Below are 72,089 nucleotides of genomic sequence, written 5' to 3' on the forward strand. Positions count from 1 at the left end.
GAAACTCCTCATCTCCTCTGGGTTCCAAATTGCCACCAGGGCCCAATGTGCCCCTTCCCTGTGCCAAAGCCTGAAGTCACATCTTTCTTTCTTGAAATATTTTAATGATGCACAAAAGGTTTACATCATTTCATGGCATATGTGATAACTTAATATATTAAATAATATGTGAGGATCAAACCCACCACCTTGAATATTTGTCTTTTCTCTCCATTACAACCATTCGTTAGTCCAGAGGACTCTGACCAAGTTTTCCTTTCACAAGACGTCACACTGTCCTGACACATTGGTGATGTTGTATTGTTTATATTGATTATATTGACCTTGAGGGGAAGCAGGAGCCCCTGTTCAGAGTTACCTAATTATGACCAACACCTTCTGCAACAACCTGGATGGAAGTGGAGACCATTCTCCTAAATGAAGTATCTCAAGAATGGAAGAACAAACACCCACGTGCTCCCTGTAAAACAGGAGATAACTGATGAGCCCACATGTAGAACTCAGTGGAAATCAAGCAGAGGAGGGGAGAGAAGGGAGGGAACGCACCACCTACTGGGTATATAAAGCGGTATTAGGGTGACTAATGGAGCGACAGAAATGGTCTATCACGGAGTCGGCATTAAGGCACAGTGGATGCTCAGAGTGCCCTGCTCACCACAGCTTGAGCTCAGGGAGAAGAATGGACACAGGATTTCAGAAGCAGAGATTCTGGTAAATATGAAGATGTGGGATCCATCCCAAAGGTCCCCAAAGTAATGATTCCATAATCCACATCCAGGAAAATGCCCACTTAGTGTAGCCTGGAGCTCAGAGCGCAGTCAGGGACATAAGGATGGCTGAGAGCTATTGCTTGTCCCTTAAGCTCAGTGTCCAGAATCCATGTGCAGAGGATGTTAGGATCCTCCCTCTGTGGTGCACAGACTCTCTGCAGACGCCCACATCTCACTGTCCCCACCTCCACCTTCCAGTAGTGGCAGCCAGAGGGGAATTGGAGGGTGCCCAGGACACAGAGGGCTTGGCCGAACCTCTGGGCACACTCTGCCCAGTCCTGGCTGATCCGCCCATACAGCACACTCTTCAGGCCATCCGAGATAAGGAGGTGCTCCTGGGCTGTATCCACATCCATGGTTATGTCCACTGTGGAGACAAAATGCACAAACAAGCAGGTTAACAGATGTAGGACCACACCCCACTGTGACTGCAAAGGCACAAATGTCCACATTTGTTTCTCAGATCTGGTTTCCCTACATCTACATTTTCATATTATTCTGCCAGTTTTCTTTCTTTTTTTTTATTGTTAAATCATAGTTGTATACATTAGTGCAATTGCCTGTACCCATTCTAAGATGCACCATAGATGTGGCCCCACCCATTACCCTCCCTCCACCAAAACCTCCCCCCTCCCTTCCCCTTCCTTGGCCCTTTCCTCATAGTCTGTGCTATAGTTGGGTTATAGTCTTCATGTGAAAGCTATAATTTAGCTTCATAGTAGGGCTGAGTACATTGGATACTTTTTCTTTCTTTTTATTTTATTTTATTTTATTTTTATTTATTTTTTTTATTAAATCATAGCTGTGTACATTGATATGATCATGGGGCATCATTCACTATCTTTACAGACCATTTACCAAGTTTCACATATACCCTTGTAAGATGCACCGCTAGTGTAATCCCACCAATCCCCTTCCCTCTACCCACCTCTTCTCTCCCTCCCCTCCCTTTCCCCCTTCCCCCTATACTTTTTCTTCCATTCCTGAGATACTTTGCTAAGAAGAATATGTTCCAGCTCCATCCATGTAAACATGAAAGAGGTAAAGTCTCCATCTTTCTTTAAGGCTGCATAGTATTCCATGGTATACATGTACCACAATTTGCTAGTCCATTCGTGGGTTGATGGGCACTTGGGCTTCTTCCATGACTTAGCAATTATGAATTGGGCTGCAATAAACATTCTGGTACAGATGTCTTTGTTATATTGTGACTTTTGGTCTTCTGGGTATAAACCTAGTAAGGGAATTATAGGATCGAATGGCAGGTCTATTTTTAGGTCTCTAAGTATTCTCCAAACATCCTTCCAAAAGGAACGTATTAGTGGGCATTCCCACCAGCAGTGTAGAAGTGTGCCCTTTCCTCCACACCCACGCCAACATTTCTGGTTTTGGGATTTTGTTATGTGGACTACTCTTACTGGGGTTAGGTGATATCTCAGAGTAGTTTTGATTTGCATTTCTCTGATGACTAAGGATGATGAGCTTTTTTTCATGTGTTTGTAGATTTTGTCGGTCTTCTTTAGAGAAGTTTCTCTTTAAGTCCCTTGCCCACCCTGAAATGGGGTCACATGTTTTTTTCTTGCTAATAGGTTTGAGTTCTCTGTGGATTCTGGTTATTAGACCTTTATCGGAGGTATAACCTGCAAATATTTTCTCCCATTCTGAGGGCTGTCTGCTTGCTTTACTCACTATGTTCTTGGCTGTGCAAAAGCTTTTTAGTTTGATCAGGTCCCAGTAGTGTATTTTTGATACTGCTTCAATTGCCTGGGGAGTCATCCTCATAGAATATTCACCCAGGCCGATTCCTTCAAGGGTTTTCCCTGCACTTTCTTCAAGTATTTTTATAGTTTCATGTCTTAAGTTTAAATCTTTTATCCAGTGAGAGTCTATCTTAGTTAATGGTGAAAGGTGTGGGTCCAGTTTCAATCTTCTACAGGTTGCCAACCAGTTCACCCAGCACCATTTGTTAAATGGGTAACCGTTTCCCCACTGAATGTTTTTAATTGGCTTGTCAAAGATCAAATAACGGTAAGTAGCTGGATCCATCTCTTGGTTCTCTATTCTGTTCCAGACATCTACTTCTCTGCTTTTGTGCCAGTACCATGCTGTTTTGATCACTATGGATTTGATCACTATGGAATCACTATCCATTACAATGTTATAGTGCAGTCTCAGGTCTGGTAGCGTGATTCCTCCTGCTTTGTTTTTATTGCTCAGTAATGTTTTGGCTATTCGAGGTTTTTTCTGATTCCATACAAAACAAAGTATTATTTTTTCAAGATCTTTAAAGTATGACAATGGAGCTTTAATAGGAATTGCATTAAAATTATAAATTGCTTTGGGCAGTATGGACATTTTAACAATGTTGATTCTTCCCAGCCATGAGCATGGTATGTTTTTCCATCTGTTAACATCTTCGGCTATTTCTTTTCTTAGAGTTTCATAGTTCTCTTTGTAGAGATCTTTCATGTCCTTTGTTAGGTATACTCCCAAATATTTCATCTTCTTTGGCACTACTGTGAAAGGAATTGAGTCCTTGACTGTTTGTTCGGCTTGGTTATTGTTGGTATATATAAAGGCTACAGATTTATGGGTGTTGATTTTGTAGCCTGAGACATTGCTATATTCCTTGATCACTTCTAAAAGTTTTGTAGTAGAATCCCTAGTGTTTTCCAGATATACAATCATATCATCTGCGAAGAGTGAAAATTTGATCTCTTCTGCCCCTATGTGGATACCCTTGATTGCCTTTTCTTCCCTAATTGCAATGGCTAAAACTTCCATTACAATGTTAAAAAGCAATGGAGACAATGGGCAACCTTGCCTGGTTCCTGATCTAAGTGGAAATGATTTCAATTTAACTCCATTCAATGCGATATTGGCTGTGGGTTTGCTGTAGATGGCCTCTATTAGTTTAAGAAATGTCCCTTCTATACCAATTTTCTTAAGTGCTCTGATCATGAAGGGATGCTGGATATTATCAAAAGCTTTTTCTGCACCAATTGAAAACATCATATGGTCTTTATTTTTAAGTTTGTTTATGTGTTGAATTACATTTATAGATTTATGTATATTGAACCAGCCTTGAAACCCTGGGATAAATTCGACTTGGTCATGGTGTATAATTTTTTTGATGTGTTGTTGGATTCTGTTTGTTAGGATCTTATTGAGTATTTTAGCATCTATATTCATTAGTGATATTGGTCTATAATTTTCTTTTCTTGTTGGGTCTTTCCCTGATTTGGTCTGCTAGTTTTCTATAGCCACAGTGGACTTAGTAGGAATTCTATGTATGGTAGCCATTACCTAATGAAAGATTTTCCTTCTATTGAATGTGTAAGGTCCATGGAGGAAGAGACCAGGGCTGTTGTGTGCCCTAGAATTGAACAGGTGAGTTCACACTGAGCCCACCAAGAATACATATTGTATCTCATAGTTGTTCTGAACAAAGGGGTATAATTATACGTATTGCAGAATGTTAAAGCATTGGCTTGGCACCTGTAGCACGGTGGTTTCGGTACCAGCCACATACACCGAGGGTAGTGGGTTCAAAAGCAGCCGGGCCAGCTAAACAACCATGACAACTGCCATAAAAGAAAAATAGCCAGGCGTTTTGGCAGGTGCCTGTAGTCCCAGCTACTTGGGAGGCTGAAGCAAGAGAATCACTTAAGCCCAAGAGTTAGAGGTTGCTGTGAGCTGTGACACCATGGAACTCGAACGAGAGCAACATAGTGAGACTATGTCTCAAAAAAAAAAAAAAGAATGTTAAAGCATTATACTTTGCAATTGCCTTCCCCATTGCACCTTTGTGGCTAGATATTTATACTGCAGGCTCTTATTTTCCTAGAATTCCAACAATATGCAGTGATAATGCCAAGAGTTATGAGATGAACAGTGTCATTGCCTCCAAGCTGAGACAGCAGAAGGGATTTTCCTGGGCCTGCACATGGACACCTTTGGATGCTGGCAGGGACTCAGACACAGCATGTGCAAGGGCTGACACTCAAGAGAGAAATGAGCCTCAGATGTAAGTGGCTCTTGAGGGTCCCCTGTCCCCTGTTCACCCTGACAGGCTACTCCCACCTATCAAGCACAGGGCTGCTTGTCCCCGCGTAACCTTGAAAGTGGAGCCAGCATAAGCCTCAGGAGTGAGTCCTCAGCATCAGTGACCAGTTGCTTCACTCACTGCCTGATGTCCTGGCTCCCCAGAAGTGGGTGAGAGACACGTCTGATGTGCCCAGAGGGGCTGTCAGGACAGATACACCCGCATCAAGTGTCACTATCTCACTGCAGGTCCTCTGGAGCAGGAACACATGCTCACAGTTGGTGCTGTGGACCAGGCCAGGTCCAAAAGCAGGTGCCCGGGGCTCCCATATGACAAGAAAATGTGATGGCAAGGACAAGGATTAGGGAGGACGGCAAAGACTTAAGTCCTCTCCCAGGAGAAAAGGACTGAGGAGTGTGGGTCTGTGTGATGTCCTGACATCAGCACATCCCACATGCACAGGGCTGTGACACTTCACCCTAATGGCGCCCTTTATTTTAAGCCATTTCCCAGTGACCCAGGGCCACCCTGAGGTGTGGAATCCAGCATCAGGTTATGCAGCCTGGCTTGGCCAATGTGGGAAGAAACAGTGCTATGCTAAGGCCACCTCTGTGGCTGGACTTCACCCGCAGAGATAGCCCCCTATGCCCAGGATTCTGTGTGCTGAGGGGACCCTGTCACCACAGTGCTCATCCCCTCATCCTGTGGAATAGAGCATCCCTGGGCCCTGGCTCAGGGCAGAGTCTACTGGGCAAGGTCTCACAGCCCCACACAACTGCACAGGTCAGTGGCACTGGCCCAGCTGCTTCTGCTGAGTCCAGATTCTCCAGAAACCTTCAACAGTAGGGTCAGAATGTGCACATCACAGGGTCCTCGGTGATTTAAAGGCCATCTCAGCTCCAGGCCAGTGCTGCACCAAGAAATATCACGTGAGAGTCACAGACTTCTTTGTGAATGTTCTAGTACCTCCATTCAAAAACATGAACAGAAGCCAGTCAGATTAACTTCAGTCACATGTGTCATTTACAAGATATGTTGTCCACTGGGAACCAGCCATGTCTCAAGTCATCAAGGGCTACCCGTGGCCAGGGAGAGCCTCACTCTTACACATCCTTAAATGTCTCCAGGTGTTTCTCACCTTTGTTCAGAGGTGGGAACCACCATAGCTCAGAGGAGTGTGCACACTGCAGGTGTGATCTGCTTTTATTCAGTGGGAAGGCTCTGGGGTCAGACACTTATCTTGGAACCTGGGCATCCTCCGGCTCATTTACAGAGCAGCTCTCAGGTGAGGCTCTAGGTCTTTGAAGGTGGAAACTAGCACGTGGGATGGTGGGGATGTATCTTCACTTCATTCCTCTTAGTGACTGCTTTTCAGTCACTAAGAACCCCTCTGGGGGCTAGTCTGCAGGGAGCCGATGCAGCCAGCGCAGCAGACATATCTATAGGGCAGGAAGATGGGGCTCTCCAGATAGGCCAGGCACACAGGACACCTGCTCACTTCTCTGAAAGTGAGCTGCTACCTAAGGGGAAATATGCCTCTCTGTAAGCTCCCACGTGGGGAACCACCTGGGCCTTCTGACCTTACAGCTGGGAGATGCTGGGTTCCTACCTGTGCCAACCCTGGTACTTGGCCATCAAGGTGCACACAGAAAGCCACCAACCACGTGACTGTCACTCCCCTGAAACAGGGTTTCTCTGAATTGAGAAGTGCTGTGAGTTTAGAAAGCACACTAGGTTGTGAAGTTATAATTAGAAAACACCTCATGAATGTTTCATATTGGTTACATGTTTTGATAATACTTCTTGCAGATTAGAATGGATTCAGTGTGTTTCTTTTTGCTCTCTTTACCATGGCTGCTAGAAACAGTGTCACTATACATGTGGGTCTCATTATGTCCAGTGCTGGTCTGGACTCAGAGACCCTTTGGCTCCCTGGCTGATTCTATTTGACTGTGGAGACCCCGAGAGGGTGAATAAGTCAGTGGTTGAAAAGGCAATTCGCGTGAACATGGGAGAGAACCTGAAGCTGAACTTTGATTAAGGAAAATGAAGGCCCTTCCACTTCCCAGCTTAGGTGTGGACACTTAAGTCCTGCCTCCTGCTGCCTGGGCAGAAGGCCCCGTGTCCCAAAGTGCCTGGACTATACACACATACCTTGGACAACACGTGACAGATTGCTAAAGCCCTCATGCCCCAAATGAAGCTTTCACGTTGCCCTTTGCAGGATTCTGATAAGAAACAATTTTATAAGATCAAACTCACCTTTCTTCTGTCAGCTTCTTCTCCAGCTTCTAGCTGTCTCCTCAGCCACTGGGTTTGCAGCGAGACCCTCTGAGGAGAGACATTTCCTGGAAAGGGCCTCATCCTTCCCTCATCATGCCAGGCCTCTCTTAATCCAATTATATTTTGATTTAATTATGGAAGAAATGAGTTTCAGTAGTGATCTAGAGAGGCTATGACACAGATTTTTGCATAATATGGAAACCCAAATTTATCCTCCCTCCTTAGCCTTCCAGAGGGCTGTGATTACAGGCCTGAGCCTTCTGGCCTGGCCCATCACCTTTTCCACCACCATCATCTTCATCACTACATTCCCAACATCATTAATATCTTCATGATTTTTATTTTATCACCATCTCCATTTCATGGAGGAGGGAAATAAAGTGATGGACAACACTTGCCCATGACCACACAGATGGTGTAAGGCAAAGCCAGGCACTCCATCCCCAGTGCCAAGCTGCTTACAGCCTTCCATGCCAGCAGGACCTGTGTCCTCTAGAGTGTGAGAGGACATGTCCTGTCTGAGGACAGTGACAGGGTGAGGAGTTTACATCAGAATTCTAATGGGGTTAGTTAAATAAAAATCCTGGGAATAAAAAGATTCCTTGAGGCTCTCAGCTCAGTCTCACTAGGGAAAAGTAAGTTACATCTGCCCAGTGAGCCCCTGGGGATCCACAATGCCTGGGGGGCACCACAGGGGAATGGCAACATTTTGGCTGACCTAGCAGTGATGCTTTCAATGGCACCCTCCACCCTCATGGCCTCAAGCATCTTTGAAGTGGGAACAGTATCACCACCTACTTCAGAGAAGGTGTTAAGAGAAATAAATCAGATCTTGCAGGGCCCTTGTATCAATATCTTTCAATTAACATGAGAGATGGTGGAGATAACGCCAGGGCAGAGTTCACAGGGGATACAGTGATGAGTATAATATGGTGCATATTATAATAATGTTAGACCTGCAGTCTAACTTATCTTTATAGCTAAGGCTACTTGTTAAAGAACAATCATTGGTTCCATCCTGTACGCATGTTCATTTTTTTTTTTTTTTTTTTTCAGTTTTTGGCCAGGGCTGGGTTTGAACCCACCACCTCCAGCATATGGGGCTGGTGCCCTACCCCTTTGAGCCACAGGCGCCACCCCGCATGTTCGTTTTTAAGTGTTGCCATGAAAGTTGAGAAGAGTGTTGCCATGAAAGTTGAGAAGATGCATAAAACAGCTGTTTAGGGAAGTTTGCAGTTCGGGGAAGTCAGATGTTCCACTTATGGGTAGGTGGTTCCTGTTAGCAGGATCCATATGGAAGATTATCCCCAGAAGTCCCAGGTGATGCAGAGAGATGATATTAATAGTGCCATGGGGGTAGCCCACAGGCAGCAACTCCCAGCAATGCCTGGAGGAGCATCATTCACACCTGGGGAGGTACAAACAGGCCTGAACAGGTTCACGGTACCCATAGTCTCCTCATCAAGACCTTCTCAGGCCAATGGGAAGGGAGGCCGTCTACAACCAATCAAGGCTTGGGCACGGCCTTTTATGCACTATTTACACACCTGATCTTTATTGAGCGCCAGCAGGGAGGAAGGGCCAGATTAGGTGAGAGCCTTTGCCTTTCTTTCTCCTTCGTTTCCCAAACTCTGGGTGTTTACTGAAGGTCTGGAATACATAAAGGACAAGGAATAGGGCCCCAGCTATGGTCACATTTGCTAACTTATTTTGGCAGGGATGTGCTGTAGGGAAAAGCATTTACATTTGCAGAGAGACTGTGTGCCCAGTCCTTGTACTCTTTAAACCTCTGTGCTGTCCAACTGTAGATTGGGTGAGAGGAGGAGACCCTTCCAGTGGAACAGAGGCTCCTTATTTTTCTCTAACATTGAGTTGGAGACCTAAAGAATTGGAGGCATGGGTGTTGGAGAACTAAGGAAAAATGGTGAAAATATCAAAAGTCAAAGGTCCATTTTTCAGACTTGGTGGGTCTGTTGGTTCTGATAGTGAGATTCACATAAGCTGGAGAGAAAAAAGTAAATCTTTGGCACTGAAGAGTTACAAAGGAAGAGGAAGGCAAATGAAGAGAATTAAACTTAAGACCTGGTGATTAGGCTGATTGACATTGCATTCATCTGTTTCTCTCCCCCACCCAGACGTTCTAGGATGTCCTGATTTTACAAAAAAATTGCATGTGAATTACTTCAGCACTAATGTTGGTTTTGTCTGCCTGGGAGGGTAGAATAGCTGGAGCCAGCCAGGTGGTATAATCTGCTGGGGGAGTGTGGCAGGGCAGGCAGGAACCTCAGATGGCTGCAGCACACAGTGGCCGAGGGGGGGGACTGACAGGTGTGGGAAAAGCCCAGTGGCTCAGTTGGTACTGAGCACAGGATAAGAAAAGAATTTCTCTAGGCCAAGATTAGGACATAAAAATATAAGTTTATTTTATATTAGAGAAGAGAACAGAGAGCAGGGAGGGAGAGAGGGGAAGATGGGTGGGAGAGAAAAGGAGCAAGACCAAGGTAACATCCCAAAGAAAGGATGCCAGCCCTGAGGTCCAGTGGGTAGCTGATTTTAAGGGGGAAAAGAAGGTAATTGCAGCTGAATTCATAAGGTGTTGTAAGTGTGAATGCCGTGTACGTTTCTCCTCCAGTAAGACTGCGGACAGACCTTTTCCCAGGTGTTCCCAATCCTGTAGCCTGACTTCATATTCTAATGTTCATCTGTCCAGGACACTCACGAACCATTTGAGGCTTAAAGGAACAAATTCTGAAAGACAAAAGGAGCAGGGAAACATAAAGAAAAGAATTGACATTTCCTTTTGTCTGTTGGGTTCCTCCATGGTTTGTGAAAACAGAAATCCACGGCTGGCAAGAGAAACAAAGCAGATGGAGAGACAGATTTCAGGTCTTATTGAAAAACCATGAGTTAATAATTCTTGTATTCACTGTAAACACGACCATTGTTACAAGACCCTTAAGTTTACATGATGAAAACGTGAGAGGTGTTAAGGACCCTCGTGAGGACATCCATCCCACATCTGAATGATGGTCTTACTCTCTTCCTTGAATTTCTTTTTTTGCTTTTTGAGATAGAATCTCATTCTGTCACCCTGGATAGAATGCCATGGCATCAAAGCTCATAGCAACCTCAAACTCCTGGGTTCAGGCAATTGTCCTGCCTCAACCTCCCGAGTAGCTGGGACTACAGGTACCTGCTACCATATTCAGCTAATTTTTCTATTTTTAGTAGAGACAGAATCTCGCTCTTGCTCAGGCTGGTCTTGAACTCCTGAGCCCACGTGATCCACCAACCTCAGCGTCCCAGGGAACTAGGATCACAGGCATGAGCCACAGTGCCCAGCCATTTCTTGAATTTCTGTTCCTCCCATTGCTCACAAGCTGAACAATGAGAGTCTGCCTGTAAGAAAGGCCTGTCTGCACATTTTCTTCAGTGGAGTGAGACAACCAGTACAGTAACAACAACAACAACAGATGGACGTCTCCCAATATAGGATCGGAAAGGGTTTGAAGTTTTTGATCTTTATAAGTATTCATTACTTAAGTTGAGTGAGAACAGAAACTGTTCTCTTTTGAGGGATGAAGAAGTCCCCATGATCATCCCGTGTCCACATTTGGCTCCGCTTGGAAGTGCCCTACAAACACGTACATGGCAGAGGGCACACGAGCAGAAATGCCCCAGCTTTTACTTCCTCAACTCCACTAATGAACCTCAGAGCTTTGCTACGGTTGCAGCAGCTAGGATCAACCTGCTCTCTGGTGTGTCAGTTAGGTTTTTAGTTGCTGGTACCAAATTGGCATGCATTAGTGTAGACAGTGTGGGGAGGACCCAGCTTCTCCTGGAGGGAATTGGGCAGATGTGGGTTATGCCAGAAGGGCCTGATTTCAGTCATTTTGGGGCATTCTGCCTGCTGAGACTTAACTCTGTAGTCGTATTATCCTTCTGTAGGTATTGGATCTTTGTTTCTGAAGATTCTTTGTCCCTTGGAGAAGCCTGGGCTCTCTGTACCAGGACACGATGGCTGAGTCTTTCTTCTCTGACTTTGGGTTGTTGTGGTACCTGGAAGAGCTCAGAAAAGATGAGTTTTGGAAATTCAAGGAGCTCCTCAGGCAAGAATGTCTGAAGTTTGAACTGAAGCCAGTCCCCTGGCCGGAGCTGAAGAAGGCTTCCAGAGAAGAGGTGGCCAGGCTGCTGGACAAGCACTACCCGGGAAAGCAGGCGTGGGATGTGACACTCAACCTGTTTCTGCAGGTCGGCCGCAAAGATCTCTGGACGAAGGCCCGAGAAGAGATGAGTAAGTGCAGGATGGAGGGACAGGGACCCTCAGAGTGGGGCCGGGTGACCTAGAGCTTCTCATTAGGAAGGTGTGTCAACCGCCAAATGCATGACAGCCCTCATCAGGAGAGAATGTGTCAGGGAATGGGAGGAGCTTCAGAAATAGTAGAAGAGTTAAGAAGCCAGCTCAGGCACAGTTGGCCCAATGAGCTGGGGATGGATAGGCTTCCTATATACTATTCCCCTCAGGAGTGTCTGCCCATTTTTAGGCCCCAAGCTGAGTCACTTCTATTGCAAGAGATGACCTGTGGGCTAGTGGCTGCATCACCAAGTCTACTGGGATGGAGTTCTAGGATAACCATACAGTGCCAGGGACTAGGCAGACCCCTAATATAGGAGAACCTCCATAGCTGGCCACCTCTGTGCACTGACTACCTCCTTAAGTTAACCTAATTTTCAGAGACCACACATGCACCCCATGGACATATCAGTATAGTCGGCTTTGTTCCTTATGTTGACCATCTCCATGTGTTGACCAATTTGTTACAGACCCTTGGGTGGTCTACTTACAGATATTCTACTATATTAAGAAATAATACTGGAGAGCTCACATCCTGGGTGGCATAGGGAACTTTTTTTTTTTTTTTTTTTTTGAAAGAGTCTAACTCTGTCACTCTGGGTAGAGTGCTGTAGTGTCCTAGCTCACAGCAACCTCAAAATATTGGGCTCAAGTGATCCTCCTGTGTCAGCCTCCCAAGTAGCCTCCCAAATAGCTTCCCACTTGCCACAATGCCCAGGTAATTTTTAGAAAACTGTGTCTCTTTCTTGCTCAGGTTGGTCTCAAAATCCTGAGCTCAAACAATCCACCTGCCTAAGCCTTCCAGAGTGCTAGGATTACAGGTGGGAGCCACTGCCCTGGCCAAGATTCATGATTTATTTCACCTTTAATTGAGGCACTAAGAGCTACAGGTGCTTGGCCCAGTTCACCTGCTATTGTCCAGTGAAATGCCTCCATCTGTGGGAGCAGACCTTCCATTCTTGTGAATAGACTGACACTCAGATGGGTTGTCACAGTCCTAAAATCTCTTAGTTATGCCAAGGTAGGACTCCTGGTTTATAGACCCCTAGCTTAGTATTTAGGGGTACTTGCTGGCAAGGCAGTTTCTAAGTAGCAAGTGACAAACTGACTCTGTAAGGACTGAACACCAGATGAATTTAGAAAGTTTATTACTCACAAAGCTATAGACAATATGAGCTCCATGCTCACATCAGCTTCCATGAGTCTCAGGGTGCCATATAGGTGGGCTCAGGTCAATGAGGGGCACACTGTGGGTATGCAGCACGGCTGAGCAACCTAGGGAGTCAGACACCCTCACCCCTGTAGTAGCTGGTGACAAGTCCCCCTTCTTTCAGAGAGAAACATAGATTTATTGCCTCGGGATGTCTCCAGGCAGACATTTCTAAATCTCCCCAGAGGGAGACAAAATCCTGTTCCCTCTTTCATTCTCAGCTTTGCCTGCCTTCTACAATAAGATAGAAATGAAGACCTTGTGGCTTTATTTATTCCATGATGACATTCCACAAGCACTGCTAAAATAATGATGACTTTGGTGTCTCTTGATAATAGTCTCCTTGAGGATAGTGATTTTTTTTAAGAACCGGGATTGCATTTTTCTTAATCTGATATTTGCACTGACATTCTATCAGGCCAAAAGCTAGAAACTTCTAAGAATTTAACTGTATCAATTGATTCTACAAATACTGTTTTAACAGAAATGCTTCAATCTCAGTTTCTATAATAATGCTTGTCACAGAGAAGTGTGTGAGCAGGGAAGGAGTGCATTCCAGGGCACAGAGGCCCACTAGCTCCTTCCCTGGTTTTTGATTTCCCATTCTAGGTGCATGACCAGGCTGTTGGGTTATCTGCATGAAGCTCATGGTGGGGGAAACATCAGGCAGATTGTACCCAGGAAATTCTTGTGGCAAAAGCTGAAAATCACATTTAACTTCTACTCACAATCCAATGACTAGAATTCAGTTCTGTTGGTGTGAATGCCAATGCTGCAGAGAGACAGCCTTGCAGCCTTCAGGGATAAGCTCACTCCTGCAATGTTAAGAAATGAGGGCAAGAAACAGACTACACAGCATGGGATGCCGTGTAGCAAAGTTCTTTATTCAGGGGGTCTGATTTTGTACACTTCTAGTCACATATACACTTAATCTATCATCTGTTAGTTTCACCATTACCTCATTTTACCTATCTGAAATTAACTTGTAAGGAAATATCCTGTTACCACATCAACACAATCACTTCTGCATTCACTCAGTTTACTCAGCATGAAGTAACGACTGTGTTTCTCCACAGGGCAAAACATCTATAGACCTCTGACAATATGTTTTTAACATACGTCAACCCTCTGGCCCATATCTCTGAGGAAGGGCGGCATGCCCTTTGGCCTCATGCTTAACAGGGTGCACAACTTCAGAGAATTGGCTTGTGGAATTTTAACCTTAGGCAAGTTAGCTCTGTGTGCGCCTCAGGGGGGCCCAGGTTCCTTAAGCCTCTGTAAGAATAGCAAGCCATTTTAAACTCACACTGAGATCACTTTGTGTGCTTGATGTAGGATATGTTTATTTCTAAATATTATCCTACAAGTTCCATGGCCATACCTGGTAGCAAGGAGGTGGGGCTTGAAAACATTATTTCCTATCTCAGGAATGAAATGTGCCCAGGTAGAAGGGAAAGGCATGAGAACAGGCAAGGAATCTTGAAGCAGTGTGGTGTGTTGTGGGCAATAGTTGTCCCCCTCAAGAGTAAGTGAGGAGTAGCATTTTGAGGACCCTTCAGTTCTGTGTGAGAAGGAAATGAAAGTGGGAATTGGAGTCCTTGGTGGCAGCTAAGCTGGTCTTGGCATCAGCGAATTTGCCTTTTAGAAAGAACTCTAATAATCTTGATGTGGAATAAACCAGAAATGGGCATTTAAAGGAATTAAGAAATTGAACCTCAGCTCCTTTAAAATCATCTGAAGTTTCTCAAATCTCGATTTGCTTAGGCCAGGCACACTGTCTCACACCTGTAATTCCAGCACTCTGGGAAGCCGAAATGGATAGATTGCTTGAGCTCAGGAGTTCAAGACCAGCCTGAACAAGATCAAGACCCCCATCTCTACTAAAAATAGATAAACTAAGTGGGTATTGACAGGGGGTTCCTATAGTCCCAGCTACTTGGGAGGTTAAGGCAGAAGGATCTCTTGAGCCCAGGAGTTTGAGGTTGCTGTGAGCTGTGATGCCATGGCACTCTACCCAGTGCAAAAGAGTGAGATTCTCAAAAAAAGAAAAAAAAATGTAAAATCCTCAACTTGCTTAAAGCCCATAAGAAATGCCCTTTGACATAGGGAGTCCTTATGGAGTGCTTCACTGGAGCAATTTGGCCATCTGTCCTGGAGAACCCCTGTAGGGTTACTCCTACATACAGTATGCCCTGTACTATCTTTGTCTGTAGCTCTGTCTTAGGTCACCTATCATGTGCACATTTCTTTAATTTGCAAGGTATAGTCCTTGTTTATGTTTGTATTTTTTTCACCTCCCTCAATTCATTGCTTTGAGCATGAAAGGTGTGCAGTAAAGGCAGGTTGAAAGTGTGCTGGTTCAGGGAAGCATTTCTGAGATTAAACAGTCAGCCTGGTGTAATGGAAATAACCTAGGCCATGTTGTTCCATGTTAGACAGATATGCTATAGATGCCTGCCTCTAATATTCTTCAGTCTCAATTAGTCAAGTAACTTGAAGTCAACACTTTTCTGTAAAGTGGGAATAGAAGGAATTTTAACAGGTCATTGAAATGAACTGTGTAGAACCAAAGTAACATTCTTAACCCGGATTCCTGGCAGATTCCGCATTAACAAGGCGGCTGATGGCTTCTGTGTTGGGGAGATGCCATCCTGCCCCCAACCCCATTAGAAGCACCATTTCTGAGCTCTGCCACAGCCTGGGACCCTGAGCTGGGTTTCCAGTTTGGATCGCGTGCTCCCATGGACATGATATCAAATAGATTATGGTCCTAACAAGGTTGAGCTGCTCAGTCTGGGTGTCAGAGGTACACACCAGTCTGTTCAGGCTCATCTGAGTAAGCCCACAGGAGCAGTTCTGGGGAATAAGAAAGAAGGGTGCTATTTTAACTGTCTCATATTCTCTTCTCTTTATCTCAGATACAGTAAACCCATACAGAAAGCTCATGAAGGAAAAATTCCATCTCCTCTGGGAAAAAGAAACTTGTCTTACTGTCCCCGAACATTTCTACAAACAAACTGTAAGGGATGAGTATAGGGTATTGCAGGAGGTGTTCACAGCTGAGGGGACAGCGCCCCACACGGTGGTTTTGCATGGTCCTGAGGGAATGGGGAAGACAACGCTTTTAAGAAAAGTGACATTGGAATGGGCAGAGGGAAACTTCTGGAAGGATAGATTCAGGTTTGTATTCTTCCTCAATGTCTATGAGATGAACCATTCCACAGAGACAAGCTTAGCAGAGCTCCTCTGTGGGGAAGGGTCTCTAGACACTGTGGAGGACGCACTGTCCCAGCCGGAGAGAGTCCTGATCATCCTGGATGGCTTCGAGGAAATGAAATTTGACTTGAACCCCACGGCTGACTCATGTGATGACTGGCGACAGCGGCGGCCAATGCAAATTATCCTGGGCAGTTTGCTGCAGAAAAAGATGCTTCCAGCTACCTCTCTGCTCCTCGCATTTGGGCTGCATGCCATGCACGTGAACTATGTATTCCTGCACCACCCAAAGCCCATAATTCTGGCAGGATTCTCCCAGCACGAGAGGAAGCTGTATTTCTCCCACTTCATCCCCGAGAAGAGCAAAGCCTTGAAAGCCTTCAATTTTGTGAAAGAGATTAAACCGCTGTTAATCTTATGCCAAAACCCCCTGGTTTGCTGGCTGGTGGGCACTTGCATAAAAGGGCAGCTAGAGAGGGAGGAAGCCCTTGCCGTTGACTCTCAAAGCACCACTGCTCTGTACGTGTCCTTTTTAACAAATTTATTCAAAGCAGGAAGTGGGAATAATCCACCCAAGATGAGCAGAGTCCGACTAAAAAGCCTGTGTACTTTGGCCGCAGAGGGCATATGGACGCACACGTTTGTCTTTTGCCCTGGGGACCTCAGGAGGAGTGGGATGTCAGAGTCTGACATCTCCATGTGGGTGGCCATGAGGCTTCTCCAGAGGAATGGTGACCGCTTGACCTTCCACCACCTATGTATCCAAGTGTTTTGTGCTGCTCTGTTTTATTTTTTCCAACATCCAAAAGATGATCCCAACCCAGCCATTGGAAGTGTCACCCAGCTTATAACAGCAAGTATGATTCACAATCAGATCCACCTGACCCACCTGGGGATATTTGTCTTTGGAATTTCAACCCCCAAAATCATCAACATGCTGGAAACGTCCCTTGGTTTTCTGCTGTCCAAAGACATAAAGCGGGAGATAATCCAGTGCCTGAAAGATTTAAGTCAACGGGGGCCTGAGCAGGAGACGGTGGATTTCGAAGACTTGTTCAATGGTTTATTTGAAACTCAGGACCAAGAATTTATAACAGAAGTGATGGATTCCTTTGAAGATGTCATTGTTTATATCGGTAACATGGAAAAGTTGGTAACAGCTTCATTCTGCGTACAGCATTGTCGAAATTTGAAGAAATTCCGCCTGTGTATAGAGCACATCTTTCCAGAAGTCTCTGGACCCATCTCACAGTGAGTCTGAAATCCCCCGCCCCACCTCCACATGCACATCCAAAACTGTAGTTTGTGCTAGTGTCCGATGGGTGTTCCGTGAATCCTTACACTTTTTTGCTTAAGCGCATGGATGTTGTGGGCAGAAAGACTTCCCTGGGAGCCCTAGCACAGCTTTGTCAGCTGTCTGACTGTGGCTGAACTTGTTCCCTTTGTGTAAGGAGGGATAAAGGTTGTATCCACTTCACAGGGCTGATGGGAGGTTACAAGGCAGGCAGTTTTTACTGTTGTCACAACCATTCTTTGTTCCCTTCCATACCACATATGGCATGTTCTAGTGACCCTCTCAGGAGAGGGCTCTTGGAAATTTGTGCCTGATCTCTGCATTTTTCCTATGTGCCTTTTCCCTCTTTTTGGCCTCATTCTCCCCTGTCAAGTTTATATATTACTTATTTGCACTGCAGCTGTCACATACATGCTGTCTTTCATGACAGTGCTTCAGATACAGGTCCATGTTCACTGAAAGGTCCCAAATATCAACCCTTGTTCACACACCAATCAAGTATTCTCTCCTCAAAGAAATGGAGGCATAATAAGGTTGAATAGCTTGTCCAGGGTCACGTAGCTAATAAGTGGTTCAACCACCATTGGATCCCAATTACTCTTGCCTTGGAGTCCAACATTTTCTTTTTAAACCCGAGCTACCTGAGTTTCCTTCCTTCCCTCCTTTCCTCCTTCCCTCCCTCCCTCCCTCCTTCCCTTCCTTCTTTCCTTCGTTTTTGAGACAGAGGCTCACTCTGCTGCCCCAGATAAAGTAATGTGGCATCATCATAGCTCACAGCAACCTCAAAATCTTGGGCTCAATATATCCTCCTGCCTCAGCCTCCCAAGTAGCTGGAACTACAGGTGCCCGCCACAAAACCCAGCTAGTTTTTCTTTTTTTAGTAGAGACAGGGCCTTCCTCTTGTTCAGGCTGGTCTTGAACTCCTGAGCTCAAGCAATCTACCCACCTCAGCCTCCCAGAGTGCTGGGATGACAGCTATGAGCCACCACATCCTGCCTGGGTCCACTGTCTTAACCACTATGCTCTGTTGACTCAGTTTACCTGGCTGGCCTTTTTCCTGTTCAGGCCTGGGTGTTTTGCCTGTCTTGAGAACATCTTGAATTTAAGCCCCTGGAGAATCACAGCATTTGTTCTCTTTTAGTCACAAGGAGAAGCTCGTCTATTGGCAGGAACTTTGCTCTGTGTTCCATGGTAGCAAGGACATCTGGATGCTAGACCTGGAAAACTGCAGCTTTGATGATGCCTCCATGGAGATTCTCTGCAAAGCACTGGCTCAGCCCATTTGCAAAATCCAACTGTTGGCGTAAGTTTCATGTTAACTTGTCCTTTAAGGAAACAGTAGAGTTGCAACCTCTCTATTCTGGTCTTTTTGAAGAAGACTGATGCATAAACTCAGAGTTGCAGTCCAATGTATCCAGTGTGTTGACATGTGAAATAAAGTCTAGTTGGAGATCTGGAAAGGAAGCAGTCCTGGTAAGAGACATGGACTGTCAATAGATCCAGAATAGAAGTTTCCTAGGTAAAAAAGGAGGAAGAGTGTTCAGGACAGATGAGAAAAATAGCCTTGAATCTATTAAAAGAGAAAAATAATAAAAAATAAATATATAGAATATGTAAACTTCATTTTTTTTTTTGAGACAGATTCTTACTCTGTTGCCCTGGGTAGAGTGCCTTGGTGTTATCATAGCTGACAGCAACCTCAGACTCCTGGGCTCAAAAGATCCTCTTGCCTCAGCCTCCCAAGTGTCTGGGACTATAGGTATCCAGCTAGTTTTTCTATTTTTAGTAGAAACAGGATCTCACTCTTGCTCAGGCTGCTCTCGAACTCCTAAGCTCAGATGATCAGCCTGCCTTAGCCTCCCAGAGTGCTAGGATTATAGGCACGAGCCACTGTGCCCAGTCAAGAATATATAACCTTTATAAAACATTTCTTTTGCAGACTGCTGTTTATTTATGTGCAGTATTTCCTTCATCTTCTTTTAATCTTCATAACAGTCTTATTACCCTTATGCAAATAATGAACTAGAAGGGTTGAGACGTACAGCCATTTCCTGATATTTTGATTACCTTGATTTGCCTGGGCTATGCTGTTATCTTCACTCCTACAAGCTTGTTGATTTCAGGTTAAATTTAAGTAGTCCCTTCAGGTTAATCTATCTTGTGGTTAAGTCTATCCATGCTCCCAAAGTACCTTATACCTGTTATTTTGGTAATAGTGACCACATGTCTGATTTTTTGACTAATATGTTTGTACAGAAAGAGTTAACATAGCAGGCTTAATGTACCTGACCCTTCTTGCTAGGTTGATAGAAGGATGTTGGTGTCTTGAAGCTTAGATTTGGGGAAATTCCCCACCCCCACTTTACTAATGGAGCAGTTCACTCTTCCTAAACTGTACGACAAGTGCTTTGTTTCCTTTTGCAAGTTTTGAATTTTGGCACATGCCAATCATAGGATAGCCTGTGTGACCAGCCCCCAAGAAAACACTGGACATTGAATCTTTAAGAAGCTCCTCTGCAGATTTTCATATTTCTGAGAATAAAGTTTTTATAATATTCATTAAGGATTTTTTGAATTTCTGAGGAGTCTGTTGTTATTTCATCTCTGTCACTTCTTGATTGATGAAATTAGAGAATTTACTCTTTTATTTCTGGTTAGGTTAGCCAAAGGTTTGTCTATTTTATTGACCTTTTCAAAAAAAACAACTTTTTGATTGATTGATCTGTTGTATAATTCTTTTTGTTCAATTTCATTTAATTCTGCTCTAATTTTGGTTGTTTTTTTTTTCTTCTGCTGGGTTTGGGGTTGGAATGTCCTTCCTCTTCCAGTTGCTTGAGATGTCCCATTAAGTCGTTTACTTCTCTTTCTCTCTTGAGGAAGGCTTGCAATGCTATAAATTTCCCTCTTAGGACTGCCTTTGCAGTATCCCAGAGGTTTTGGTAATTCATGTCTTCATTATCATTTTGTTCCAAAAATTTGGTAATTTCTGTCTTAATCTCAGCTATGACCCAGCTGTCATTCAGCATAAGATTATTTAGTTTCCATGTCTTTGTGTGAGTATGCAGATTCCTATTGTTACTGAGTTCAACTTTTATTCCACGATGGTCCAAGAAAAACAAGGAATAATTTCTGTTCTTTTAAATTTGCTGAGGTTAGACTTAGATGGAGACTTTACCTCTTTTTTTTTTTTTTTTTTTTTTTTTTTTGTAGAGACAGAGTCTCACTTTATGGCCCTTGGTGCCATGGCATCACACAGCTCACAGCAACCTCCAACTCCTGGGCTTAAGTGATTCTCTTGCCTCAGCCTCCCGAGTAGCTGGGACTACAGGCACCCGCCACAACGCCCAGCTATTTTTTGGTTGCAGTTCAGCCGGGGCAGGGTTTGAACCCGCCACCCTCAGTATATGGGGCCGGCACCTTACCAACTGAGCCATAGGCGCCACCCGACTTTACCTCTTTTATGTTTACATGGATGGAGCTGGAAAATATTCTTCTTAGTAAAGTATTTCAAGAATGGAAGAAAAAGTATCCAATGTACTCAGTACTTTTATGAAACCAATCTATAATTACTCACACTTTCTTGTTAACAATAGATCACAACAATAGCCTGGATGAAGGAGAGAAATGGGGGGGGAGGGTAAGGGGAGGTTCAATAGAGGGAGGGTAAATGATGGGACCACACCTATGCAGCATATTGCAGGGGTACAAGTCAAATCTACCAAGTATAGAACATAAATGTCTTAACGCAATAATTAAGTAAATGAGGTGAAAGCTATATTATTTAGTTTGATGTAAGCACTCCAAATTATATTAAAAAATCAACACACTGTACCCCATAAATGCATAAATGTATTCATGATCTATGTGTATATGACTTAATGAAAGAATAAAAATAAAAAGTGAGCACAAGGGAAAAAAAAGAAAACTCCCCTGGCAGACATTTCCAAAATTTGTTGCTGGAAGAATTTATTGTATCATGGTGACTCCACTGCAGGAGAACTCTGGGAAGATTTTCCCATCTTCTTTTTTTCTCTGCTGATTTTTCTTTGAGTCTTTCCACTATAATAACTAATAAGTTACAACCATAGCACAACTATATTCCAAGTCATGTGAGACCTCCCAGCAAGTCAGTCACCAAAGCTGGGGGTGATATCGTAGAAAGTGATGGTTCTTTGTTGCTAAACTTCCATGACAGGAGAAAAACGTGGGGAACAGTAGCAAGGAACATGAGTGGTCTTGCAATTAAGAGATATGTCATTTATTTTTAGATGAAGTCAATCATGCTGTGAATTAATGTCCCTGTACTTCCTGGGAAACTTATGTTATAAAATGAGGCTAAAGGTGCCTCTTCACAGTATAAATAGGGTGAGAATAAATCATCAATACCTAAAATTCTCTAACTCAGTGCCTGTTAAGTATCATTGGTGTCTCTTTCTCTCGAATTTATTTATTGCTGGGTAAAGAACTCACCTACAACTTGGAGCCCGTAGATTCATTTTAAGTTGGCCAGACATAGAGACAGTAAGTTTTGTTATTTCTCTTCAAAAGTATCTTATAGCCACACATCTTGAGATTGAAAATGTTTTTCCTGCTCTCTTCTCCTTTGTGCGTGGAGCATGTTAACTAGTGTGATGAAAATGTGTCAAACGGTCTATGAACTAAGTGTATGGTGCCCCATGATCATATTAATGTACACAGCTATGATTTAATAAAAAAAAAAAACTCAATTGCTGAGATAAAGAATCAGAAGCCTGGGCTCATACTTTTAACCTCACTTTCAGTACTTCTCTGAGCTCAAGGTTTAGGGGATGTTGGAAGAATGCTTGTTTGGAATATACTGATCCTTCTTTGGATTACAGCCCAAAAATAACCAGGTAAAGGAAGTGTATTTCTCTCAATCTCTGCTGACACCACTCTACTTCCAGAAACCAGCCTCACTCACCTGGAATGCATAGCTGAGGTCCTGTTCTATTTTCTTTGCTTTGTTGATGCTTTTTCCCCTCGTATGGTTAAGAGAAAGGTGATACTTAAGGAAAAAGAGTTAACAAAGCAAAAAGTTAACAAACCATGTTATATTCAACTCTTCTATTTTAGTTTCTCTTTTTTCCATGAGCTTGATTGTCCTTTTTTTTTTTTTTTTTTTTAGGGTTATTAACTTTTTTATTTATTTATTTATTTTTTATTAAACCATAGCTGTGTACATTAGTATGATCGTGGGGCACCATACACTTGGTTCATAGATCGTTTGACACATTTTCATCACACTAGTCAACATAGCTTTTGTAGCATTTTCTTAGTTATTTTGCTAAGACCTTTACATTCCACATTTACTAGGATTCACATATACCCCTGTAAGATGCACCGCAGGTGTAATCCCATCAATCCCCTTCCTTTCCCCTCCCTCCCCCCTTCCTCCCCTCCCTTTCCCCTTTCTCCCTATTCTTAGGTTATAACTGGGATATAGCTTTCATGTGAAGGTCCTACATTAGTTTCATAATAAGGGTGAGTACATTGGGTACTTTTTCTTCCATTCTTGAGACACTTTACTAAGAAGAATATGCTCCAGCTCCATCCATGTAAACATGAAAGAGGTAAAGTCTCCATCTTTCTTTAAGGCTGCATAATATTCCATGGTGTACATATACCACAATTTATTGATCCATTCGTGGATTGATGGGCACTTGTGCTTTTTCCATGACTTAGCAATTATGAATAGGGCTGCAATAAATATTCTGATACAAATATCTTTGTTATGGTGTGATTTTTGGTCTTTTGGGTATATGCCCAGTAGGGGGATTACAGGATTGAATGGCAGATCTATTTTTAGATCTTTAAGTGTTCTCCATATCTCTTTCCAATAGGAATGTATTAATTTGCATTCCCACCAGCAGTGCAAAAGTGTTCCCTTTTCTCCACATCCACGCCAACATCTCTGGTCTTGGGATTTTGTGATATAGGCTAGTCTTACTGGAGTTAGATGATATCTCAAAGTAGTTTTGATTTGCATTTCTCTGATGATTAAAGATGATGAGCATTTTTTCATATGTCTGAAGGCCGTGCGCCTTGTCTTCTTCAGAGAAGTTTCTCTTCAAGTCCCTTGCCCAGGCTGCAATGGGATCCCTTGTTCTTTTCTTGCTAATGCGTTTGAGTTCTCTGTGGATTCTGGTTATTAAACCTTTGTCGGAGACATAACCTGCAAATATCTTCTCCCATTCTGAGGGCTGTTTGCTTGCTTTACTTACTGTGTTCTTGGCTGTGCAGAAGCTTTTTAGTTTGATCAAGTCCCAATAGTGTATTTTTGAAGCAGCTTCAATTGCCCGGGAGGTCCTTCTCATAAAAAACTCGCCCAACCCAATTTCTTCAAGGGTTTTCCCTGCACTCTCTTCTAGTATTTTTATAGTTTCATGTCTTAGGTTTAAATCTTTAATCCAGTGAGAGTCTATCTTGGTTAATGGTGAGAGGTGTGGGTCCAGTTTCAGTCTTCTACAGGTTGCCAGCCAGTTCACCCAGCACCATTTGTTAAATAGGGAATCTTTTCCCCACTGAATGTTTTTAATTGGCTTGTCAAAGATTAAATAACGGTAAGTAGCTGGATTCATCTCTTGGTTCTCTATTCTGTTCCAGACATCTACTTCTCTGTTTTTGTGCCAATACCATGCTGTTTTGATCACTATCGATTTGTAGTATAGTCTGAGGTCTGGTAGCGTGATTCCTCCTCCTTTGTTTTTATTTTTGAGTAATGTCTTGGCTATTCGAGGTTTTTTCTGATTCCATATAAAACAAAGAATTATTTTTTCAAGATCTTTAAAGTATGACAGTGGAGCTTTAATGGGGATTGCGTTGAAATTATATATTGCTGATTGCAAGAGGGACTTTACCTAACAATTGCAATCAGTGTAACTGGCTTATTGTACCCTCAATGAATCCCCAACAATAAAAAAAAAAAAAAAAAAAAAGAAATTATATATTGCTTTGGGTAGTATGGACATTTTAACAATGTTGATTCTTCCCAACCATGAGCATGGTATATTTTTCCATTTGTTAACATTCTCAGCTATCTCTTTTCTTAGAGTTTCATAGTTCTCTTTATATAGATCTTTCACGTCCTTTGTTAGATAAACTCCCAAGTATTTCATCTTCTTTGGCACTACTGTGAATGGGATAGAGTCCTTAATTGTTTTTTCAACTTGACTATTGTTGGTATATATAAAGGCTACCGATTTATGAATGTTGATTTTGTAACCTGAGACGCTGCTGTATTCCTTTATCACTTCTAAGAGTTTTGTAGTAGAGTCCGTCCTTAAATGCTAATGATCCTTGACTACTTTTTCCTCTCTGTGGCTGTTTTCTCACCTTGTGCCTGTGGCCTGGGGCTGGAGCTCCCTGCAGCTGCCTAGCTCCTGAATCGGGAGGGTCTTGGTACTGCAGTGGCTTGGGGCCCACCCTTCATGTCCTTTGTGGCACCCTCTTTTCTCACGGGTGTCTCCAGAAATCAAGGAGGGTTCATGTCCCCCAAGCATTCCTTGTGAATTTAGAGGATAACTCCACTGGTAACCCCCATAATTCCTTCTGCCATCTCCCTCTGTATTCTTGTCTTTTGTTTCTGGCCTGCTTGTAATTCCCATTCTAGTTTTTGAACATGGCAGAATACTTGCTTTCTAAATTCTCTATTATTTCTCAAAGTTAACTAGGAGAGAAGATGTAGGGGTTTACTGAAATATGCTGTCATGACACCAGGGAGTCACATATCAATTTTTATATGTTATGTGTTTATATTTATCTATATCTGCCTTCTAAACATGCTTATCTGTTTTATAAATACATATTTGCTTTATAAAAACAGATACATGACATATAGATTTTTTTATTTAATTTTTAATTGAAATCATAACTGTATATATTTATGGGGCACAATGTGATGATTTGATATACAATGTGGAATGCTGACATCAAACTGATTAATATCCATCACCTCACTTATTTTGGGGGGTGAGACCTTTATAATTTACTCTTAGTTATCTTGAAATATACCCTTGCATTGTGCACATTAGGTGAGATCCTACCAAATACCCTTCCTTCTCCCACCAATAGCCCTCTCCCTTCCCCTCCCTGCTCCCTCATCTCCTCTCCCCCTTGCTAGACTATATTTGTGTTTTATTATTCATATGAGTGTGCAACTGGTTATGTATTAGTTTCATAACAGTATTGAGTACATTGGATAATTTTTTTCCATTCTTGAGATACTTTACTAAGAATGTGTTCCAACTCCATCCAGGTAAGCATAAAAGATGTAAAGTCTACCTTTTTATAGTTGAATAGTATTCCACAATATATATATGTACCACAACTTGTTAATCCATTCATGGGTAGATGGGCAGTTGGGTTGCTTCCATGACTTGGGCTGCAGTAAACATTCTGGTGCAAATGTCCTTGTGGTAAAATGATTTTTGTTCTTCTGGGTAGATACCCAGTAATGGAATTGCAGTATCAACTAGAAGGAAAACTTTTAGCTCTTTGAGGATTCTCCATTCTTCTTTCCATAAAGGTGATATTAGTCTACAATCTCACCAGCAGTATAGAAGTGTCCCCTTCTCTCAACATCCACACCTGTAGTTTTGATTCTGTGATTGAGCTAATCTTACTGGAGTTAGGTGATATCTTAAAGTGATTTTGATTTGCATTTCTCTGATGATTAAAGATGATGAGCATTTTTTCATGTGTTTGTTGATAATTCATCTGTCATCTTCAGAGAGGTTTCCATTCAAGTCTCTTGCCCACAAAGAAATGGGATTGTTTGCTCTTTTCTTATTAATTTGAATACTATTCAACTAGATTCTAGTTATCAGACCTTTGTCAGAATCATAACATGAAAAAATCTTTTCCCATTCTGAAGGCCCTCTATTTGTTTTAGTTGTAGTGCTCTTAGCCATGCAGAAGCTTTTTAGCTTGTTTAAATCCCAGTTATTTATTTTTGGTATTGTTGCATTGCTGGGAGTCGGGGGGTTTCCTCATAAAATATTTTCCCAGGCCAATATCTTCAGATGTTTTCCCTGTACTCTCTTCTATTATTTTTATACTTTCAGATCTCAATCTTTTATCCAGCAAGAATCAATTTCGTTAGTGGTGAGAGACATGTGTCCAGTTTTAGTCTTCTATAGGTGACTAACCAGTTCTCCCAGCATCATTTGTTAAACAGGATTAATTTCCCCAGTATATGTTTTTGTTAGGCTTATGAAAGATAAAATGACAATATGTGGCTGGGTTCATCTCTAGATTCTCTATTCTATTCCATATATCTGTCTCTCTTTTTGTGCTAGTACCATGCTGTTTTGATCACTATGAAAGACTTGGGACAAGACCCCCACTCTGTCCTGGGTTAACATGACCCCCAATCAACTGCAAGAGATGACACTTGATGCAATCAGCACGAGGGTTTTTTTTATTTTTATTCCAGCATGCCGGGGCCTAACCCGTGACTGTCTCAGGAGCCGAGGAGTTAAGCCCCGAACAGCAGATTTTACAAGCTTATAAAGGCAAAAACCACAGAGTAGGGAGGGGGAGCAGACATAGCAGGGGCTCTAACCATAAAGTAGGGAGAGGGAGCAGACATAGCAGGGGCTCTAACCGTAAAGTAGGGAGGGGAAGCAGACATAGCAGGGGCTTTCCAGATAAGAAGAACTCTGGTTCATTATTCAACTGTCTTAAGACAAGATTAACAGTTAAACATTTGTTTCAGCCCGGGGCTATCTTCTGGAACAGTTACAAAAGGTCACATTCTCATGGTAGGGGGTGAGAGGTGGTCACATTCCTATGGTAGGGAGTGAGAGGTGGTCACATTCCTATGGTAGGGAGTGAGAGGTGGTCACATTCTCATGGTAATATTTTCTTTCAACTACAGACTTGTAAGTATAATATGAAGTCTGGTAACATGATACCTCCAGATTTGTTTTTATTTCTAAGAATTGTATTGGTTATTCAGTTTTTATTCTGATTCCATATAAAATGAAAAAATATTTTTTCAAGTTCTTTAAAGTATGATATTGGTGCATTGAAGGGGATTGCTTTAAATCTGTAGATTGCTTTGGGTAGTACGAACATTTTAACAATGTTGATTCTTCCCAACCACAAGCATGATATGTTTTTCCACTTGTTAACATCTGCTATTTCTTTTATCAAGGTTTCATAGTTCTCCTTATAGAGATCTTTCACATCCTTTTTTTTTTTTTGTATTGACGTTGTTTATTTATTTATTTTTTTATTGTTAAATCATAGCTGTGTACATTTGTGCAATCAAGGGGTACAATGTGCTGGTTTCATATACAATCTGAAATATTCTCATCAAACTGTTCAACGTAGCTTTTATGGCATTTTCTTGGTTATTGTATGTAGACATTTGTGTTCTGCATTTATCAGGTTTTGCCTGTACCCATTCTAAGATGCACCGTAGGTGTGGCCCCATCCATTACCCTCCCTCTACCCTGACTTCCCCCCTCCCTTCCTCCCCCTTGGCCCTTTTTAAGATATATTACCAGGTATTTTATCTTCTTTGGCACCACTATAAAAAGGATAGAGTATTTGATTTTATTCTCAGCTTAACTGTTGTTGGCATATGCAAAGGCTACTGATTTGTGGGTGTTGGTTTTTTATCCTGAAACACTAAAAGCCTTGATAACTTCTAAGAGCTTTGTAATTGAGTACCTGGGGGTTTCCAGGTATAAGATTGTGTCATCCACAAAGAGCAAGAGTTTGACTACCTCTGTCCCCATTTGAATACACTGCTCTCCTTCTCTTGACTGATTGTGACTGCTAGGACTTCCAACACTATGTTAAATAACAGTGGTGACTATGGGAATCCTTGTCTAGTTCCAGATCTTAGTGGAAATGCTTTTAATTTTACTTCATTCAGTATGATATTGGCTGTGGGTTTGCTATAGATGGCCTCTATCAGTTTGAGAAATGTCCAATCAAAGCCTGTTTTCCTAAGTGTTCTAATCATGAAAGGATGCTGGATATTATCAAAATCCCTTCTTTATCAATTGAGAGAAGTATATGGTCTTTGTTTTTGATATTATTTATGTTGTGTATTACATTTATAGATTAATGTATGTTGAACAAATCTTGTACCCCTGGGATAAAACCAATTTGATCATGGTGTATAACTTTTTCAATGTGTCATTGTATTCTGTTTGCTAGGATATTATATAATATTTTTGCATTGGCATGTATTAACAATATTGGTCTATAGTTTTCTTTGTTGGGTCCTTTCCTGGTTTGGGGATCAGAGTGATATTTGCTTCATAGAAGAATGTGCTAGGGAGGATTCCTTCCTTTTCTATGTTTTGGAATAGGTTATGCAATATTGGTACTAGTTCCTCTTTGAAGGTTTGGTAGAATTTTGATGTGAAACCATCTTGATATAGGTCTATTCAAAATTTCTAATTCTTTCTGGTTGACTTTAGGAAAGTGGTATGCTTCCAGGTATTGGTCCATTTCCTATACATTTTCATGAGAATAGAATTTTTTGCAGTAATTGTTGAGGGTTTTTTTTTTTTTTGGTACTTCTGTGGTATCTATTGTTATTTCCCCTTTATCATTTCTTTTTTTTTATTAAGTCATATACACATAGATAATACATTTATGCATACATGGGATACAATGTGTTGATTTTTTTATACAATCTGACATGGTCACATCAATAAATTGTGGTATATGTATACCATGAAACACTATGCAGCCTTAAAAAAAGATGAACACCTTTATCATTTCTGATTGAAATTATTAGAGAATTTTCTTTTCTATTTCTGGTTAGTCTAGCCAAAGGTTTATCAATTTTACTAATCTTTACAAAGAACCAACTTTTTGTTTATCTTCCAAATGATTCTTTTCTTTTCAATTTCATTTAATTCTGCTCTACTTTTGGTTATTTATTTTCTTCTACTGGGTTTGGGGTTGGATTGATCTTCCTTTTCCAGTTGGTTAAGTTGGCCTATCTCTGTTTTCTTGATGAAGGCTTCTAATGCTACAAATTTCCCTGTTAGGACTGCCTTTCCAATATCCCACAGATTTTGACAGTTTGTATCTTTATTATCATTTTATTCTAAAAATCTGATGATTTCTTTCTTAATCTCATCTTTGACCCAGCTATCATTCAGCCTAAAGTTATTTTGTTTCTGTGACTTTGAGTATGAAGATTTCTGTTGTTGAGTTCAACTTTTATTCTGTGATGGTCTGAGGAGATACAAGGAATAATTTATATTCTTTTAAATTCGTAGAGTTAGACTTGTGTTCTAAGATATGATCAATTTTGGAGGATGATCCATGGGCTGATGAGAAGAATGTGTATTCAGTTTTATTAGGATAAAATTTTCTATAAATGTCTGTTAAGTCCATTTGTTCTAGGGTCAAGTTTAACTCCATTATTTATTTGTTTAGTTTCTTCTTGGAGGATCTATCCAGAACTGCCAAAGGGGTGTTAAAATCTACAACTATTATGGTGCAGGAAGATATCATATTGTTCAGATCCATTAGGGTTTGTTTTATAAATGGAGGAGCATTCAGGTAGGGCACATAAATGATAATTATTGAAATCTCTTCATGTTGAGTGTTTATGTAGTAGACCATATAGGTTTAAGGAAAGGAGAAGAGAGAGCTAAGCTTAGAAACACTCAGTAATTATAAGAAACACTGGTAACATATCAATAATACAACACCTTGGTGACAAGGGCATAGGGAAGGGATTTGGCCCTCCTAACATGAGAGCTCGTGAGATAAGAACATCAGTGATTGACAGTCTCTACACCTGTGCTGCAAGTAGCCATGGGATTACATTTATAAGAAGCTGCAGGAGAAGGCAGTCAGGGAGCACGCATTCTTTCACCAACCCACTTACTCTGACTCTTTCACTTCTCCTACCCACAGGGCATCTGCCCAGCATTTCTCTACAAAAGACTGCTAAAATTCATTCTTTTACTAAGACTGCTTTTCTCCCTCAAAGACTGTTTCTCTCTCTCTCCCTTCTGCTAAGGCAAATAACCCTTTGGTGGCACCTAAGGGTAATTGTTCCTGAGCAATTTTCCATAGCACAGCAATTGTTACATAGCACAGCAGTTTATGTCCAGACACTAGATAAGCCAGGGCCAGAGACCTGGCCAGTCCCAGGCCCCCCAAAATGACACCCTAGATGGGGCCTGACAAGTGGCAACCCAGATGGGACAATGAACAGCCACTGGCAAATGGCATAGTCAGCAAGATAAAGGATGCGGACTGAAGGGAAAATAAGCCTTTAGCAAACCAAAGAAAAAGAGAAGAAATATATAAAGAGGGAAAAAATATAAGAAAAAAGCCCAAAACAAGCCTTCTTCATTTGTTTTCTTTCCTTCTCTCCTGCATTTTCTCTTTCCAAATTCTAATCACTTCTTCTGTGGAGTGGCTTGGAACAATGTCTCAGTAAGCCTTCCAGGAAAAATCAGACAAAAGCCTTTAGAAACAAAAGGGAAAGAGAAAAGATAGAACTAGGGGATAAGAAGAACCTTTACCAAACAAAAGCCTTTAGACTGGGGCTGGGGTGAGAGCAGACTTCAGCAGTCGAAAATACCAAGGGGAGTGAAGTTTGGGAACAGGTTGTAAGAGTTTATCAAGTTAGGGAAAGGAACCTTTAATTGCCTTCCCCTATACCAATGTCCACTCAGCAGGAAGTAGCTTTGGAACGATTGACACCCCCTGTCCCTTTAAGGCGGTCTAAGGTTCTATTTGGAAGGGAAGGTTTGTAAAAGGTAAAAGAAAGGCCGAAAGGGAAAGGTGCAAGAAGAAATCATAGTAAATGAGATACAACAGTTAAAAGATCAGATTGTGGGTGGTGCCTGTGTCTCAAAGAAGTAGGGCCCGAGCCCCATATACCACAGGTGGTGAGTTCAAACCCTGCCCTGGCCAAAAACTGCAAAAAGAAAGAAAGAAAAGATCAGATTGAACAGTTCAAAGACTGGATGAATAATCTCATAATTGAAGCCATTAAATGTTATATCAGCATGACAACTCAGATTGGGCAGTTAGAAGATCAGTTGAGAAATCCCCAGTTAAAATTAAATGCCATAAGTGTGGGAAGCTAGGCTGTATGAGAAAGGAGTGTCCTAAAGCAAAAAACAATAAACTTCCAGGTGTATGCCCCAGAGCAAAGGACTACCGGTCTCAATTCAATAAGAATGAAAGAAGTTAAAACAATGCAGCTTCTTGAATGCCTTCATTTCAAACTATTCTTGGAAAAACAATATTCTTTCAATTTTATGCCATGGGAGTATCCTGCCCACAAGTGTGTCAGACTTGTGGTGGCCTCAGAGAGTTAGGGGAGATTAACCAGCCCATTAAAATACAATGGAGAAAAATAGATAAATTCTTTCTTACACACTTATTTGAAACTATTCTTTGGAAAAACAATATAATTCATTCAATTCCATGCCATAAGAGAATCCTGCCACAAATGTGTTGGACCTGTGGTGGCCTCAGAGAGTCTGGGTAAATTGAATTAAACCATTAAATGACAGAGGAAAAACAGATAAACTGAATTCTTCCTTAAACTATATTCTTTCTCACGGTACATGGCTATTCCTGAATTGACAGGCTGGCCCCCCTCTTGTCAGCATATATCAGGATGGCATGTCCAGCCAAAGAGCCTGGACATGGACTGAAGGGAAGGCACTTGAGGGGAAGAGTATCTTCAGGATAATAACAAGAGGGAGAAACAAAGGTAGATGCAAGATGGACTCACCTTTGGTACCTTATTGGGAGTTCCAAGGGAAAAACCCCACCTCAGTAAAGGGGCCTTTGGGCAAATTAGGGAACTCCATTAGAAATAAGGTCTGGATTCAACTAGCAAAGGAAAACTCTGCAAGAAAAGTGGCATCTTTGTTTGCTGGCTACTGAAGGCAGAAAGTGGCAGAAGGCAGTATCTTGCTCACCAGCTACTACAGGCAGGAGTAGCCAGGAGCGGTGAAAGCGATAGGATCCTCGCTACCAAGAAGTGTGAGAAGCAGGACCTCTGGAAAGGCAGGACCCCTGTTCTAAGCAGCAGGATTTTATGCTACCAAGGTCTGTGAGTAGTGGGGCCTCTGAAAAAGCGAGAAGATCCTCACTTGCAAAGAAGCAGTAGGATCTCCACTACGAAGGAGCATGAGAAGCAGGACCTCTGGAAAAGGAGGACCCCTGTTCTAAGCAGTAGGATCTTATTTATGCTACCAAGAATTGTGAGTAGCAGGGCCTCTGGAAAGGCAGGAAGATCCCCAATTGCAAAGACCACAAGGATGCAGGACCTTTGTTCATCTGTTAAATTATAAATTCTGTCAAAGATTTTCGCGCTTGAAAAACTTTCAAAAAATTAACATTATAATCACCATCTTTTCCCTAGCAGCAGCCGAAGCTTGAATTTATATGGGGCTCTGCCACTTAAAGAGCCCCTACCTGGAATTCTACATCTTGATAATCATCTTATATTCTTTATTCTTTTGCCTAACAAGAGAAAAGGGCTAAACAACAAGAAATAACAAGAATTGCTCTTGCCATATTAAAAATTATCTTACACACACAGAAAGGGGGAACATGTAGTAGACCATATAGCTTTAAGGAAAGGAGAAGTGAGAGCTCGGCTTGGAAAAACTCTAATTATAAGAAACACTGGTAACATATCAGTAATATAACACCTTGGTGATAGGGGCATGAGGAAGGGATTGGCTCTCCTAACATGAGAACTCACAAGACAAGAACATCAGTGATTGGCAGTCTCTACACCTGCGGTGCAAGGATTACATTTATGAGAAGCTGCAGGAGAAGGCAGTCAGGGAGCATGCATTCTTTCATGGAACTGCTTACTCTGACTCTTTCATTTCTCCTGCCCGCAAGGCATCTGCCCGGCATTTCTGTATGAAAGACTGCTAAAATTTATTCTCTTATTAAGACTACTTTTCTCCCTCAAAGACTATTTCTGTCTCTCTCCCTTCTGCTAAGGCAAATAACCCTTTGGTGGCACCTAAGGGTAATTGGTCCTAAGCAAGATAGCACAGCGATCCATGTGCAGACTTTAGACAAGCTGGGGCCAGAGACCTGGCCAGTCACAGTGAGAGAGGATACATGAGAAGGGTGAGGTCTAGGAGAACAAGTCTTCTCAAGGAGACCACAAGGATACACCCATGGGGTCCTCTCCATGGTGACCCAGCTCTTAGAAATTTGTAAACTTAACTTCCTGGAACTTTGAAATTTCCAAGTTCTGTGAAATCCTGTAGTTCTGCAGGGGCTAGAATAGCATCTTCCGCTTGTTTCAAACTGGCCAATGAGAGAAGTACCTGTGGGTTGTAACTTTTTGCCTGTTGATAAAAAGGGAAAGACCAAGCCAGTTGGAGAGTATGACCATTTGGAATTCTTCCATGCTGTAAGCTCCCAGACAGTAAATAAATCCCTTCCTCTTATAAACATGGTGTTTGGGTGCTCTTTCTCTCCATTGGACCTTGTCTTCCTGCAACATTTTTTGGTTCCCTGACCAGGAAGCGAGATCACCCTTGGAGAGAACATGTACCTGGTAGTTGCTGTCAATCCTTTGGACACCCACTTGGGGACCCCTGATAGGCCTAGGCAACGTGAACCACTGAGCGCACCAGGGAGGCAGTTTGGCCTCCCTATATGGGCCTCCCTCCCTCCCCCACAGTGGGCCTTCAAGGAGTCAAACACCAGGAGGAACTGTCATGCAGGACAGGTACCTACACAGGGACATCTAAGGCAAGGTATGATCAATCTGGGGGTCCCACTACAGTTTTAATGGAAGAAGGAGCCTGATCAACTCCTTGGGCATTACATAGCCAGCAGGTCTGTTGAGAGTTGTGTGAGGGTGTGTGGATGTGGTGTGACTGAGAGAACTCTGAGGGAGGAGTTGGACCTCCCCTCACAGGGCCTAGGGGAGTGTTGGTTTGCCTCCTAGGGGTAAGTGGCAGCTGGACTGGGAGATCAAGGCTGTCCAGATTCAGAAATGGGTTGGAATTGTGTGCATGTGAGTGCTTGGAGACTGACTGAGATGTGTAACAATAGATGGGGTTTTGCCCTTCCCTCCATTCATAGGATGAAATGAATGTGTGAGTGTCCCCTTGTTTTCTGCTCCAACTTTGCCCCCTGACTGTTCTGAGAGAAACTGGAAGTTCCAGGTTTTCCATTTTCTGTCTTTGGTGGCCCCATGGCCATGTGGGACTTGGGGGAAAATGAAAAGACATTAGAAAGAAGGACTGTTGTAGTTTTGTTACTGGAATTTTTTCAGTGAGTCCTTGGTCTCAGAAATTTGAGAATTGAGCCTGTGGGCCACAGATCAGTGATAAAATGGGATTTTGTTGGACTGAGGGGCATGCAGAGGGAGTGGAGAGTGCTAGACTATTAGCAGAGTGGCCGTGTCTTGGAAAATGTTGCAGTTCAGTCTGGTAAGCTCTGGATAGCCCTTGAAAATCTGGGGGAGAGAGTGTAAATCTTGTGCCAGGAAGGGCTGAATCCATATCTGCAGCAGGTCTCCAAGGTGAACAGCCTCTGGAAGTGGGGAAAAGGCCCAGGTCAGAGATTTCCTGCATGAGCCCTTTGTCTAGGGGTAAATAATTGGCCCTGAGAGGTATTTTGGCAAGGACTTGGTAGAGGGAAATATACCTTTACAAACTGAATGGGTATTCTAGCAAATGAATGAATGCAGCTCTTCACTTTGGGCAAGGTTATTAGGTCTTTGCTGCAGTTTTTGTCTGGAGAAGAGATTAGGGTGTGTGCTCCCTAGTCACGATGGAGCCATCCAAAACATTTGGGGCTGCTTTGTTCCTGACCTTGCTAGGACTCAAAGGGTATGTATGGCCTACAACATGTTTGTGTCTGGAGATGGGAGTCTGATGTCTGAGCTTACCTGAGCCTAAAAAATGGTGGTTCCCTGTCCAGCCCTGAGTGGGGAAATCCTGTATCAATGTTATATTTCATAAAATGTCTCTCATTTGTAAAATATTTAATTGTTTAAATTGTTTGGAGAAACTGGGTCTTTGTAAAAAAAAATAAAATTCTTGCCTTTTAAACCTTCTAATTATCAGTTTGGCCAAGTGCATAGGTGACTTCATAGTAAACTGGGATCCTGTTTTGTGAGAAGTGGGTTTTTGAGAGTAAGAGAAATTAGACAGAAAGGAAAATAGCATTGTGTAAGGAAAGAATGTCATGTGATTTGTCCTGAAACAGAATGGTTGTTTAAGAAAGTGAAAGGTAGGGCAAAAATTAAAGTTTAGAATGTTTATAGATTGTCTGTAAAGGTTAAGTGAAACTCATAAAAGGGAATTTATGAAGAAGTTTACATGTGATCCAGTTGACTATGTATTTGCTTTAAAATCAGGCTTACCAAACAACAATGACGGCTGCAACCAAAAAATAGCTGGGCATTGTGGCAGGCGCCTGTAGTCCCAGCTACTTGGGAGGCAGAGGCAGAAGAATTGCTTGAGCCCAGGAGTTGGAGGTTGCTGTGAGCTGTGATGCCATAGCACTCTACCCAGGGTGACAGCTTGAGGCTCTGTCTCAAAAAAAAAGAAAAAATCTTTTAGCTTGTAATTTTGTTTAAACGAAAGTTTTAAGCCTTTGATATATGACAAAACTTATAAAATCAAAACTCTAAATTTGGTGTTTTTGAAATATTAAGACCATTGAAAACCTAAGAAAAAAACAAATTTATTTGATTTATTAAAAATGTATAGGAAACACTGTCAAATATGAAATGGTGATTAATTTTTTATGGATTATGGTTTTATATATATATATATATATGTTCCAATATTATAAAGCATTGGTCTGTCCTCACCTATGAAGCATTGGTCTGTCTTAACATATTGTTGGTAATAATTTTAATTCATTTCAAAAAAAAAAAAAGGAAAGTGTTTTTTGTAACTGAGTCCAAAGTTTGTCCCAAAAAAGAAAAGAAATATTAAGAGAGGTTAATGAATTCTCTCAAATTCAAATTCCTCGTGTCTTTGGAAATTGAGTACCTTCAGACTAAAAGTAGACTTTTAAAACTTTCATTGGAAAGTTAACAAAGTCTATGAGTATTGCTAACCTAACTTCAAACAGAACAGAAATCATTTACATGGAACTGGGCTAGTTTGTTATGGCTTTTTGTTTGAAATATTGTTGATTCTTTCTATGTTATTTTTAAGAAGTCAAGAAAATCATTTTCTGTCTTTTGAGCAATTTGTAGCTTTTCAAGCAATGTATGTACTTATGAGCAGAATTTGAAACATGTATTTATTTATTTATTTTTTTGTAGAGACAGAGTCTCACTGTACCGCCCTCGGGTAGAGTGCCGTGGCATCACACGGCTCACAGCAACCTCTAACTCTTGGGCTTATGCCATTCTCTTGCCTCAGCCTCCTGAGCAGCTGGGACTACAGGGGCCCGCCACAACGCCCGGCTATTTTTTTGTTGCAGTTTGGCCGGGGCCGGGTTTGAACCCGCCACCCTCAGCATATGGGGCCAGCGCCCTACTCACTAAGCCACAGGCACCGCCCTGAAACATGTATTTTTTTCTCTCTCTTTGATTTCTCTGGAATTTGAAAGCCATTTGTAATTTGTATTCTTAATTTCTTTTTTATTATTGTTAAATCATAGCTGTGTACATTAATGCGATCATGGGGCACCATACACTAGTTTTATAAACAGTTTGACACATTTTCATCACACTGGTTAACATAGCCTTCCTGGAATTTTCTTAGTTATTGCGTTAAGACATTTATATTCTACATTTACTAAGTTTCACATGTACCCTTCTAAGATGCACTCTAGGTGTAATCCCTCCAATCACCCTCCCTCTGCTGATCCTCCCCCCTCCCTCCTCTCCTTCTCCCCCTTCCCCATATTCTTAGGTTATAACTGGGTTATAGCTTTCATATGAAAGCCATAACTTAGTTTAATAGTAGGGCTGAGTATATTGGATACTTTTTCTTTCATTCTTGAGATACTTTACTAAGACGAATATGTTCCAGCTCCATCCATGTAAACATGAAAGAGGTAAAGTCTCCATCTTTCTTTCAGGCTGCATAATATTCCATGGTATACATATACCACAATTTATTAATCCATTCATGGATTGATGGGCACTTGGGATTTTTCCATGACTTAGCAATTATGAATTGGGTTGCAATGAACATTCTGGTACAATTATCTTTGTTACAATGTGATTTTTGGTCTTCTGGGTATATACCTAGTGGAGGAATTATAGGATTGAATGGCAGATCTATTTTTAGATCTCTAAGTGTTCTCCAAACATCTTTCCAAAAGGAATGTATTAATTTGCATTCCACCAGCAGTGTAGAAATGTTTCCTTTTCGCCATGTCGATGCCAACATCTCTGGTCTTGGGATTTTGTGCTATGGGCTAATCTTACAGGAGTTAGATGATATCTCAAAGTAGTTTTGATTTGCATTTCTCTGATGATTAAGGATGATGAGCATTTTTTATCATGTCTGTAGACCATGTGCCTGTCTTCTTCAGATAAGTTTCTCTTCAAATCCTTTGCCCTGAGATGGGATCACTTGTTCTTTTCTTGCTAATATGTTGAGTTCTCTGCGGATTCTGGCTATTAATTGCCAGATACATAACCTGCAAATATCTTCTCTCATTCTGAGGACTGTCTGCTTCCTTTACTTTGTTCTTGGCTGTGCAGAAGCTTTTTAGTTTGATCAGGTCCCAGTAGTGTATTTTTGAAGCTGCTTCAATTGCCCAGGGAGTCTTCGTCATAACTTATTCACCCAGACCAATTTCTTCAAGAATTTTCCCTGCACTCTCTTCTACTATTTTTATAGTTTCATGTCTTAAGTTTAAATCTTTTATCCAGTGAGAGTTTATCTTAGTTAATGGTGAAAGGTGTGGGTCCAGTTTCAGTCTTCTACATGTTGCCAGCCAGTTCACCCAGCACCATTTGTTAAATAGGGAATCTTTTCCCCACTGAATGTTTTTAATTGGCTTGTCAAAGATCAAATAATGGTAAGTAGCTGGACTCATCTCTTGGTTCTCTATTCTGTTCCAGACATCTACTTCTCTGTTTTTGTGCCAGTACCATGCTGTTTTGATCAATATCGATTTATAGTATATGTCTGAGATCCGGTAGTGTGATTTCTCCTGCTTTGTTTTTATTTTTGAGTAAAGTCTTGGCTATTTGAGTTTTTTTCTGATTCCATATAAAACAAAGTATTATTTTTTCAAGATCTTTAAAGTATGAAGTGGAGCTTTAATAGAAATTGCATTAAAATTGTATATTGCTTTGGGTAGTATGGACATTTTAACAATGTTGATTCTTCCCAGCCATGAGCATGGTATGTTTTTCCATTTGTTAACATTTTCAGCTATTTTTTTTCTTAGAGTTTCATAGTTCCCTTTATAGAGATCTTTCACATCCTTTGTTAGATAAACTCCCAAATATTTCATCTTCTTTGGCACTACTGTGAATGGAATAGAGTCCTTAACTGTTTTTTCAGCTTAACTATTGTTGGTATATATAAAGGCTACCGATTTATGAATGTTGATTTTGTAACCTTAGATGCTACTGTATTCCTTGATCACTTCTAAGAGTTTTGTAGTACAATCCCTGGTGTTTTCCAGATATACAATCATATCATCTGCAAAGAGCGAAAGTTTGATCTCTTCTGACCCTATATGGATAACCTTGATTGCCTTTTCTTCCCTAATTGCGGTGGCTAAAACTTCCATTACAATGTTAAAGAGCAGTGGAGACAATGGGCAGCCTTGTCTGGTTCCTGATCTGAGTGGAAATGATTTCAGTTTAACTCCATTCAATATGATATTGGCTGTGGGTTTGCTGTAGATGGCCTCTATCAGAATAAGAAATATCCCTTCTATACCAATTTTCATAAGTGTTCTGATCATGAAGGGATGCTGGATATTATCAAAAGCTTTTTCTGCATCAATTGAGAGAATCATATGGTCTTTCGTTTTTAATTTGTTTATGTGCTGAATTATACTTATAAATTTACGTATATTGAACCAGCCTTGAGACCCTGGGGTAAAACCGACTTGGTCATGATGTATAATTTGTTTGATGTGTTGCTGGATTTGGTTTGTTAGCATCTTGTTGAATATTTTTGCATCTATATTCATTAGTGATATTAGTCTATAATTTTTTTTTCTTAAATCATAGCTGTGTACATTGATATAATCATGGGGCATCATTCATTAGCTTCACATACCGTTTATAATTTTCTTTCCTTGTTGAGTCTTTTCCTGGTTTGGGGCTCAGGGTGATGTTTGCTTCATAGAATGTGTTGGGTAGTCTTCCTTCTTTTTCTATATTTTGGAACAGGTTGAGTAATACAGGTACTAGTTCCTCTTTAAAGGTTTGGTAGAATTCTGATGTGAAGCCATCTGCTCCTGGGCTTTTCTTTTTAGGGAGATTTTGAATGGTTTATGCTATTTCAGAACTTGATATTGGCCTGTTCATCATTTCCACTTGATTGTGGCTAAGTCTTAGAAGGTGACGTGCTTCCGAGTAATGGTCAATTTCCTTCAGATTTTCATATTTCTGAGAAAAAGTTTCTTGTAATATTCATTAAGGATTTTTTGAATTTCTGAGGAATCTGTTGTTTTTTTGTCTTTGTCGTTTCTCATTAATGACATTAGAGATTTTACTCTTTTTTTCCTGGTTAGGTTAGCCAAAGGTTTATCTATTTTATTGACCTTTTCAAAACCAACTTTTTGATTTATTGATCTGTTCCATAATTCTTTTGTTTTTGATTTCATTTGATTCTGCTCTAATTTTGGTTATTTCTTTTCTTCTACTGGGTTTGGGCTTGTCATGTTCTTCCTTATCCAGTTGCTTCAGATTTCCCATTAAGTTGTTAACTTCCTCTCTTGAGGAAGGCTTGCAGTGCTATAAATTTCCCTCTTAGGAATGCCTTTGCAGTATCCCAGAGGTTCTGATAATTCCTGTCTTCATTGTCATTTTGTTCCAGAAATTTGGCAATTTCTTAATTGCCTTCTTAATCTCATCTCTTACCCAGCTATCATTCAGCATAAGGTTATTTAACTTCTATGTTTTTGTATGAGTATGCAGATTCCTGTTGTTACTGAGTTCAAATTTTATTCCATGGTGGTCCAAGAAGATGCAAGGAATAATTTCTATTTCTCTAAATTTACTAAGGTTAGACTTGTGACCTAAAATCTGATTGACTTTGGAGATGTTTCGTGGGCTGATGAGAAGTATGTGTATTCAGTTTTGTTGAGATGAAATGTCCTATAGATGTCTGCTAAATCCAAATTTTGGATGGTTAGGTTTAAATCTATAATTAATTTGCTCAGCTTCTTATTAGATGATCTATGCAACACTGCCAAAGGAGTGTTGAAATCTCCAACTATTATGGAGCTAGAGGAAATCAAGTTGCTCATGTCTGTTAGAGTTTCTCTTATAAATTGAGGTGCATTCTGGTTGGGTGCATAGATATTAATAATTGAAATCTCATCATATTGAGTATTACCCTTAACAAATATGAAGCGACCATTCTTATCCTTCCTTACTTTTGTTATTTTAAAGCCTATTGTGTCTGCAAATAGAATTGCAACACCTGCTTTTTTCTGATTACCATTTGCCTGAAATATGGACGACCATCCTTTTACCCTGAGTCTATATTTATCTTTTAAGGTAAGATATGACTCTTGTATGTAGCAAATACCTGGCCTGAGTTTTTATATCCAGTCAGCTAACCTGTGCCTTTTTAGAGGACAGTTTAAGCTGTACACATTAATGGAGAATATTGATAAGTCTGGTAAAATTTTGGGTATTGAGTTTTTCGAAAGTCCAGTGGACATTTTTAATTTTTTTGCCACTGTGGAAGTTGGAGTTTGATCAAAAGTTTCTGAGTGAGTTTACTTTTGTGGTAGAGGATTGGGCTGATCATTATGGAGGATAGGTCTGAGAATATCCTGAAGAGCTGGTTTGCTTATGGCAAATTTCTTCAACATATGAATGTCATTAAAGTATTTAATTTCTCCAACATTAATGAAACTCAGTTTAGCTGGATACAGGATCTGGGGTTGAAAGTTATTTTGCTTTAGGAGATTAATAGTCGATGACCACCCTCTTCTAGCTTGAAAAGTTTCAGCAGAGAGATCTGAAGTCATTCTAATATTCTTCCCTTTGTAGGTAATGTATTTCTTACATCTGGCTGCTTTCAGAATTTTCTCCTTCATATTAACTTTGGTGAAGTTAATTATGATATGGCCGGGGGATGTCTTATTTGCATTGAGTTGTGCTGGGCTTCTGAAACTGTCTGCTATATGAATTTCAGAATCTCTTGGCATGTCTGGAAAATTCTCTTTCATAATTTCATGGAGAAGGGCCTCTGTGCCTTGAGAGTCCACTTCATCACTTTCAGGGATTCCAATGAGGCAGATATTAGCCTTCTTCTGAGCTGTCTGAGAGAATGATCCATTTTTGCTCTCCATTTCTCTTCCTTTTGAGAGTTTGGGAGCGTTCAAAGGCTTTGTCTTCAATGTCAGAGATCCTTTCTTCTGCTTGCTCCACTCTGTTACTGAGGGATTCTACTATATTTTTCAGATCTTTGAGGGCTGCAAATTCTTGCTTCAGTGCGTCAAAATCTTTCATGGTTTTGTCTTTAAATTTGTGAAATTCTTGAGACAACTTTTGAATTTCTCCTTGAATTTCTAATTCCGACTTTTGATTTGCTGCTCAAATTTCTAATTCCAAATTTTCCTCCATTCTATTAATCTTGTTTGCGATCCAAATTCTGAATATGATTTCTGACATCTCGACCAGCTGTTTATGAATGGGATCTTCAGTTACATCTGCCATATCTTTCCTGGGGGGTGGGGGGGTTGATCTATTCTGGTTATTCATGTTACCAGAGTTTTTCTTCTGATTCCACCCCATGATTGTTTTACACCATTTGATTTTTCCCCTGGAGCTTTGTTGAGGACCTGTACAGTGCTATGGCCTGAGAAACTCGGGACCTGTTTTGTGTGGTGGGGCTAAATGGTTCTGTCTTGTTTTCAGCTGGTCTCTGTTCGACCCTAGTGAAACAGTTTCTCTGGGTTGAAGTCTCAGCTGTGGAGAAATAACAGCAGTTAAGTCATCCCGCCCCCCACAGGCAACAATTGGAACAGAAAAATCAAACCTTCCTATAACCACACACCCAGGGCACCACTTGAATCGTCCTCGGGTAATTGGTTCAGTTCACAAGGTCCAAATCAATTGTCTTAGTCAGCACCTGTCTCAGGTGGGAGATTTTAAAAGGTCTCTGGCAACCGGATCACAGGAGTCTGTTGACAACTCAAATATGACTTACTCCGGTGGTCCGTGGAGTCAGGAGGACCTACCCAGCAAATAGAGTACTCTGGGAAGGTTGATGCCTCCTTCCCCACCTGACACCTCTGTCAGATCCAGTCACTGATAGCCCCACAGGGGTGTGACCCAGTTGCCTCCAGTGAGCAGATACTCCAGGGGTTTGCACCTGCCTGAATCACAAGGAAATATATGTCTGCTCAGCCAGGCCACTGCTCTCTACCTCTATCCAGCATGGAGAGGTGAGGCCTGACAACCTCAGGCACTTGATGGAGGCTGGGGGGTGTTCACCCAGTTCCAGCCCCACCCCTGATTGATATTACTGACAGAAGTGAACAACTTTGTGGGAATTTGTTTCTGCCCCTGCTAAATTCCCCTGCAGAAAAGAAGCTGTTTTGAGTTCTCAGAACCTATGCCTCTGGCCCTGTCTTTACACCTGCAGGTTTGTATTCACAGCATGGTTAGCTATCAGCTCTAGCCTCCTGCCTGCCTTTGTCTATAGGCTGACGATCCCCTGAGGGCTGGGTGTGTCTTAGGTTCAGTAAAGCAGTCCTGTGGGTCAGCCCCTCTCTTGGAATTTCCCAGCTCTACACATGTGTTTTCTAGTCCTCACACTCCACCCAGGCCGGTACCACCTCAGGTAAACCCTGTACTCATGGGGCCTGTGTTTCAGTCCCAGATCTGTTCTGCGGTGGTTGCCATCTGAGAAGATGCCTGGCCTCCTCTGGTTGTCCAGAGAGACAAGGGTTGTAGCTTCGGAATATCCGGGGGTAAGCCCTATTGTTGCCAAAAATGGCTACTCTGCACCTTGGGGCACTGCTGTTCTGGCATGATTCACTCTCAGCCAACCATCCTCTCTTCATTCCCGGGCCACAGAATCAACACTGACCAGCTGCAGTCCAGTCCCTGTCCACACCCTTTGAGAAATCACACAAGAATCTGTACTCCTGCATCAGAGTGAGAGTGGAGGGGAGTGCTGGGTACTCAGAGTTGCAGGTAGAGAATATATACAGTTTTATGCCTGGCAGGAGAATGCCATAGCACCCTAGTATGGGAGGTAGGTCCAGTTTGTAGAGCGTCTTTCCCGTGAAGTGTAGTGGGAGGAACTTTGAACTCTGCTCATTTGTTTGTGGGGCACTCCGAGCCATTCTCATGGGGGAGGGGACTCCTGTCCACTTGGTGATGGATTTTGTACCTTTTGTTTGTATCCTTGGGGTCGCAGCTCATCTCAGAGTGTTTGATGTGCATTCTTCAACCTTCTTTCTTGGTGCAGCTCTAATCCACCAGGTTACTTGCTAAATTTCCGTCCTTTAACTCTCCTTCTGGATGGGAGCCTCTGTGGAAAGCTGGCTTCAGTCAGACATCTTGTCTCTGCCTCTGAAAATAGTTTCTTTGGAGTTGAAGCTTGCCTCAGCAAGGAAGACGAGCAATTATCTATCTCATCTCTCACTTTGGGTCTCCTCCTGCAGTTTTGCTGGGTTCTTTCTGGTCATTATCTCTCCTTCCAGACTGGGGCTTCTATTGAGAGCTGGCTCCAATCAGCCCTTGTCCCCCATTATGCCTTGTTCTTGTTGAATGTGAAAATTGGAGTTAGTGAAAATAGCCAACCCAAGGATTTAGCAAAACACCAAACTCATTGAGACCAAATGAGCAAGTAAACAGATAAAAAGGCTACCAGACACACAAGCCCACAGATGCACAAAGAATCAGAAACACATAGACATACAAACAACAAAAAACAACTACAATAAAAATAATGATAATCATAAAATAATTGGGGAAAAGGGGTAAAAAACAAACAAAACGAACAAAAAACTCTAAAAATCTGATGTAAGCACTCTCAGAAACCATAAGAAGGGAAGAAGAGGAAGGGAGAGTAGTAAAAGAAAAAACGTGGTGTTCATAAAAACGTTAAAAAAAGAAGGAAAAAATTAAAAATAGAAAAATAAAAAAATATATAAAAAATAATAATAATAAATTCACAATAGATCCTCCAAGAAAATTATGAGGAAAAGAAAAAAAGGCACCATCCACAAAAATATTCTTTTATATATGTAGAAATATACATCTATATGTATGACGTAGGGATCAACTTTCGTAGTAATATATTTATAATACAATATACTTTCTGGACACCAGGTGGCGCTGTGAGTGGTTCCCAGACTTATACCTGGTTCATAGTTTACACTGTTAACCCAGTAAACACCCTACCTGGCGGGTTGCCATTTTGGAGTATCCTTAAAAGTTTATTACCTAATTATTGTCCAACCTCAGCTGCTCTGTTCCAGACAGCACTCCTATCCGACCTCCCAACTCAGTGCAGGAATCCATACTTCACAAATCTTTCCACTCTGCTCCCATGTTCTCCTGTAAACTGGCAACTGCGATCGGCTGTGGGGGAGGGTGCTGGCTGTCGCCAGCTTTAGCTGCTGCCGGCTCCTGCAGCTGTAGCATGGAGACCTTATCCTCAGTTTTTGTGGCTCAGAGTCTCACTTTGAATCTGGACTTTTGAGTCAGCCACCCGCAAGTTCACCACACAGCCCGAACTGCCAGCCCACACCAATATTCCCCACCAGGAATGGTCCAGTCTATTTAATCACTCCTTTTGTTAATTACAATGTGTCTAGGAGATGCTTTATTTAGATTGAGTCATGCTGGGGTTCTGAACCTATCTACTATATGAATTTGTGTATCTCTTGCAATGTTTGGGAAATCTTCTACCATAACACCTTGGAGTAGAGCATCTGTGCCTTTAGGCCCACCCTCTTCTCCTTCAGGAACTGCTATAATTGAGATGTTTGATCTTTTGGAATGATCCCATAACTCTCTCAGGGAATGTTCTGTTTTTATTCTCCTTTTCTCTGCCTCTTTGAACACTTGGGATAGTTCAAAAGCCTTCTCTTCAATTTCTGAGATCCTGTCTTCTTCCTGCTCAACTCTATTACTGAGGGTCTCCACTGTATTTCAAAGCTCCTTGAATATCTTTTTCAATTCCTTAAGTTCTGCTATGTCTTTTCTCAATATGTCCTTACTCTTGGTGACTTTGTCTTTGAATTCATAATTGCAGACAGAATGGGGACCAAAGACCCCATTCTTGGCAAGGGAAAACATTCCCAGACAAAGGGGAAAATTAAAAAGTAAGCTGAATGAAGCAGAACAAAGGAAAGTCAGCTAGTCTATCTTTAAACCAACTGCTGCAAAATTTCTTATCTGAGTGTTTCCTGCTTTTCCTGGAAATCTGGCCTGTTGGGAAGGAATCAGCCTTACGAGGGTCCCTTTCAGAGCTGCTGGGGATACAGTTTGCATCACCACTCCTGCTGGGTTTGTAAGCACTCTGAAGGAACAGTGGCCACAGAAGAAGCTGTGTGTAAGGCCTAGCAAGAAATATTAATTAGGCAATCCCTTGCCCAGTTAACAGTCAAAGCAAATACCCATTATGGAGATTTTGTAATTGGCTGGGGCAGAAATTAAGGGAACAGCTCAAGCCCTTAAATATGGCTAAGAGGGCTTATATCCCTTATCACAAGGGAAAGCCCTCTGTGGTGGTGATGAGAGGAAAATTCCTCTCTCCAACCAATTCTTCAGAGAAGGCTGACACAAGTGGCATTTTACTCCACAGTGAACTAACAGAGACTAACACCTCTCTAGGGATCTGTGTGTTTGCCCATAGTCAGGAGGCTGCCTCCACACAAGGCTCAAACTCTGGATTTCTCAAGACTGCTCAGGCCCTTAAAGTTAATGATTATAGGAACAATAGGAGATGATATGCTTGCTCAGAGAAACCTCTGGTGTCTTTGTTCCCTTCCTCAACTTACCCTCTGAGCTGATGAGCAAATAGCCTTTAATAAAAGCTGAGTGGAACTGACACTCAGGGCCACTATCAGAACCTCACAAATGGGTGGATGTCCCCTGCGCTCCCATTTTTGAAAATTCAATTCTGTGTGTCTTGTCTCTTTTTCTCTAGTTGTTTCTAAATTTATATTTTTTCAGTTGGTTGTCACCAGATCCAAGGTCTTAATGGACCCTGTCCCCCGGGGCAGGATGCTGGCAATAATTTTTTGAGACAACTTTTGAACTACTTTTTGGATTTCTATTTCCATCTTTTCCTCCATTCTGTTCATCTTATTTACCATCCATATTCTATTTCTGACATTTCAGCAATTTCTCTATAGATGGTATTTTCTGTTGTATCTCCTTTGAAATCCTTTAGGAAAGTTGATCTGCTCTCTTTTTCATGTTGTGACAGTTCTTCTGCTGGTTCCACCCCATGAGTATTTTCCACTATTTGGCAGTTAGAACTGATGGGGTGAGACTGGATTGAGGCCCCAGGAACTGGAGCTAACCAGCCCTTCACCAAGGAGCTGGGGCTTGCAATTGTGTCTTTTCCCCTACATCAGTGGTTCTCAACCTTCCTGATGCCACAGCCCTTTAATACAGTTCCCACATGTTGAGAACCATTGCCCTACAGCCTTGCAAGGGTCCTTTTCAGAGCTGCAGCCAGTGATTCTGAGGGCTGGCTTGGTGAGATAACACAAGCTGGCTGATGTCATTCTGCCTCTACCCAATCCTAATAAGTCATGGTATTAGGCTGGAATCTCAGCTGCGGAAAAATACAAACACTTGTATCACCCTACCCTCCCTCCCACCCCACCCCCAATGGTGACAGCTGGAGGAGGAGAATCTGTCCCTCTCCACTACAAACCCACTGCCACTCAACCTCAGAGAGTCTCCAGGTCAAAAGTTCTAATCAAGACTGTCCCAGGCAGTACAAATACTGCTCACATGAAAAGTTTAAAGCGTCTCAAAGTGTACAGAAAGTAGAAATCCATAGGCAGATATGTCTGTGCAATCCCGAGGGTCTGGAGCCTCTTCTCCTTTGGTGGGCAAGAGGGTCAGGAAAGTCTGCCAAAGTCAGAACTGTGGTGTCGTCAACTCCGTGCCACCATTAATTCAGCCTGAACTTCATCTCCGTGCATGTCCCTCTTTCCCCACACCCTCACTTCTACATGAGCCACTGTTTCTGCGCTGCTGTCCAGTGGCCCATAAAATAATTGGGTCTCTCAGCAAATATGCCAAACACTACAGGCTCTGCAGGGGGCAGACCTTCAGGCAGGCAGGATGGGGGAAGGGTGACCTGTGTGTTCAGAATTGTAGATAAAATATTCACTTTTGTGCCAGGCAGAATGACAACTAGGATCAGAGGTGGGACCTCCCTGGAGGAGGAGCACCAGGGTTTAGTGGCTCTCTCCCATGGGGTAATGTGGGAGGTCCTTTATTCCCTGCTCGCTTGAAGATAGACCTTGGCAGGCCTCCCACTTGGGGATCTCCTGTCCTATTGGCAGTGGGCTTCCATACCTGGTCTTGGTTGTCTTTCTTCCTCTTTCTTTGACTTGCAGCTTATCTCAGCAGAGATGATGTACATCTCTATCTTCTTTCTATGCTCAGTTCCCCACCTTGAGACCACTTCTGTCTAATATCTCTCCCTTTGGACAGAGCTTCTGGTGAAAGCTGCTTCTATTCAGCCATCTTGACTCCTTTCACAGCCAATATGACTTGACCATGTTCTAGGCCTTACAATAAATATTATTAATTTCTTAATCATTGTGACCCTATCTATTTGTTCCGGAACATGAAGCAGTAAGGTTATTAGCCCAAATTAACAAAGAGAAAGGCAAAAATTTTTATGCAGTTTTCTTTAACCCTAGAGCCTGAGTATTTAGCTACTACATAGTATCTCCTTTAAAAGAAAAAGAAAAAAGAAAACTGTTTCCTTGGGGAACACGGTTTTGCTTGAAGCATTAATTCAAATACCTGCTTCTCTGTTGTACCTGTCTGTGAGGCATTAATTTCAGAGCACAGAGAGGTATATACATGGTTATCCCTGCTTCCTGGGTCAGGCTCATTTTCTTTATGATGAATGTAGTGCTGTGCAGAAGTGGAGGGAGAAGCCTAAGTAGTTTGAACCTCTGTGCCTTTCTGGCATCTGAAGATCTCAGTAAGAAAGAATTTATAAGCAGAAACAGCCAGAATTCCAAAAACAGTGAAATGAGGTGAAACATTTAGAGCAGGAAGAATCATTATGAGACGTGCTGTATTTACACTGGGATCTTATTGTGTGACCCGCTCAATTTCATTGTCTTTTGCAGTTTTACTTTTATATCTCACAATGGAAATTATTCAAACTTCTTTAAGGCCATTCATAACCCACACCTGAAACACCTGAACCTGTATGGCACCAGCCTCTCCCTTACTGATGTGCAGCACCTGTGTGAGATGCTGAAGGACCCAACCTGCAGTGTGGAGGAGCTGATGTGAGTCTCTGAGTTGTCCTTGAACAATGAGGGGGTTGGGGGACCAACCCCTCCTCCCATGTGGCAGTGAATCCATATATGACCTTTGGCTTCCTAAAAACTGTCATTAATACTAATAGCCTATTGTTGACTGGAAGCCTTCCCAAAACATGAGCACATATTAACACATATTTTGTACACTGTATGCATTATACACTGTATTCTTGCAATAAAGTAAGCTAGATAAGGGCCAGGAGTTTAAGGTTGCTATGAGCTATGATACTATAGCACTCTACCCAGGATAACAGAGTAAGACTCTGTCTCAAAAAAAAAGCTAGATAAAAGAAGATGTTATTAGGAAAATCCTAAGGAAGAAAGACTATATTATTCATTAAGTAGATCACCATAAGTCTTCACTCGCATCATCTTCACACTGAGTAGGCTGAGGAGGAAGAGGGGGAGTTGGAATTGCTCTCTCCAGGGTGGCAAAGGTAGAAGGAAATCCACGCATAAGTGGACCATGTGGTTCAAACCCTTGTTCAACGGTAAATTATATTAGGACATTGTGTGACAGTGTTGAAGAAATTGACAGGGGACCAATGACCTGCCATTTTTAAACTGCATGGAAGCTCAGAGCAGGGTTTAACAGCCTTGGCCCTGGTGACATTGTGATTTAGAATATAATATATAGATACAGATATAGATAAATATATACACATATACACACATATATATCTATACACACACATCTACATTCCTGGTTCTTGCCACAGAGCTCCTAGTCCCTCAAAATTTCTTGGGTGATAGGAACATCTTTTATTCTTGTGAGGAGACTCTTTTATGGGGACTCCTAGACAGGGGCTGGTCACCAGAAATGGACTTAATAATCAATGATGCCTTTGTGAGGAGGCCCCCATAAATATCCTAAAAGTGGATTTCAGAGAGCTTCCAATTTTGCAAACATATCCACACAGCACAGCCCAAGTCCACACGGATAGGAGCTCCTGCCCCAGGGCCCTTCCAGACCTTTTCCTATACGTCTGGCAGCTCACATGTATCCTTTATCACATACTTTATTAAATGTAATTGTTTTCCTGGGATCTGAGACCCATTCTAACAAATTAGTCAAATGTTAGAAGGGAGTTGTGGGAACTTCCAGCTATGGTCAGATGGTCAGTTGGTCAAAAGCACAGACAGAAAAGCCCAGGGCTTGAGGCTAGTGTCTTCAGGGAAGGGTTGTCCTTGGGGACTGAGCACCCACTTTGTGGATCTGACTCTAAATTCAGCTAAACAGAGTCAGGATTGAGTGACATTTTAGAACACCCACTTGTCCACTGAAGAAGTGCTTATTGTGGCAGTGGGGCTGGGGGACCTCCCCTGGTCACAGACATATGTGACACCAAGTGTGTGGAAGCAGGAAAAGCAGTGTGGCTCTTCCTGTCTCTTACAGCACTATCGACAAATAATAAGGTAATCAGATTTATTGAGTTCCAGATAAGCAGCCTTTTGTCATGTGAAAGCCTTTTGTCATAGCCGTCTGTCCTATGCATGGACAGGTCCCTTGCATCCTCCATTGTGACAAGCAGCAATGTCAGTCCCAGAAGGCAAAATCATTCCCACTTGAGAACTTTCATTTACATATATTTTTGAGGTTTATATTTGTCCCTAATTTCAGTGTAAAGCCATAAGGGATTGACAAGTACAGTTTATCTCTCAAGGACAGTAAATATAGTTATATATCTGTACTTTCAAAAGGCCATGGATGTGGACAGTGGGTTGGCAAATGAAAGATCAGAACCAGAGGTACTAATTGGCTGATGGCTAATCTTGCATAAGCCATTGAAAGCTTTTGGCCACATCTCATGGTGTGTGTGTCCTTTGTAGAATAGGGAAATGCGACATCCAAAGTAAAGCTTGTGAAGATATTGCCTGCGTCCTTACCTACAACAACAAGCTGAAACGTCTCTCCTTGGTAGAAAACCCCGTGAAGGACGAAGGAGTGAGGGAGCTGAGTGACGCCTTAATGCACCCAAACTGCGCCCTGGAAGGGCTGATGTAAGTTGATCCTGGGTCAGGTATATGGTTGGAGAATATTTTCTCCCATTATGTAAGTTGTCTATTTACTCCATTGATTATTTCCTCTGGTGTACAGAAACTTTTTATTTTAATTAAGCCCAGTTATTTATTTTTGCTAATGCTATATTTGCTTTGAGGTCTTATTCATAAATTCTTTGCCTAAGGCAATGTCCAGAAGACCTTTTCCTATGTTCTTTTCTAGAATTTTTTATCAAATCCACAAAGTTTTGAAATATGTTCCCTTGGCCAGGATTCTACAAAATGGGCAATTTTTTATAATATAAATGGAAGTATATGTGCCCAATATTTTTCCAAGTAAGTTTATAAGTAGATCAAGACACTTGCATGGAAAGGTCTATTTTATTAACAGTGCTTCAAAAAAAGTTTTTGATGCAAAGTGGTAATTCAGTATAATTTAAAATGGTATAAAGCACAAAGAATACAAGTGGAAATATTCAGGGAGGGTACAATTTTAGAGTTTTGTAGCCAGAAAAGACAATATTCTATAACTGTTAAGTATGAAGACATTTTTAAAATACTGAAAATATATAAATATACATAATTAAAAAACTAGAAGAAATCTAAAAATCGTTTTACATAGGATATTCTGCAGTATATTCCATTAAGCCATAAGTACACCACATGTGAATAATGAGTGATTTTTTTCCAAGGTGATCTGACTTGGAAGCGGAATCTGAAACTCTGTTAGGACACTGTAGTCCACATTCATTCTTCTGTATCTCTGTAGCTGCTACAAATTTAAATCTTATTTTCTTGAATGACTGTAGAATGTGAGAAACAGCTTGAACGTCTTCCATGTAGCCTCATGAGAACAAGACCACGTAAAGCTCACATGGGCTTTTTTTGTTTGTTTGTTTCTTTTCTTTCTTTTTTTTCTTTTCTTTTCTTTTCTTTTTTTTTGAGACAGTCTCACTCTGTGCCCTGGGTAGAGTGCTATGGCATCCTAGCTCACATCAACCTCAAACCCCTGGATTCAAGCAATTCTCCTGCCTTAGCCTCCCAAGTAGCTGGGACTATTGGTACCTGCCACAACACCTGGCTAGCTTAAAGAGACAGGGTCCCACTCTGGCTCAGTCTGGTCTTGAACTCCTGAGCTTAAGCAATCCACCCCCTTAGCTTCCCAGCATGGTAGGATTACAGGTGTGAGCCACTGTGCCCAGCTGAAGTTGTGTGGTTTTTTGTAGGTTAATGAGCTGCGGTCTTACCTGTGCCTCCTGTGAATACCTTTCCAAAGCCCTTTCACGGAATAAATCTCTGTCCCTCCTTGATCTGGGGTCCAACCTTCTGGAAGACAATGGAGTGGCATCTCTGTGTAAGGCACTGAAGCACTTACACTGCGGCCTGCAGGAGCTGTGGTAGGATGGCTGTGATGGCTTCAGTGAAGGGGCTTCTCTCTTGGATGTCAGCATCTTGGGAGGGAGATGGGAGGTTACACATGCCATGGTCTGAATGTCTGTGCCTGCCCAGAATCTATGTATGGAGTCTGAGGTGGTGGTATTAGGAGGAAGGAAACTTAGAGAGGGGAGTAGGCCATGCGGGTAGAGTCTCCAACCCCAATAAAAGAAGCCCTAAGAACTCTCTGGCCCTGACCACCCATGGACACCATAAACAGTTGTGTCTACGAGCCAGGATGTGGCCCTCACCAGACACTGAATGTGTCAACACCTTGGTCTTGGATGTCCAGCCCCTGGAGTGGTAAGGCATTCATTTCTGTTGTCTGTAAGTCACCTGTTTCAGTAGAGGGTGTTTTGTTATGGCAGCTGGAAAGGACAAAGACAGGAAGATAATTTGCCTTCATTTGCCAAGCAAATGAAGCTAAATGTGTGTCTGTGTGAGGTGTCAGGTGTGATGCTCCCAGGACAAGTGATGAGGGCAGTGCGTGTGACCAGGTTCCTGCCTGAGGGACCCATGAAGACACAGGAAATAAAGCAGGCTCCCTGCAGTGTCATCCACAGTGCCCCAGACTGGCCTTGTGAACCTGTGTGGGTAACACATCCCTCCCCCGGTACAACGAGAGGATAACTGGAGTCCCCCCACCCCCATGAAGCAATGAGATGGCCAGTTGGAATCACACACATGGAAGCATTTTGTTCCTTTTCATTTGAGATCGTCTGCCACCCAGTCTAGAGTGCCGTGGCATCATCATAACTCACAGCAACCTCAAACTCTTTGGTTCAAGTGATCATCCTCCCTCAGCCTTCCAAGTAGCTGAGACTACAGGCACTTTCCACCATACCCAGCAAGTTTTTCTATTTTTAGTAGAGACAAGGTCTTGCTCAGACTGGTCTTGAACTCCTGAGCTCAAGGGATCCACCCTCATTAGCCACCCAGACTGCTAGGATTACAGGTGTGAGCCACTGAAAGGATTCTAAAATGCCCTCAATAAGTGATAGCAGGTGACAGAGCCTGAAAATCACTCCTTCCTTCTGGTGGAAGATTTAGATTGGTGAATGAAACACTCCATGATCCCTGTTGCCACAGACTTCTGGCGTGTCATCTACACTTGTGCATGTGAGGTTGCATGTACACACTTGCCTACGTGTTTGTATCATACTTTCTTAGTCTCAGCCTTTTGGCACAGATCATTCTCAGTCGTGGGGAGCTGTCCTGGGCTTAGCAGGGTGTTTACAGCATCCCTCTTTTCTATCCACTAGATGCCAGTAGCACCTCTTGCCCAGTGTGGCAAACGGAAAATGTCTTCAGATACTACCAAATGTCTCCTGGAGGGCAAAAGTCACACCTGCCTGAGAGCCACGGACATACACACAAATACATGAGACACATGCGTGTGTGTACACGTTTATCACCTAGTTTGTGTTACTCACCTACTATCTGTCATTCCACCCTCTGCCTGTTCCCTGTCCTCCTGCCACATTACTGTCACCTATATGCTGGTAGGGGACAGTACAATGGAGAATCATGAACTTGAGAGTTGTGCAGAGGAACTGGGGACACGATGTAATGTAAATGATCAGGGGAGGCCTCACCCAAAGGTGATATTTGCACCTAGCTTTGACAGCGGTGAGGAGGGAGCTCTGCTGATAGCTGGTGCAGTGGCACCTCCTCCAGAGAGGATAATAGAGCGAGGCCTGGGGGTGCGGGAGCCAGGCAGTGCAGGAGCCCAGAAGGTGGAGTAGGTAGGGAAGGCAGGAAAGTGAGAAGTCGCTGCTGCTCCTTCATTGTCACCTCAGAAGCACTTGGACATTTCCTGCTCTGAATGAATGAAAATAAGCAGAGTTTAAGACCGGACCTGAGGAGCACATACAGACACCAGTGCATGTATGTGTTTCCCCCCAGGTTGCCCGGTTGTTTCCTCACTTCTGCTTCCTGTGAGGACATAGCTTCTGTTCTTATATCCAATGGAAAACTAAAGACCCTGAAGCTTGGTCACAACGGAATTGGAGACACTGGTGTCAAGCAGCTGTGTGATGCTTTGAAGCATCCTAACTGCAAACTGCAGTGTCTCGGGTGAGCATCCACCTCTGTCCTTGTGGGAGGAGTTCCCTTCTTCCAGGGTATGAAAAGCCAAGGTTGAAGAGGATCAAAGAGATGGGAGTCTATAAAAATAAGTCCATCCGAGATGTTCTGATGAGTAAAATGCTGTCCCGGGGGTGCTTGGTCTTGGCACTATTGGTATCAGTGACTGATGGCTCTTGGCCATCCTTGGGGGCTATTCTGTGCCTTGTAGGATGTTTGGCAGCATCTTGGCTGATGTCCATGATGTCCACAAGCTCCTAAGTAGCATCCCTCAGTCAGGATAAATGTCACCCAACTCAGCTGCCTGTGTAGCAGGCACCCCACACCTGTCTCTGCTGTGCCCCCCCCCCCACAGGCTGCAAATGTGCCAGCTCACAGGTGCCTGCTGTGAGGACCTCGCCTCAGCCCTGACCATCTGCAAGACGCTGAAAAGCCTGAATCTTGACTGGATCACACTGGACCACGATGGGGTAGTGGTGCTGTGTGACTCCCTGAGCCACCGAGACTGTGCCTTGCAGATGCTTGGGTGAGTGATGTGTTTCCCCAGGTGCTGGGGGCCTCTGGAGTGAGGCTAGTCTATTGTCAGCCTCCTCAGCAGGTAACTGAATTTTGTGGTAGAGGCCTGTCCTGGGCACTGCAGATGTCAGGCAACACCTTTGGCCGTGATCAGCCTTCAGTTGCCGGCAGCATCTCTCTCCAGTATGACCAACAATCACAACACCTCCCAACATTGTCAAACATCCCTGGGAGACACAGTTGCACCAGCAGAACCAAAGCTCCACTGTAAACATGATGGCTGCCTTTGCTCTTTATTGTATAAGGAGCAACACACCTGTGCCTGGACACAGAAACAGCCAATGAACAGAAGTTGTCATTTTTTACCCAACTTCAAATTTCTTGTTTTGATTTAACCTCTCAATACATGCCTTAGATGGACTCTCACTACCAATCAGTCTCTATAGGAAAGATTTGGGCTTTCTCTTCGAATTCCACACAATTTTCTTGGGCATTTCTAGGAAAGAACAGAAGTGGGCAGCAGGATGGAGAGAGGCAAGACAATCACAGATAAAGAAAACCTTTACTTCTGTCTTCTCAGGCTGGAAAAATCAGCATTGGATGAGGAAACTCAGATGCTGCTGACATCTGTGCAAGAAAAGCTTCCCCACCTGAGCATTTCTCACCAGCCATGGGTGGACGAGGAATACAAGGCCAGAGGCATGATCCTCTGACAGGATACACAGAAGTAGTCTTCTCAGGAGGGCTTTTCCTGGACCACGATGGGTGTTTCTCCTCTGGACACACCCTGTCCTGCTATTGCACGTCTGGGCAGTGGGGCTGTGACTTTCGGGGCTGCTCTGTGACCGTTCTAGCGATGTGATTATGGAACGTGGTTCAGCACACGTGGCTATTGGACTTTGTCTCAGTCCCATCTGCCCTTATCTTTAGAATTTTCATTGTGCTTTGCAATATTTAGAAGAAGAACAAATATGTTAGAGGAAAGGGAAACACTTGGAAAAGCATGGCTTTATTTTCTTAATGGATGCGTGTCTGGGTGTGTAGGAGCTTGCATTTGAAAGAATCACGATCCTCTGATGCTTCTAATTTGGAAATGATGCTAGCACGTGTCCGGGGGTTGTATGGGTGTCACTGGACCTACCATCTGCCCAAACTCTCTAGTTTGTCCACATTTATACTTGATCAGTTTCCTGGTCTAATAAAATAAGCATTTCCAAATCTCTGCTTATCCTTTAGTATATGACACTCCAGTAGAATTCTGAAAAATTCAGTCTTTTTCAAATGTAATCACTTTCCTGTCATAATTACACATTCCCTGGTTCTCTACTGTCTATGATAATTACTCATACCTTACTGTCCTGATACAGAATTTTTATTATGTTGTTGCCACAAAATAGAAAAGTGACATCAAAACTGGACTATATAAAAGCAATTATTATTAGATGGGAATATAATGTTGAATTCCTCTGAAAACGAGGAATTATAGTACCTAGATTCTTCAGATACTTGGGAGGCATTGGTCAACATTACATGAATTTTAAGAAGGGAAAAAAATTGGGGGATTGCAAAAATAGGGAATCTACCACTCATGTTGGAAACGTTCCCCATGTCCATATTTAGGCATTCCCAATTGGTGTTGCTCGGGTCATAGAGAAGGCTGTCCCAGGCATACGACACTGGCAAAGACACCCTTCCAATTTCTCAAACTGTGTCCAGGACCCAAGTTTTGAAAACAATAGGACCCTCATCAATTAACAGATTTTCTGTAAAAACCACACCTTGCAGTGTCTCACAATTATCTCTCAGTAAAGGAGGCCAGAGAAAAACCAAAGGGCCTAGCACAAACTGTGCATAACCAGATTACTTGGCACACTCTGGACAGTCCTATTTGAAATTTCCACATTGGTCATTCCTTGGGCCAACCCTAGGAAACGATAGGGAATTGGCTGGCTGAAGAGGCAAAACAGCTCGCCCCTTGAGCAGACTATGCGGCTCAGTCTGCACCTGGGATATGTTCATAACTGATGCCACACTCACAGGCAAAGCAGACTTTTTTTTTTATTTATTTATGTTTGAGGGTACAATAAGCCAGGTTACACTGATTGCAATTGTTAGGTAAAGTCCCTCTTGCAATCATGTCTTGCCCCCATAAAGTGTGACACACACCGAGGCCCCACCCACCTGCCTCCTTCCCTCTTTCTGTTCCCCCCCCATAACCATAATGTCATTAATTGTCCTCATATCAAAATTGAGTACATAGGATTCATGCTTCTCCATTCTTGTGATGCTTTACCAAGAATAATGTCTTCCACGTCCATCCAGGTTAATACGAAGGATGTAAAGTCTCCATTTTTTTTTATGGCTGAATAGTATTCCATGGTATACATATACCACAGCTTGTTAATCCATTCCTGGGTTGGTGGGCATTTAGGCTGTTTCCACATTTTGGCGATTGTAAATTGAGCTCAATAAACAGTCTAGTACAAGTGTCCTTATGATAAAAGGATTTCTTTCCTTCTGGGTAGATGCCCAGTAATGGGATTGCAGGATCAAATGGGAGGTCTAGCTTGAGTGCTTTGAGGTTTCTCCATACTTCCTTCCAGAAAGGTTGTACTAGTTTGCAGTCCCACCAGCAGTGTAAAAGTGTTCCCTTCTCTCCACATCCACGCCAGCATCTGCAGTTTTGAGATTTTGTGATGTGGGCCATTCTCACTGGGGTTAGATGATATCTCAGGGTTGTTTTGATTTGCATTTCTCTAATATATAGAGATGATGAACATTTTTTCATGTGTTTGTTAGCCATTCGTCTGTCGTCTTTAGAGAAAGTTCTATTCATGTCTCTTGCCCATTGATATAAGGGATTGTTGGCTTTTTTCATGTGGATTAATTTGAGTTCTCTATAGATCCTAGTTATCAAGCTTTTGTCTGATTGAAAATATGCAAATATCCTTTCCCATTGTGTGGGTTGTCTCTTTGCTTCGGTTATTGTCTCCTTAGCTGTACAGAAGCTTTTCAGTTTAATGAAGTCCCATTTGTTTATTTTTGTTGTTGTTGCAATTGCCATGGCAGTCTTCTTCATGAAGTCTTTCCCCAGGCCAATATCTTCCAGTGTTTCTCCTATGCTTTCTTGGAGGATTTTTATTGTTTCATATCTTAAGTTTAAGTCCTTTATCCATCTTGAATCAATTTTTGTGAGTGGGGAAAGGTGTGGGTCCAGTTTCAGTCTTTTACATGTAGACATCCAGTTCTCCCAACACCGTTTATTGAATAGGGAGTCTTTCCCCCAAGGTATGTTCTTGTTTGGTTTATCAAAGATTAGGTGGTTGTAAGATGTTAGTTTCATTTCTTGGTTTTCAATTTGATTCCAAGTGTCTATGTCTCTGTTTTTGTGCCAGTACCATGCTGTCTTGAGCACTATGGCTTTGTAGTACAGACTACAATCTGATATGCTGATGCCCCCAGCTTTATTTTTGTTACAGAGAACTGCCTTAGCTATACGGGGTTTTTTCCGGTTCCATACAAAATGCAGAATAATTTTTTCCAAATCTTGAAAGTACGATGTTGGTATTTTGATAGGAATGGCATTGAATAGGTAGATTGCTTTGGGAAGTATAGACATTTTAACAATGTTGATTCTTCCCATCCATGAGCATGGTATGTTCTTCCATTTGTTAATATCCTCTGCTATTTCCTTTCTGAGGATTTCATAGTTTTCTTTATAGAGGTCCTTGACCTCCTTCGTTAGGTATATTCCTAGGTATTTCATTTTCTTTGAGACTATGGTGAAGGGAGTTGTGTCCTTAATTAGCTTCTCATCTTGACTGTTATTGGTGTACACAAAGGCTACTGACTTGTGGACATTGATTTTATATCCTGAAACATTACTGTATTTTTTGATGACTTCTAGGAGTCTTGTGGTTGAGTCTTTGGGGTTCTCTAAGTATAAGATCATGTCGTCAGCAAAGAGGGAGAGTTTGACCTCCTCTGCTCCCATTTGGATTCCCTTTATTTCCTTGTCTTGCCTAATTGTATTGGCTAGAACTTCCAGCACTACGTTGAATAGTAAAGGTGACAGAGGACAACCTTGTCTGGTTCCAGTTTTAAGAGGAAAAGCTTTCAGTTTTACCCCATTCAGTAAAATATTGGCTGTGGGTTTGTCATAGATAGCTTCAATCAGTTTTAGAAATGTGCTACCTATGCCTATACTCTTCAGTGTTCTAATTAGAAAAGGATGCTGGATTTTATCAAATGCTTTTTCTGCATCTATTGAGAGGATCATGTGATCTTTATTTTTGCCTCTGTTAATATGGTGGATAACGTTTATAGACTTGCGTATGTTAAACCAGCCTTGCATCCCTGGGATGAAGCCTACTTGATCATGATGAATGACTTTTTTGATGATAAGCTGTAATCTATTGGCTAGGATTTTGTTGAGAATTTTTGCGTCTATGTTCATGAGTGAGATTGGTCTGAAATTCTCCTTTTTGTTTGGGTCTTTTCCTGGTTTTGGTATCAGGGTGATGTTTGCTTCATAGAATGTGTTGGGGAAGATTCCTTCTTCCTCAATTTTTTGGAATAATTTCTGCAGTACAGGAATAAGCTCTTCCTTGAAGGTTTGATAGAATTCTGGAGTGAAGCCATCTGGACCAGGGCATTTTTTGGTTGGAAGCTTTTTTGTTGTTTCTTTGATCTCAGTGCTTGAAATTGGTCTGTTCAGGAGCTCTATTTCTTCCTGGCTGAGTCTAGGGAGAGGGTGTGATTCCAAATATTGATCCATTTCTTTCACATTGTCAAATTTCTGGGCATAGAGTTTCTGGTAGTATTCAGAGATGATCTCTTGCATCTCTGTGGGATCAGTTGTTATTTCCCCTTTATCATTTCTGATTGAGGTTACTAGAGATTTTCCTTTTCTATTCTTCGTTAGTCTGGCCAATGGTTTATCTATTTTATTTATTTTTTCAAAAAACCAACTCCTTGTTTCATTAATTTTCTGAATGATTCCTTTGTTTTCAATTTCATTGATCTCTGATTTGATTTTGGATATTTCTTTTCTTCTACTGAGTTTAGGCTTAGATTGTTCTTCTTTTTCCAATTCCATAAGATCTCTTGTGAGATTGTTGATGTGCTCTCTTTCTGTTTTTCGAATGTAGGCATCTAAAGCGATGAATTTTCCTCTCAAAACTGCTTTTGCAGTATCCCACAGGTTTTGGTAGCTTGTGTCTTGATTGTTGTTATGCTCAAGGAAGTTAATGATTTCCTGTTTTATTTCTTCCTTCACCCATCTGTTATTCAACAGAAGATTGTTTAGTTTCCATGCCTTTGGGTGGGGTCGAGCATTTTTGTTAGAGTTGAGTTCCACCTTTAGTGCCTTGTGGTCTGAGAAGATACAAGGTAAAATTTCAATTCTTTTGATTCTGTTGATATTTGTTTTGTGTCCCAGGATATGATCAATTTTGGAGAATGTTCCATGGGGTGATGAGAAGAATGTATATTCTTTATCTTTGGGATGGAGTGTTCTATATGCGTCTATCAAGCACAGTTGTTCTAGGGTCTCATTTAAGTCTCTTATATCCTTGTTTAATTTCTGTTTAGAGGATCTTTCCAGCTCTGTAAGAGGAGTGTTAAGGTCCCGTGTTATTATGGTATTGTCAGATATCATATTGCTCAGACTAAGTAAGGTCTGTTTCAAGAATCTGGGAGCATTTAAATTGGGTGCATAGATATTTAGAATTGAAATGTCTTCTTGTTGTAGTTTTCCCTTGACCAATATAAAGTGACCATCTTTGCCTTTTTCGACTTTAGTTGCTTTAAATCCACATGTATCTGAAAATAAGATTGCAACTCCTCTTTTCTTCTGAGTTCCATTTGCATGAAAAATTGTCTTCCAATCCTTGACTCGGAGCTTTAATTTGTCTTTTGAAGCCAGGTGTGTTTCTTGCAGACAGCAAATGGATGGCTTGTGTTTTTTAATCCAGTCAACCAATCTTTGTCTCTTCAGTGGGGAATTCAAGCCATTAACATTTATTGAGATAATTGATAAGTGTGGTAGTATTCTATTTGTCTTATTTTGTGAGAGTCCATTGCTTAGTTTTATCTTTTGCATCAGTGTGGAGGTTTGGTTCTGTCCTTTAATTTCTGAGTTCTTACTTTGCTGCTGATCCATTGTGGTGGTCAGTGTGCAGAACAGGTTGAAGTATTTCCTGTAGAGCTGGTCTTGTTGTGGCGAATTTCCTCAATGTTTGTATATCCGTAAATGATTTGATTTCTCTGTCAATTTTGAAGCTTAACTTAGCAGGGTACAGAATTCTGGGCTGGAAATTGTTCTGTTTAAGTAGATTAAAGGTAGATAACCATTGTCTTCTTGCTTGGAAAGTTTCATTAGCGAAGTCTGCGGTCACTCTGATGGATTTGCCCCTGTAGGTCAACTGACACTTACTCCTGGCAGCTTGCAGAATCTTTTCCTTTGTCTTGACTTTGGACAGGTTCATCACAATGTGTCTTGGAGAAGCTCGGTTAGAGTTGACGCGACCTGGGGTCCGATATCCCTCTGAAAGCAGTGTGTCAGAATCTTTGGTGATATTTGGGAAATTTTCTTTTATAATATTCTCTAGTATGGCTTCCATTCCTCTGGGGCATTCTTCTTCCCCTTCTGGAATTCCTATAACTCGTATGTTGGAACCCTTCATAAAGTCCCATAATTCTGACAGTGAACGTTCTGCTTTCTCTCTCTTCTGCCTCTTTTACTATCTGAGTTATCTCAAAAACTTTGTCTTCTACCTCTGAAATTCTTTCTTCTGCATGGTCTAACCTGTTGCTGATACCTTCCATTGCATCTTTAAGTTCCCTGATTGACTGTTTCATTTCCTTCAGCTCTGCTATATCCTTTTTATATTCTTCATATCGTTCATCTCTTATTTGATTCTGTTTTTGAATTTCCTTTTGGTTATTTTCCACTTTATTAGCAGTTTCCTTCATTGTTTCCATCATTTCTTTCATTGTTTTCAACATGTGTATTCTAAATTCCCTTTCTGTCATTCCTAACATTTCTGTATAGGTGGAATCCTCTGCAGTAGCTCCCTCATGGTCCCTTGGCAGGGTTGTTCTGGACTGGTTCTTCATGTTGCCTGGAGTTTTCTGCTGATTCTTCCTCATGGGTGATTTCTTTTATCTGTTTCCTTGCCCTAATTTTCCTTTCACTTCCTCTTGATCTTTAAGTTCTCGTGCCTGTGGAAGTTGCGGGCGGGTTTAGACAGATTGAACACACATGACCACTTGCCGGTTTTCCACTGTTTTAGTCCTCCTCTTGGGGTCCAGAAGTCTCTCGCTGACTCCCTGTATCCTCTCAGGGGTGATGATAGGCAGATCCCACCAGCCAGAGATGCCTGGAGTCCTATATCCCCAGACTCACAGTGCCCAGATGCAAGGAAGCTGTTACTCAGCTGCCATCTTGCTCCGCCTCCCCCGCTTCACAATTCTTGAATCGCAAAGCAGACATTTTGACCACATGATACATTGTGTCCAAACCCTAGGAGAAGATAAAGGGATGCTGCAATGACTCTGAGCTCTGCAATCCAGTCTTTCAAGGCTCGGGTTGCGGCTGCAGCCTCACACATGCTCTGGGAGAAGGCTGTCTGTGGGCTTCAGAGTTAAACTGAAAGTACCAAGGAGATTGGTGGTGGGAACAGTCATCTGTGATGCAGGACACCCAGATGGCACCCAAGTGTGGTCAGACTGAGGAGGCAACCCCTCCCCTGTAGGTCCCAGCCTGTGGGGAAATAGCAGTGTGAGCAGGTGCACACTATAGTCACCATGGGCCCCATGGGTGGTGACAGCACAGCTATAGGCCATAAAGAGGGGCATTGTGATAGCCATAGAGGCCGTGAGAATTGAAGAGATGAAAACTGGTAAGGAAAGTGTGGCCATTTGGGCATGGCCCTGTGCTCTGGGGATTGAAGGGCGGAAAGGGAGACACAGACAGCTAATGGAGGAAAGGGCCTGTTTAGGGGGTATCAGTTCAGATCCTGTCTTGCCACTTGGGGTTCAAGAGCACATTCTTAGCCTGGGAGCCACATTTTGATCTTGAAACCAGCTGCCCCTGAGCAGGGGGAGGCGCAACCTCCACCCTCAGAAATACGTTGAGCCATGTGGGATGTGAAAACGTTCTTCACCAAAATATTCCTGCAGTCAGTTCACGTGGAGGAGGCCTCAGGGATGCCTGCATTTCCACCATGTGGGCTTCTCCAGACAGGTTGGCAGTTAGGAATCTACTGGTTGAAACATTTCAGCCACAGCCACATAGCCAGGGGGATATGTTAATCAGTTAATCAGTAAGCATTCCACATTGTATATCAAATCAGCACATTGTACCTCACAAATTAATGTACACAGTTGTGATTTAATTAAGAAAAGATGTTCAAAAAAAAAAAAGGCTGAAACAAGAGGGTTTCACGATTTCCATGCTTATTAGTATCTGAGAGTCCTTCATGCTTACATGAAATGTGTCATTTGCATCAACTTGTCTCTGTCTCAAAAAAAAAAAATCATAGACTCAGCCCAACATGGTGGCTCACACTTATAATTCCAGCACTCTAGGAGGCCAAGGCAAGTGGATCACTTGAGCTCAGGTGTTTGAGACCAGCCTAAGCAAGAATGAGACCCCTGTTTCTACCAAAGATAAAAAAACTAACTAGGCATGCTAGGTGCCTGTGATCCCATGCTAGGGGTGGGGCGTCAGAGGCAAGAGGATCACTTGAGTCCAAGAATTTGAAGTTGCTGTGCGCTATGATGCAACCGCACTCTACCGAGTGAGACTGTGCCTCAAAAAAAAAAAAAGTAATAGATGTCTCTATATTGGGAGGATTGTGATTAAGTACATAATAAACAAGAAAGGAAATAAGAGTGATTGTTTTCATGGATCTTACTAAAGAACAATTTTCAATCAAATACAGAACTGAAAAGAAGAAAACACTTAGCATTAGTAAGATGCTGTTTTCGTTACAACTGTGTTTGGACATTCTATATTTGAAATTCCACCAACTTGGAGGGTATGGATGCTTCTCCCCAGAAAATTTTGACTTAAAGAAGAGATTAATAGGAATTGAAATAGCCTTTATGTGACTTTATCTGTCAATGTCTACTGTAAAAAATATTAGAATACAGTTCAACATATCTATTTTTTTATTCTTTTTCAATTAACCAAGTGACCATTTAATTTTGTACAAATTTTTAAATAGGAGACATCTAGAAATAAGTATGATTTTTTTAACTTTTAGAAATTTCTGTTTCAAACAGAAAACTGTACAACTGACCAAAACAAATTGGTAAATTAGACTCCATCAAAATTAAAAAATATTTGCTTCAAAAAAACATCAAGAAAATGAAAAGACAATCCAAAGAATGGAGAAAACATTTTACAATTTATAGGTATCGTATCCATAAACGATAAGGGGGTGTGTGTATCTAGAACATATCTATTTTTAAATTCACTTTAAGATGGCAAATAGTCCACATATGTTAACATAATTATTAATACTTATGAAATCTTTTCTTTTGGCAAGACAACAGAAATAAGCTAGAGTGAATGAGATTTGGGGCTGTCCCTTAGAGGATGGGCCTATCATCCCTGTACTTACTGGACAGTGACATGGCCTGAGGTATTGGCACAGCCAACCATTTGTGGTACCTGAGGGAGCCCGTTGAGGGAATCACAAAGGGGATTAGGAAAAGCTGAGAGGCCCAACATTGTAGTGTGTGTTCTCAGCACCCTTCCGTTCACCATTCCTGTGGCCACCATTTCTAATATTAGACGTGGAAACCAGCAAAGAATGTTATCTGGGAGTTTGTAAAAATGCTATTAACCACATAACTGGGCTTTGGGGCTAGGGTGTGAGTGATGGAGAGCTCTTCTCATCTGGCACCACAGCTGTGACTGCCCTCTGGGTGAGGCCCCCTCAGCTAAGTGAGGATTTTCTCTGATACAGACATTGGAAACAATTCCTCAGGTGACAAGAGGGATGAATCCCATGCCATAACATTTGAGAAAAATGTCAGCTTTTGAGCAGCTGGATCCAATCTTACCCCTTTCAAATCCAATTAATGGCAATCATGGCTTCCTGGGTATCTGTGATGAGTCCAGATATCACCAGTCTTTGGCTGATCCTGGCCACAGCAAATAAATCTCTGAAACAAGATCATCTATAGAAAATTACTGTGGCCTTTTCTTAGTTATTTTGCTAAGACCTTTACATTCCACATTTACTAGGATTCACATATACCCTTGTAAGAAAGCTATGTTAACTAATGTGATGAAAATGTGTCAAACGATCTATGAACCAAGTGTATGGTGCCCCACGATCATACTAATGTACACAGCTATGGTTTAATAAAAATAAATTAAAAAAAAAGAAAATTACTGTGTGCTCATTGTTATAAACTTTTCTGCTTGGTACACAAGGGTAAAAAGTTACAGCAGAGAAAGACAGATTTGGAAAAGATTCTCCTAAGTGGAAAATCACAAGAATGGAAAAACAAGCATCTCCTTTGCTCAGTACTAAATTGGAACTAGCAGATTAACATCTACAGACTCATGAGAGAAAACTCAATTACATTCACACCATAGGTGTCCTGGGAAGCAAACTGTAACCTCCCTGGACAGCCACATGGACACCAGGGTGACTGCAGGTTCTTCAGTTGGTATGTTTTACATAATAAAGAGACCAGGGCATGTGTGGCCAGAGTTGTGGAGCTCAAAGTCAGAGGAAGATCCAGACTCTAGATCATGGACTGATGGTCAATACAGAAGGACTGGGAGTAGAGCATGATTTGGGGAGGTGAACAGCACTGGGTAAGATGTCCAGCTGGGAAGACAGTAACAGAGCCCTTGACCCTCCTAGGAGTGTCCATTCCACCCTGATTACAACACTGACTCTACACTTTCTTTTTGAGACAGAGTCTCACTCTGTGCCCTGGGTAGAGTGCCGTGGTGTCACAGCTCACATGATACCTGGTACTGCCTCAGCCTCCTGAGTACCTGGTACTACAGACACCAGCCACAGCCACAGACACCAGCCACAATGGCCAGCTAGTGTTTCCATTTTTAGTAGAGACAGGGTCTTGCTCTTGCTCAGTCTGGTGTCAAACTCCCGAGCTCAAGTGACAGTCACAAACCACCCTGCCCTAATTCTAAACTTTAATTTCTCCTCCCGGGAACATGGAACACTTATTCTGCCTTCCACTCAGCTGCTCATCAGGAACTTCTCATTAATTGCCCAGGTACCCTTGCTCACCAGAGGCAGTGGGGGTGATTTGCACTTGGACAAAATCAGCTCCTCACTGGAGATGCCCCAGACCTCCAGCACACAATGTCACTGACACTGTAGATAACAAGATACTGGGGCTTCCATGGGAGGTCAGGTGCAGGAGCCCCGGGGCTCTGATGGCCCAGGCTATATTTGAGTGACAGTTCCCACACACAGGACTCTGAAGCCTGGACCAAGTGAGTGTTTCCTCTTAGATGAAAACCAGGACAGAAGTGAGGGGTCTCCTGCATGAGGTGAGCTCAGAGCTGGGCTTGAGCAGCTTATTCAGGACAGGGGCTGACACTGCCTCACCCTGAGCAGACATCCATGCCCCAACCTAGCTGAAAGGAGAACATTAGAACATGCTGGGGAGTGTTTCAGGATTGTTGTGGAATTGGGAGGCTTGCTACACACCTTATTCTTCAAAGCCACCCAGGATGAGAAAAAGGAGGATGGACTCTCTTAGTAGCTGAGCTTAGCCCTGCATCACCAAAGCCAGGGGCGCCTGACCTATAGCAGACTGACAGATTAGTGTTGGCTGTGGAGGCAAATAAACAAATTGATGTGTGAAGTTTGGGTTAGAATTTCAAAATATTTTTTTTGTTTTCTTGTTTTTTTTGAGACAGAGACTCAAGCCGTCATCCTGGGTAGAGTGCTGTGGCATCATAGCTCACAGCAATCTCCAACTTGGGCTCAAGCAATCCTCTTGCCTCAGGTTTTCTATTCTTTAGTAGAGACAGGGGTCTCACTTTTGTCAGGCTGGTCTCGAACTCATTAGCTCAAGCACTCCACCCACCTCGGCAGTGTCCCAAAATGCAAGGATTACAGGCATGAGCCACCACACCATGGAAAAATTTCAAAATCTTCAAAAATAAAATAAGATCTAGTAACACATGAGGGGTTGGAGGAAGAAAGAGAGAGAAAAAGGAAGAAAGAAGGAGGCAGAGATGTAGAGAGGAGGAATACACAGAGAATATCAGAGCGTATGACAATGAAGACACGAATTATCAGAACCTCTGGGATACCACAAAGGCAGTCCTAAGAGAAAAATTTATAGCACTGCAAGCCTTCCTCAAGAGAATGAAAAGAGAAGAAGTTAACAACTTAATGGGACATCTCAAGCAACTGGAAAAGGAAGAGCATGCCAACCCCAAACCCAGTAGAAGAAAAGAAATAACCAAAATTAGAGCCAAATTAAATGAAATTGAAAACAAAAGAATTATACAACAGATCAATAATTCAAAAAGTTGGGGTTTGTGTGTTTTTTTTTCTTTTTCTATTAAATCATAGCTGTGTACATTGATATGATCATGGGGCATCATTCACTACTTTCACAGACCATTTGACACACTTTCCTCACACTGGTTAACATAGCCTTCCTGGCATTCTCTGTTACTGTGCCAAGACACTTACATTCCACATTTACCAAGTTTCACATATACCCTTGTAAGATGCACCACTGGTGTAATCCCACCAATCCCGTTCCCTCTACCCACCTCCCCCCTCCCTCCCCTCCCTTTCCCCCTTCCCCCTATTCTTAGGTTGTAACTGGGTTATAGCTTTCATGTGAAAACCCTAAATTAGTTTCATAGTAGGGCTGAGTACATTGGGTACTTTTTCTTCCATTCTTGAGATACTTTACTAAGAAGAATATGATCCAGCTCCATCCATGTAAACATGAAAGAGGTAAAGTCTCCATCTTTCTTTAAGACTGCATAATATTCCATGGTATACATATACCACAATTTATTAATCCATTCGTGGATCGATGGGCACTTGGGCTTTTTACATGACTTAGCAATTACGAATAGGGCTGCAATAAACATTCTGGTACAAATATCTTTGTTATGATGTGATTTTTGGTCTTCTGGGTATATGCCCAGTAGAGGGGTTACAGGATTGAATGGCAGATCTATTTTTAGATCTCTAAGTGTTCTCCATATCTCTTTCCAAAAGGAATGTATTAATTTGCATTCCCACCAGCAGTGCAAAAGTGTTCCCTTTTCTCCACCACGCCATCATCTCTGGTCTTGAGATTTTGTGATATAGGCTAGTCTCACTGGAGTTAGATGATATCTCAAAGTAGTTTTGATTTGCATTTCTCTGATGATTAAAGATGATGAGCATTTTTTCATATGTCTGAAGGCCGCGCGCTTGTCTTCTTCAGAGAAGTTTCTCTTCAAATCCCTTGCCCGGCCTGCAATGGGATCCCTTGTTCTTTTCTTGCTAATGCGTTTGAGTTCTCTGTGGATTCTGGTTATTAAATCTTTTTCGGAGACATAAACTGCAAATATCTTCTCCCATTCTGAGGGCTGTTTGCTAGCTTTACTTACTGTGTTCTTGGCTGTGCAGAAGCTTTTTAGTTTAATCAAGTCCCAGTAGTGTATTTTAGAAGCTGCTTCAATTGCCCGGGGGGGTCCTCCGCATAAAATACTCGCCCAGACCAATTTCTTCAAGGATTTTCCCTGCACTCTCTTCTAGTATTTTTATACTTTCATAACTTAAGTTTAAATCTTTAATCCAGTGAGAGTCTATCTTAGTTAATGGTGAAAGGTGTGGGTCCAGACACACTCTTCCGCAGGTGGCCAGCCAGTTCACCCAGCACTTAGCCAGAATCAAGTGGCACATATACCCTTGTAAGATGCACCACTGATGTAATCTTTTCCCCACTGAATGTTTTTAATTGGCTTGTCAAAGATCAAATAATGGTAAGTAGCTGGGTTCATCTGTTGGTTCTCTATTCTGTTCCAGACATCTCCTTCTCTGTTTTTGTGCCAATACCATGCTGTTTTGATCACTATCAATTTGTAGTATAGTCTGAGGTCTGGTAGCGTAATTCCTCCTGCTTTGTTTTTATTTCTGAGTAATGTCTTGGCTATTCGAGGTTTTTTCTGATTCCATATAAAACAAAGTATTGTTTTTTCAACATCTTTAAAGTATGACAGTGGAGCTTTAATAAGGATTGTGTTGAAATTATATATTGCTTTGGGTAGTATGGACATTTTAACAATGTTGATTCTTCCCAGCCATGACCATGGTATGTTTTTCCATTTGTTAATATTTTCAGCTATTTCTTTTCTTAGAGTTTCATAGTTCTCTTTATAGAGATCTTTCACGTCCTTCGTTAGATAAATTCCCAAATATTTCATCTTCTTTGGCACTACTGTGAATGGGATAGAGTCCTTAATTGTTTTTCAACTTGACTATTGTTGGTATATATAAAGGCTATCGATTTATGAATGTTGATTTTGTAACCTGAGACGCTGCTGTATTCCTTGATCACTTCTAAGAGTTTTGTAGTCCCTAGTATTTTCCAGATATACAATCATATCATCTGCGAAGAGCAAAAGTTTGATCTCTTCTGACTCTATATGGATACCCTTGATCACCTTTTCTTCCCTAATTGTGGTGGCTAAAACTTCCATTACAAGGTTAAAAAGCAATGGAGACAATGGGCAGCCTTGTCTGGTTCCTGATCTGAGTGGAAATGATTCCAATTTAACTCCATTCAACATGATATTGGCTGTGAGATTGCTGTAGATGGTCTCTAACAGTTTAAGAAATGTCCCTTCTATACCGATTTTCTTAAGTGTTCTGATCATGAAGGGATGCTGGATATTATCAAAAGCTTTTTCTGCATCGATTGAGAGAATCATATGGTCTTTGCTTTTTAATTTGTTTATGTGCTGGATTACATTTATAGATTTACATATATTGAACCAGCCATGAGACCCGGGGATAAAACCGGTCATGATGTATGATTTGTTTGATGTGTTGCTGGATTCTGTTTGTTAGGATCTTGTTGAATTTTTTTGCATCTGTATTCATTACTGATATCGGTCTATAATTTTCTTGTTGGGTCTTTTCCTGGTTTGGGGATCAGGATGATGTTTGCTTCATAGAAAATGTTTGGTAGTCTTCCTTCTTTTTCTACCTTATGGAACAGGTTGAGTAATATGGGTACTAATTCCTCTTTAAAGGTTTGGTAGAATTCTGATGTGAAACCATCTGGTCCCGGGATTTTCTTTTTAGGGAGGTTTTGTATGGTGGATGCTATTTCTGAACTTGATATGGACCTGTTCAAAATTTCCACTTGATTCTGGCTAAGTCTTGGAAGGTGACGTGCTTCCAAGTATCAGTCAATTTCCTTCAGATTTTCGTGTTTCTGAGAATAAAGTTTCTTGTAATATTCATTAAGGATTTTTTGGATTTCTGACGAGTCTGTTGTTATTTCATCTTTGTCGTTTCTGATTGATGAGATTAGAGATTTTACTCTTTTTTTCCTGATTAGGTTCACCAAAGGTTTATCTATTTTATTGACCTTTTCGAAAAACCAGCTTTTTGATATATTGATCTGTTGTATTATTCTTTTGTTTTCAATTTCATTTAATTTGGCTCTAATTTTGGTTATTTCTTTTCTTCTACTGGGTTTGGGGTTGGCATGTTCTTCCTTTTCCAGTTGCTTGAAATGTCCCATTAAGTTGTTAACTTCCTCTCTTTCCATTCTCTTCAGGAAGGCTTACAGTGCTATAAATTTCCCTCTTAGAACTGCCTTTGTGTGTCTCAGAGGTTCTGATAGTTCGTGTCTTCATTGTCTTTTTGTTCCAAAAAATTGGTGATTTCTTTCTTAGTCTCATCTCTGACCCAGCTATCATTCAGCATAAGGTTATTTAACTTCCATGTTTTTGTATGAGTATGCAGATTCCTGTTCTTTCTCAGCTCAAGTTTTATTCCATGGTGGTCCGAGAAGATGCATGGAATAATTTCTATTCCTTTAAATTTACTGAGGTTAGACTTGTGACCTAAGATGTGATCAATTTTGGAGTAAGTTCCGTGGGCTGATGAGAAGTATGTGTATTCAGTTTTGTTGGGATGAAATGTTCTGTAGATGTCTGCTAAATCCAAATGTTGGACGGTTAGGTTTAAATCTAAAATTTCTTTGCTTAGCTTCTTGTTGGAGGATCGATCCAACACTGCCAAATGAGTGTTGAAATCTCCGACTATTATGGAGCTGGAGGAAATCAAGTTGCTCGTGTCAGTTAGAGTTTCTCTTATAAATTGAGGTGCATTCTGGTTTGGTGCATAGATATTAATAATTGAAATCTCATCATATTGAGTATTACCCTTAATAAATATGAAGTGACCATTCTTGTTCTTCCTTATTTTTGTTGGTTTAAAGTGTATTGTATCTGCAAATAAAATTGCAACACCTGCTTTTTTCTGATTACCATTTGCCTGAAATATGGATGACCATCCTTTCACCCTGAGTCTGTATTTGTCTTTTAAGTTAAGATGTGACTCTTGTATGCAACACATATCTGGCCTGAGTTTTTGTCCAGTCAGCTAACCTATGCCTCTTTACAGGACAGTTTAAGCCATTCACATTAATGGAGAATATTGATAAGTTTGGTCAAATTTTGGGTATCGAGTTTTTCAAAAGTCCAGTGGGTATTTTTAATCCTTTCACAGGTGTGGAAATTGGAGTTTGATCCAAAGTTTCTGAGTGAGTTTATTTTTGTGGCATAGGATTGGGTTGGTCATTATGGAGTATAGGTCTGAGAATAGCCTGAAGAGCTGGTTTGGTTAGGGCAAATTTCTTCAACATATGAATGTCATTAAAGTATTTAATTTCTCCGTCATAAATGAAACTCAGTTTAGCTGGATACAAGATCCTGGGTTGAACGTTATTTTGCTTTAGGAGATTAAAAGTCAATGACCACCCTCTTCTGGCTTGAAAAGTTTCAGCAGAGAGATCTGCAGTCATTCTAATATTCTTCCCTTTGAAGATAATGGTTGTCTTTCTCTTGGCAGCTTTGAGAATTTCCTCCTTCATATTAACTTTAGCGAAGTTAATTATGATATGCCTGGGGGATGTCTTATTGGGGTTGAGTCATGCTGGGG

The 72,089-nt window shown here is 41.7% G+C and overlaps 1 protein-coding gene across 1 annotated transcript; it reads left to right on the forward strand.

The window, feature by feature from the left end:
* The first annotated feature begins 11,115 nt into the window (after nt 1–11,115).
* On the forward strand, nt 11,116–55,604 carry NLRP9 (NLR family pyrin domain containing 9). The gene is made up of 10 exons (XM_053607913.1): nt 11,116–11,392; nt 13,344–13,352; nt 15,587–17,129; nt 18,314–18,475; nt 48,658–48,822; nt 50,686–50,856; nt 52,083–52,253; nt 54,196–54,366; nt 54,731–54,901; nt 55,472–55,604. The coding sequence occupies exons 1-10, from the start codon at nt 11,116–11,118 to the stop codon at nt 55,602–55,604; spliced, it is 2,973 nt and encodes a 990-aa protein (XP_053463888.1).
* Nucleotides 55,605–72,089: the final 16,485 nt, after the last annotated feature.

The sequence above is a fragment of the Nycticebus coucang genome, chromosome 10 (genome assembly GCF_027406575.1).
Source record: "Nycticebus coucang isolate mNycCou1 chromosome 10, mNycCou1.pri, whole genome shotgun sequence".
Taxonomy (NCBI): Eukaryota; Metazoa; Chordata; class Mammalia; order Primates; family Lorisidae; genus Nycticebus; species Nycticebus coucang.

What these genes read in the sequence shown, in the direction of transcription:
- NLRP9 (XM_053607913.1), top strand. Translation starts at nt 11,116, where the DNA reads ATGGCTGAGTCTTTCTTCTCTGACTTTGGGTTGTTGTGGTACCTGGAA. An exon ending in TGCAAACTGCAGTGTCTCGG is followed by an intron (nt 54,367 to 54,730) that starts GTGAGCATCCAC and finishes CCCCCCCCACAG; the next exon opens with GCTGCAAATGTGCCAGCTCA. An exon ending in TGTGCCTTGCAGATGCTTGG is followed by an intron (nt 54,902 to 55,471) that starts GTGAGTGATGTG and finishes CTGTCTTCTCAG; the next exon opens with GCTGGAAAAATCAGCATTGG.